Below are 72,089 nucleotides of genomic sequence, written 5' to 3'. Positions count from 1 at the left end.
GGACTAAAGGTGTAATACTTGAAAGCGCACAGTATATGGAATAAGGGAGATGAACTTGTAGCAGAGTTACAGATCGGCATGTAAGGAGTTGTGGGCATCACTGAACAATGGCTGAGAGAAATTTTTAACTGGAAGCTTAACGTCCCAGGATTCATATTGTATTTGGAGGACAGGCAGATAGACGGATGGGTTGGTGTGGCTGTTGGTAAAAACAAAATGAAATCAAATCATTAAAAAAATAGGTGACATAATGTTGAATCATTGTGGGTAGAGCTAACAAACTGCGAAAATAAAGAAAAGACCCTGATGGGAGTTATATACAGACGTCCAAACAAGAGTAAAGATGTGGTTTGCAAATTACAACGGGAGATAGAAAATACATGCCAAGCGGGCAATGTTCCGATCATCTTGAGCGATTTCAATATACAGGTAGATTGGGAAAATGAGGTTGGTGCCAGATCCAAACAGGGGGAACTTCTGGAATGCCTCCGAGATGGATTTTCGACCAGCTCTGGTTGAGCCTACTGCGGGATCAGCTGTTATCGATTCGGTGTTGTGCAATGAACGGAAGTACTGTGCAATGAACGGAAGTACTGTGGTACACCTGTAACTGCAGACCTCCAGTTAGAGAGGCCACTACCTACTACCAACCTCTGGTAAATCCAACCACATGATAGAATTCACCCTGCAGTTTTGTCTTATGCTATTATACCCTGATCAGTTTCAATAGCATTTCAATCTTCTCCTTTAAGTCAGCACATTGCCGGTGTTTTTCATTTTGATTTACGAAAGTTGTGTGTGTCTGAAATGGCTATAAGTTGTTGTTGGATCAGGTTCTCTCTGTAGTAACGTACGCTGCCTTTTATGGGTTAGCATTTTAAAGCAAGAACTTGGTGAATGACGCTTGCCACCTGATTTCACCTGTATCAGTAATCAAACTGGGTTAATCTGCTGCAGGATCCTCTGCTGCGTTTGATTGTTTCTGCTTTCGCGTGACATTGTCGGCTTGAACTTGTTGTTCTTTTCTTCTGTATTTTATATTGGTTCAGAGTTCACCACCTTGTGTTGCACCGTTCCTGGGAAGGACTCCAACTCTGAGCCAAACCTTCGACGTTTCCTTGTCGACATCGACTCTGTTCAAATCGTGGGGATGTCTTCCACAGAGGGTCATGTTCTTCCATTGGTTAACTCTTTGTTCCGAAGTGATAATTCGTTCATTTTTTTTCTAAATTGTACTTTTATTTAAGTTTATTGATCTGGTATCCATATCAGAATTCCACATGCTCACTAAATCCTGTCTTCCTTGATGAAAAGTTAGCTTTCGAAGTTTCATCTGACTAGTGTGTAAACTTATTACGTCTGTTATTCCTCTTCCGCCTCTGCCCGAGGTAAGTGCGCTCAAATGTATGTAGTGTTTTCTAAAATTTGCATTTCAGTTGTTATTTTTCTTTATCTATTTTTCCAGATCGGTTTTGGAAAAAATATATATAATGTATTTGCAGCAAATCTGTTTGTTGCCTTTGTTATATGTTCACTATTGAGCTCTTTCTGGCACATTTTTTTTAAGCCCTGAAGTGATTTATTTCCATTCATCACACTATGATCCAATTCGTTTGCATTTTGATATCCCAGGTGTTTATCTGTTTCATTTCCATCCATCGGGAGTATCGGACCTTGCTGCTCTACTCGCTCTATTGCACCTTTCACTGTCTTTGATGTTCTGTGTTTGTCCAGTCCAAATGACACGTTTCTCTAGTGTGGGGCAGAATTGAATGATTTTTGGTAGTCAACATAACAATATGAAAGCTTTCAGATATTCATTCGGGCTTCATTTAGAATTACAGAATCTATTATCAGTTATCTTTACATATTTTGACACCCTCACGGCATACTTTCTGCTCTTCTGAAATTATATTGTGATTATCTCAGTGAGTGTCGAATAGCTATGGGATGCATGATGCTACAATTTTATATCCTGTTTGTAAACAGGTAAATTATTATCAATGGTATTATTGCTGCTCCTTTTTTTTCCTTTTGCTCTCAGCTCCGGCTGCTAAACCCTGAGGCACGAGCAAACCTCACACACCTACTTTTCAATTCGTGTGAACTTTCCAGCCACTCTGTTCGTGTGAACTATCAAGGCGTTCTGGAGACTGACATCAGTATTGCTGTGTCGGCCTCATTGTTTAATGCTACTACGTGCTGACTTTTGGATGATGCAGATGTAGCTTTCACAATTGAGACAATGCGTTACAGGTATTACCCATCAGCAATAACGATCAGTTAGTAACAGAAGGAGTTTGTATTTATTAACAAGTACCTTTACTGCCTGAGCTATATCAGCACGTGAATGTGCACAGCCGACTAAGTTTCCATGAACCTGGGTAAACTGTCAAATAATCGAAACAATGATTGCCGGTGAAGAGTGGGGATCCACAGGGCTCCATGTTGGAACTGATTCTTCTTACGTTTCATGTCAATGATTTCAGTGATGGAATTCATCGCCTTTACTTACAATGTTTGCAGGCGATTTGAAGACAGGTGGATGGGCAGGGAGCTTTGTGTAAGTAGAGAGGCGGCAGAAGCACCGACATAGATTAGGAGAATGGGTAAAGAAATGGCAGATGGAGGGTAGTGCCGTCAGAATTATATAAGCGAAGTCAGAATTAGATCCTGGTTTTCACTGTTGAAAAATTATGATTGACACAACCAAGATAATCCGGACGTGGATAGGTGTTCGGGCTATGGGACAAATTTGTGAAAGACAGGAGGAGGCGTTGGTAGTGCTGAGGAAGCAATGTGATTGCAGCAGGACACAGGCAAATTTGAAGAATGAGCAAACATGTGGCAGATGGAATACAATATTGGGAAATGTACCATGGTGCTTTTTGGCAAAAGGAACAATAGTGAACTATTATCTGATTGGGGAGAAGATTCTAACAACAGAAGTAGAGAAGGAAATATGAGTCCTCGGGCAAGACTCCCAGAAGGTTCATTTACAGGATGAGCCTGTGTAAAGAAGGCAAATGCAATACTGGCATTTATTTAGAGTAAAGTGGAAGATATAAGCAAGGAGATAATGCCGGCAGTTTATAAGACCCTATTAGGCCACACTTAAAGCATTTAGGATCCATATCTCGGAAAAAGTGTGCTGTCGTTGGAGAGAGTCCAGAGGATGTTCAAGATGCTGATTCCAGGAATGAAGGGGTTAAGTTATGAGGAGCGTTTGCCATCCTTGGGCCTGTACTCCTGCACTGACCTAAGTTTATTGAATGCGGGTGGTGGGGCGGCACATCTCACTGAAACCCACTCAACTCGCCTGTCTTTTACTATTTATATATATGAACAGCTCTTGATATTATTGGCTCACTTACCTTAATTATTCATCTTGACTCTCCTGTGTGTTTTTTTTTGGTTATGTAAAAGCTTTCCAATGTTCTAGCTTCCCACTGTTTTCTTGCTATTTTACGTGACCCCGCTTTTGTTTTTATCAAAAAACAGGAGAAAATCTGTGGATGCTGGAAATCCAAGCAACACAGACACAAAATGCTGGAGGAACCTCGGAGGCCAGGCGGCATAAATGGGAAATAGTAAACAGTCGTAACCCTAGGTGATTTCTAAAGTAAGGACATGTTCGACACAGCTTTGTGGGCTGAAGGGCCTGTATTGTGCTGTTGACTTTCTTTGTTTCTGTGAGAGAGAACGGCAGTGAGGAGGTATGGATGAGTGAGAGAGGTGCTGTGACTGGTCGGAAAAATTAGACTGACTGTTTATTCATCCACAGTGCAAAGGTTATGAGACGTGGCTAATCACAAATTACTGAGCAAATCCAGGGTGAGATTACAGTTTTTGGTCTCTGTATTCCACACCAGGAGTTTCACCAGGGTCTGGTGTAAGCGGCTGTCTGGCCTTGCACATTCCACATTCCAGTGAATGGTCACTCTGCGAAAATGAAATCCAACCGGTTCAACATTTCACTCTCATTCCGATGTGACAGCATTCACATTAGTATTCTGCTTAACTATTTCTGCTGCAGGGAAGGTCAGCGAATCTGAAAACTGATATAAAGAACAGTACCAATGGTCTCGAAACTGCAACATTACCAATTACCTGCTTGCTGTAAGTTTCCAGAATGTTACTACTTTTTCCTTCAGACTCACATTATCTACATTATCTACAGTTGTCTCTAAAAAATTATTTCATGATTCCTTAAAAAAATCAGGTTCTGACATTCAGCAGACCATATGACTTGGAGCAGAATTCAGCCTATTGATTCAGCTCCGCCATCCCATCATGGCTGATCCCTGATCCCACTTAACCCCATACATCTGCCTTCTCACCATATCCTTTGATGCCCTGACCGATCAGGAGACTGTCAACCTCTGCCTGAAATATACCCACGGACTTGACCTCCACTACAGTCTGTGGCAGAGCATTCCACAGATTCACTACTCTCTGTATAAAGAAAAAATCTTTTTTCATCTTTTCTAAACAGTTACCCCTCAATTTTGAGGCTGCACCCTCTAGGTTTGGATACACCCACCATCCTCTCCACATCTACCCTAGCCGGTCCTTTCAACATTCGGTAGGTCTCAATGAGATCCCCCAGCATTCTTCTAATTCCAGTCAGTACAGGCCCAAAGCTGCCACATGTTCCTCATATGTGAACCCTTTCATTGCTGGAATCATCCTCATGAACCTCCTGCGGTCACTCAACGATGACAACACATGGTTTCTGAGATATTGGGCCCAAAACTGTTGACAATACTGAAAGTATAGCCTGATTAGTGTCTCATAAAGACTCAGAATTCTCTCCTTGCTGTTATATTCTATTCCCTTTGAAATAAAGGACAGCATTGCATTTGCCTTCTTCACCACAAACTTAACCTGTAAATTAACCTGCAGGGAGTCTTGCCCGAGTACTTATGATCTTTTCTACACCTGTGAAGTTTGAATCTTCTCCCCATCTAGATGATGGTGCACACTATTGTCCGTTTTACCAAAATGTGTTATCATACATTTCCCAACACTGTATTCCCTTTGACGCTTTTGCCCATTCTTCCAATTTGTCTGAGTCATTGCTTCATCAGCACTACCTATTGCTCCACCTGTCTTCGTATCATCCACAAACTTTGCCACAAAACCATCCATTCCATTATCTAAATCACTGACAAATAATGTGAAGAACTGTGGTCCCAATACTGACCCCTGAGGATCACCCCTAGTCACCGGCAGCCAACGAGAAAAGGCCCCTTTTATTCCCACTGACAGCCTTCTGCCTGTCAGCCATTCCACTATTCCAGTAATGCCATAGGATTTTAGCTTGTTAAGCAGCCTGATGTGTGGCACCTTACCAAACGTCTTCTGAGAATGTAAGCAAATTACATCCACTGTCTCCCCTTTGTCCACCCTGCTTGTTACTTCCTCAAAGAACTCTAGTAGATTTATCGGGCAAGATTTCCCTTTGCAGAAACCATGACGACTTTGACTTATTTTATCATTAGTCTCCACGTACTCCGAAACCTCATTCTTAGTAATAGACTCCAACACCTTCCCAACCACTAACATAAGGATAACTGGCCTATAATTTCCTTTCTTTTAGGGTCCTCGCTTCTTAAAGACATTTGCAATCTTTCAGTCAAACAGATTTGTAGGTGAAGGAATTGGCTGGTGTCGCATTCTGGCTGTACACAGAGATAAGTGCCAGGTGGAAGATTAGTGGGGGAGGATCCCTGCGGAAGGGTAGGTGTGTTAGGATCCCTTTGGAGATGACCAAAGTTGTGGAGAGGTGCAAAGGGGATAGACAGGCGGTGGCGGGGCAGGAAAGAGAAGACGGGGGGTGAAGGCACCAGAGAGCGGGGAAGGGTGTGGGGAAAGAAGGAACGGAAGAGAGTAGGGAAAGAGTCTAGCGGGGAGGAGAGAGCGGGAGGGGGGAGAAGAGAACTGGGGGTAGGTGGGGGAGGAGAGAGCGGGGAGAGGAGAGGGCGGGAGGAAAAGTAGACCGGGGGGGTTTCGGAGGAGAACACAACGGGGAGGGGCGGGTTGGAGGAGAGCACAACGGGGAGGGGCGGGTGGGAGCAGAGCACAACGGGGAGGGGCGGGTGGGAGGAGAGCGAGTGTTTTTGTAATGAGAGACAGACACTCTATAACCAAATGATCTCGGGTGTAGCGGCTCAGACTGGAATCTCCGTGCACGGTGAGTACACCGTTCACCCGGGACCGCACTGAACTCCGTCCGGTTTCAACATCACAGTAAGTGTTGTCTCCGATTCTCCAGAATCAGGGAACGATTACAACGGCGTTCGGCTTCTGTCGGGATCGGGAGGGAATTCAGTGGGAGAAGGGAACTCTGAAATCTTCAAATTAACGAATTAATTATTGACCAAATGGATTAAAAGAAACGATTGCCTTCAATTGCAAACATTCTCCAGTTGTTTTCGTCGCTGCAGAAAAGCCTTTCACACCGACAATGATATGCGAAATGTCCCCACGGGGCAGGGACATAGTCTCTCTCCCTCTTCTCCCTCTCATCCCTCTCACTCCCTGTCACTCACTCACATACACACGAAAAACTATTCGGAATACAGAGCTACTGTAAGATTTTGCCATTCGGATCGTCGCATTGGACAATGCCACAGATATATTTATTTAATTAAATCGTGTATTTATAATAGATATGTAAAAAACTCTTAAAGTCTGATAGCAATTCTAACAAGTTGACATTCAGATTGCAGACACTGATGAACTTCCATTTCTATACCATCGGTGTTTTTTTTGTTTTTCCCCTGTAACAGAAATATTTAAATGCAGTGTAAAAGTAGCTTTGTTCACAGTTTAAGGTGAGCACGGAAAGTCGAACTGGTTTGTTTGGTTTCAACAGAGAAGCCGCTCCCTGCTGGAATTCGCCCCGGGGACACAGAGAATCGCGCGGTGAGTTTTCACAGATCAGCAACACCCGCCCCCCCCCCCCCCCACCTTCCCGGTAGCTATTAAATGACCCTGGCCTGACTGTCTGATCATTCTTAAGGTGAGAATAATTCAGCTTCTGATAACTATTTCTAATCTTTATTTCCAACCGACACGTTACCTGTGTTTTGGATCAGTGATCAAGAAGTTACTTGCAAACAAGAGAAAATTTGCAGATTCCGGAGCAACACACACAAAATGTTGGAGAAACTCAGCAGGCCAGACAGCATCTAGGAAAAGAGTGAACAGACGACGTTTTGGGCCGAAATCCTTCGATAGGACTCCTTTCCGAGATGACGCCTGGCCTGCTGAGTTCCTCCGGCATTTTGTGTGTATTGCAAGAAGCTATTCGCTCTGTTTCAAGACACTTCTGACGGTCGTGGTATTTGTGTTCTTGCATTATCCTGTCTGCACGGTTGAGATTCTCCACAGTTTATGTCAAGGTTAAAAACAGTTCCCGAATCAGGGGTTACGATTCCAAAGCAAGCGTGAGAAAAGCTGTTTAGCCAACACAGCATCTAATAATAGAAAACAGAACCGTGTTACAATAAGTATCTGTTACTAAAAGTTAAATTAAATAAGTATTGCAAAAATGAATTCAGTGAAGTAGGTTCGTGGGTTTCATGTCAATTCAGAAATCGGATGACAGAGGGAAAGAAGCGGTTCCTGACTAGTTGAGTGTGTGCCCTCAGTCTCCTGTACCACCTTCCTGGTGATACCAATGAGAAGAGGGCATCTTCTTGGTGAAGCAGATCCCTAATGACTGATGCCGCCGTTTTGAGGCATCACTCCATGACGATGTCCTGGATGCTACGGAGGCTACTGCCCATGATGGAGCTGACTGAACTGACAACATTGCTGAGAGTATTTCGATCCTGTGCAGTAGCTTCACCACTTCACCCACCCCACCATGTCAAGCGATGTGCAGCCAGTTAGAACTATTTTTACGGTACAAGTGTAGCAATCTGGGTTACCTGGGTTTCAGCACTTAAGTTACAGAGAAAGGTTGAACAAGTTAGGTCTCTATTCATTGGAGTGTAGAAGGTTGAGGGGGGGATTTGATCGAGGTATTTAAAATGTTGAGAGGGATAGATAGAGTTGACGTGAATAGGCTGTTTCCATTGAGAGTAGGGGAGATTCAAACGAGAGGACATGATTGAGAGTTGGGGGGCAAAAGTTTAAGGGAATCACGAGGGGGTATTTCTTTACTCAGAGAGTGATAGCTGTGTGGAATGAGCTTCATGTAGAAGTAGTAGAGGCCAGTTCAGTTGTGTCATTTAAGGTAAAATTGGATAGGTATATGGACAGGAAAGGAGTGGAGGGTTATGGGCTGACTGCGGGTAGGTGGGACTAGGTGAGATTAAGAGTTCGGCATGGACTAGGAGGGCCGGAATGGCCTGTTTCCGTGCTGTGATTGTTATATGGTTATATGGTTAACTGTGAGTCTTTGGTCACATCCATAATCTCGTCAAACTCCGAATGAAATGTAATGGCTGCCATGTATTCTTTGTAACTGCATCGATATGCTGGGCCCTGGATAGATCCTCAGAGATGCTGGCACACAGGAACATGAAGTTGCTTACTCTTTCCACTGCTGACTGATCAATGACGATTGGTGTGTGTGAGAACTCATCTTACCCAATCAGAAGTCCACAATTAGACCATTGGTCTTACCGATGTATTGAATGTATTCCCAGGATGTATTGTATTGAAGGAAAGGCAGATGAGCTTAGGTCATGGGTCAACAGATGGCATTATGATATTGTCACCATTATTGAGACTGGCTTGCAGAGAACTGGCAGCTCAATATTCTGGGGTTCCGTTGTTTTAGACATGACAGAGCGTGAGGGATAAAAGGGGTAGGGGTGGTTTCACTACTCAGGGAAACGGTCACGGCAGTGTGCAGTAAAGGCAGATGGGAGAACTCATCTAGTGAGACTTTATAGGTAGATCGGATAAATAAAATTTGTTTGAACATATTAATGGGTCTGTCTTATAGACCACCCAAGCGTCTGTGGTATTTAGAGGAACAAATTAGTACATGCCAGAGAATATTGCAAGAAACATAATTTGTTATGACTTGATTTTAACCTTCCACATACGGACTGGAACTCTCATACTGTAGATGTACTCATGTAGTTGACAAATGTCCTCAGGAAAGTTTCATTAATCAGTACATTGAAGTCCCAAAGACTCGAGTGTGACACTTGATCTCCCATTAGGGACTGAGACAGGACAGACGTAACAGAAGTTTGTGTAGGGAAACTGTTTGCATCTGGTGATCACAATGCCATCAGATTCAAAGGAAGTATGGAGAACGATGGCTCTGCTCCGTGGTATTGAGGCCGTGGTATAGAAAAAAAATACGTACAAACAAGCTGGATGAACTCAGCAGGTTGGGCAGCATCCGTTGAAAGGAGCAGTCAACGTTTCGGGTTGAGACCCTTTGTCAGCACTAAAGAAGGAGGGGGCAGGGGCCCTATAAAGAATGTGGGGGGAGGGTGGAAAACCAATCAGAGGAAGGATCGAATTCTTGAACATCGAATTCTCCAACTTCCTGTAATTCCCTCCCTCTCCCTTCCCCCAACCCACCTTCAATCTGTCTCCTCTTCTAGCTGCCTATCACCTCTCATGACTCTGCCTCCTTCGACGACTCAGAGTGCTTTCCCCTTAAATTCCTTCTTCACCTCTCCTGCCTATCCCCTCCCTGCTTCCCCTCCCACACCCTTTGATCTTTCCTCTGATTGGTTTTCCATCCTCCCCCCACCTTCTTTCTAGGGCCCCTGCCCCCTCCTTTTTTAGTCCTGATGAAGGGTCTCGACCCGAAACGTTGACCGCTCATTTCAATGGATGATTCCCGACCTGCTGAGTTCATCCAGCTTGTTTGTACATCTTGATTTGACCACAGCATCTGCAGTGTACTTTGTGTTTAGAAAAAAAATAGAACGGTGCAGGCAGGTAGGAAAAAATTGAGGTACTTGTGGAGTTCAGAAAATGCAAGATAAGATTGAGGAAAGAAACCAGGAAGGCTATAGGGTGGCATAAGGTTGTCCTAACAGACAAGGTGAGGGATCATACAGATGTTTTAAAAGCAAAAGGATTTCAGGGGACACAATTGATTGTCTGGATTATCAGAATGCCAACGTACGCATGGAGCCAAAACAGGTAGAGGTGTTCTTAAGTGGATTTTTGCTTCTGTGTTCACTCGTAAAAATAATCTATATAAGTGAGACAAAGGAGAAATGAGGCCACGGATGTTATACAAATTACGGATGAGAAAGTGTTTTGGGCAAATTGGGCAACTTCGAGTGTATAAATCCCCAGTGACTGAGAAGTTCAGTCCTTGGACCCAGATGTAGGTGGATGCAGAAATTGCAAAGATGTAACCGTTATGTTTAAATTATGCTCTAAGACAGGAGAGCTACCAGAGGATCGGAGGATAGCTAATTTTGATCAACTGTTTAAAAAAGGCTCCAAAATTAAACCAGGAAATTATAGGCCGGTGCACTTGCCATCAGTTGTCTGAAGACATTGGAAGGACTGGATATAGGAGTATTTAAATAAACAGGACTGATTAGGGACATCCAACATGACTTTGTGTGTTCTAGACAATCTATTGAGTTTTTCAAAGAGGTTACAACGAATGTTACCAGGAAAGTTGATGAAGGCAAGGCTCTAGATATTGTCTACATGGACTTTAGCAAGGCATTTGGCAAGGTCCCGCATAGGGTGTTGACCAATAAATTTAATTCTCTTGGCATTCAATTGAGTTAGTAAATGGGAGTAGACATTAGCATAGAGGAGGAAGGCAGATAGTGGTGGCAATTGGTTGCCTGCCTGACTGGAGACCTGTGACTTGTGGATTTCTAGAGGGATCGGTGCTGATATCCATTGTTGTTTGTCATCTATATCAATGATCTCGATGACAATTGGATTATCCGGATCAGCAAATTTGCAGATGGCACCAAGGTTTGGGGTGTATTTGACAACGAGGAAGACTATTGGAGCTTGCAGCGGGATCTGCACCAGGTGTAAAAATGTCTTATATTGGCAGATGGAGTTTAATGTAGGTTTTTGAGCTGTTACACTTCAGTAGGATCAACCAGGATGGGTCTTACACAATGAAGGGTTCGACACTGAGGGGTGCGGTAGGACAAAGGCATCCAGGAATACGGGTCCATAATTCATTGGAAGTGGCAGCACACCTAGATAAGGTAGTAAAGAAACCTTTGGCACATTGGCCTTCATAAATTAAAGTATTCAGTACAGGAGACTGCATGATATAAGACAGTTATGAGGCCTAATTTGGAGCATGTTTGCAGTTTACGTCACCTGCCCACAGGAAAGATGTAAATAAGGTTGACAGAGTACAAGGTAGGTTTACAAGGATGTTGCTGCGATTGGAGGACCTGAGTTATAGGGGAAGAATGAATAGGTTACAACTTTGTTCCTTGGAACGCAGAAGATTTGGGGGAGATTTGATGGAGGTCTACAAAATCATGAGGGGTATAGATAAGGTAGAGGGATGAGGATAGTGAGGGTTAGGTCAGGGGATAGAGCGGAGTGAGGCTCCCATTTTTAATCGGCAAAAAACTCTTCCCTCCCCCATGCTCATTTCAATCAGTGCGTCATTCCCTCCCTGTCGACCATTTTAACGTATGTGATGATTTTCAGTGAGTGTGTCACTCCTGCTCTCGGTAAAACTTCTGGCCATTTGGAATAAATGACTTTTAAGAGAAATAAGTTCAACAAGTATTTCCGGCGGGGTGTGGAATGAAACCGTGGGCGAGGAGGGTTCTTGTGACAATAGTTGTCCAGATGGAAATGCAAACATCTTTCCCTTTTTTTTTCCGGTTAGTGGAAATATATAGTCGAACGTGTTTGCTTTAATTTCAACAGAAATGCGGCACCCTGGACCTGAACAGGTGAGGGATGTTTGAGCTGAAACTCTATCCATTCCAGTCAGTCTTTCTTACACAGAGAGTGGAGCTCAGACCCTCCCAGAACCCGGACTGGATCAAATTCGCAGCCCAGGACTCGCTGAGTTAAACAGAGGATATTCCGCCCCATTGGTTACGATGAAAGAAAAAGGAGAGATCCAAACGGAAATCCGGACAGAAAGGTTAACGCAGCCTGTTTGTTTTCCTCTTCAGGGTTGCTACATTGACCCCACTCCCACCTCCTCCCGCTGTCAGACCCGTCCTGAGCTGGTGAGAGTTAGTGTGACCCGGACTGCGGCAGTCCCGCTCTACCCCGGCTCACCCGGCCCTGTCCATCTGTAATGAGCGACAGACACATCACAGCCGAGTGGGCTCGGGAGCAACAGCTCAGACTCAACTCTCCGTACAGGGTGAGCACACCGGTGCAGGACCATTGTGGGTCACCCGGGAAGTCAGACTGTGATTTCCCGGGACCACACTGAACGCTGTTCGGTTACAACATCAGAGTTAAGTGTTGTCTTTGACTCTGCACAACTATTCAGCGTTTACAGCGAGACTTGGCTTTGCTTCGAGATCGGGAGTGAATTTAGTGGGAGAAGGGAGTCCTGACATGTTCATGTTACCGAGTCAGTTACCGTCCAAATGGATTAAGAGAAATGACGTCTTTGCCGTCAATCAGAAATACTCTCCTGGGTGATTTCTACTGAGTGTGAGCAGAAGGCATCTTTCACCCCGGTAGTGACATGTGAAATATCCAACTGAGCAGTGACCCGTCATCGATCTGTCTGAAACAAGAGAAAACAGCAAATGCTGGAAATCAGAGCAACACACACAAAATGCTGGAGGAACACTGCAGGCCGGGTAGCGTCTATGGAGAAAAGAACAGTCGACCTTCCAGACCCCAGCTAATGTATTTTACATCGCGTCATTGGTTCTATCGCTCTTCCCTGTATCACAAAGAGTTAAACTTTCTTCACGCTTGAATGACAGTGTTTTCACTAGAACACTGGAATTTGGAAGGATGAGAGGGGATTTGATTGAAACATATAAGATTATTAAGGGATTGGACACGATAGAGGCAGGAAACATGTTCTTGATGTTGGGGGAGTCCAAAACCAGAGGCCACATTATAAGAATAAGGAGTAGGCCATTTAGAACAGAGTTGAGGAAAAACTTCTTCACCCAGAGAGTTGTGGATCTATGGAATGCTCCGCCTCAGAAGGCAGTGAAGGCCAATTCTCTGGATGCTTTCAAGAAAGAGTTAGATAGAGCTCTTAAAGATTGCGGAGTCAAGGAATATGGGGAGAAGGCAGGAACGGGGTATTGATTGCGGATGGTCAGCCATGATCACATTGAATGGCGGTGCTGGCTTGAAGGGTCGAATGGCCTACTCCTGAACCTATTGACTGTTGTCTATAAAACTGCACCCTCAGGCACCAACAAACATTCCACTCTCAAAATCACTGAGATCTCATTTAATCTCCATGGTGATGTTTGTTTGGAGACAGAACGTACGCTGTGCTAAGGAACAGAATAGAGAGAGAACCGCTGATAAAGCTGTGCGTTTAGTTAATGATTATCACCAGGAGCTGACTGATTATTAACCAGGGTGTGTTCATTACTTACAGAACCCGTAACGCAGCTTTACTGGGACAGGGTGGTAACAGAACCTGGAGCCGCTGTACACGGTAAGAAGCTCATTTTACTGAAATATAAACATCACAAAGGCAGTCACCCACTTTTATGAACAATTGAATGAGATTGATAACGTATTGTGTTGATCGAAATTAGAACTACAGCGAATCGCTTTTAAATTAATTAATAATTCCCTTCATCTAATTGAATGCATTGGCTTCTTGTGCATGTCCCAGCGGGAACTGGTGCAGATGGACCTGTTATCGGAATCGCCGCACTGCCAACCTGGCTGCGAATCATTAGCAAAGGCTCGGGAGGTGCGAGCTTCCCGCATCTCGGAACTGTCCCCGGGCTACTGCTTGCAGTAACAGGAAGCCGATCCGTCCACACTCGGGGTTTTACTGATCCCCGACCGAGGGAACTGAGGATTCGCTTTGCTTATTCCTTCACTAACCGGATCGACACTATCTGTCCATCCTAGACGGCATTTCGGTTGGTGGTCAAAAGCATTGAACCACCCACATTGGAGATTACAGCCGGGGCGGGGGGTGGTCGTGGGGGAAGGCGGTGTAAGGAGTTGATGGTTCCATTATATAGTCGGTTGGTGGGACCTGTTGTGGATCACCGTCTGCAGTGTTGTTTCCCTTCTGTCAGATGTGAGTGGGTAGGTGGGAGGTCAAAAGAAGGTTTAGCAGAGAGACATCTGCCCCCGTGAGTTTTTCTATGAGGAATCTGGTGTGCTCTTGACCTGCGGTATTACCTAAAACAGGGGAGACCTGCTTCTACACATTACAGTTTTTTTTATAACAATGTACTTGATTGTATCCGCGGTAATTTGGTAAAATGATTGGGAACTTCGATGAGACATAAAGTATGCCGCGGAGCTTGACAGGGACTAAATAGTTCCTGTTGTGTGAGGATCTGAAACCAGGCACCGCCAGTTGAAGACAGTTGAGATGATTTCCCTCTCTCTGTGGGTCTAGTGTGTCATGGGAATGACCGTCCTCAATATTCAGGAGAAAGAGAGTCTTTCAGGTAATATTGTAATCCTGCAGTGTGATGGCCCTTGATACACAAATGAGTGAGATGTTACAGGTGAGAGGCAGGATTGATGAGCCGAGATCACAGTCTGATCTGCGTTGGTCACAGTGACTGCGGGATGCCAATGTAATTAAATCTCCCGTCAGCCACTTCTGGCTGACAAAAGCACATATCAATGGGCACTGTGCTGTGCACGTCCCGTACCTAATACTGCGGCCACTGATTGTATGTCCGTGGTTTTCTACATCTGTAGCCCGTCCACTTCAATGTTCGACATGTTACACGTCCAATGACGCCTCTCTGCACAATGCGTTTGTGGCGTAGTTATTTGAGTTACTGTCGTCTTCCCGGCAGATTGAACCAATCTTGCTTTTCTTATTCAATCTCTCTCATTAACAAAGCGTTTCTGCTCTCCGAACTGCCCCTCACTGATCTTCTTCTGCGCCATTCTCCGCAAAACTGAGACTGCTGAACAGGACAACCCCAGGAGTTCAGCAGTTTCTGCGAAATTCAAACTGCACCCTCCGGCACCGACAAACATTCCACTCTCAAAATCACTGAGATCACATTTCATCTCCATGGTGATGTTTGTTTGGAGACAGAACGTACCCTGTGCTAAGGAAAAGGTCACGGAGAGACCTGCTGGTAACGCTGTGGGTTTAGTTAATAATTATCACCAGGAGCTGACTGAACATTAACCAGAGTGTGTTCATTACTTACAGAACCCGTAACACAGCCTCACTGGGACAGGGTGGCAACAGAACCTGGAGCCGCGGTACACGGTAAGAAGCTCTTTTTACTGAAATATGAACATCACCAAGGCAGTCGGCCACTTAAATGAGATTGAGAACTTATTCAGTTGTTCAACAATTGAACTGTAGCGAATCGTTTTTGAAAGAATTAATAATTCCCTTCGGCTAATTGAATGCATCAACTTCCTGTGCTTCTTCGTATTGATGCTGCCTGGCCTGCTGTGTTCCACCAGCATTTTGTGTGTGTTGTCTGTTGTCTTGGCTTTTCTCAGTGATTGAGAAGAATTTGACATGACCTAAGTTTACAGGGTGGTGTATACATTGCAGTTTTCTTTTAAATAGCAATGTACTTGATTGTATCCTTAGTAGTTTGGTAAAATCGGTGGGATACATGATGAGAAATAAAGCATCCTGCGGCATCTTTACAGGGATGTCGACAAAATAGTTCCTGTTCTGGGAGGAACTGAAAGCAGTTCAATACAGTCTCCACCCCCTCCCCCATCTCCCCCACTCCCTCCCACTCCTCCCTCCCCCTCTTCCCTCCCCCCTCCCCTCTTCCCTCCCCCCTCCACACCTCCTTACCCCTCCTCCTCCTCTCCCCCCTCTACCCCCACTCTCCTCCTTTCATCTTCAAATTAGTGTTCACTTACTAGAGATAAGTGGCCTGGTCAATCAGATAAAATTCTGACGAATATGTCTATTTACATTACTCCAGTTGATGTGTTTCCTTGCTATCACACAAACTTTACAAATATCTAAGATGATGCTCATTACTGTGTGATGAAAATCCCTTTAACGTTAAATTCACTGGATGTGTTTTGTCAGCCGGAGGATGCTGATGGGAGATTTAATAAAATTCACATGCTGAATTTACTGTGACCAATCTAGGTCTGTCTGTGATCTCAGCGCCTTAATCCTGCCTCTCACCTGCAACATCTCACTCACTTGTCCTTCAAAGACCATGACACTGCAGAGATGATAGAATTAATGGTAATAATCTGCTTCTGCTGAACATTGAGGAGGCCATTCCAATGAGACGGAGGGAGAGATGGGGAGAGGATTTCCTGTACTAAATTTCACTGGGCGTTGATACAAATATCAAAGTCTACACTCTGTCGGCACTTTATTACGCACTTCCTGTACCTGACAAAGTAGCAGCTCAGTGTATCTTCATGGTCTTGGACAGGGCGTCAAAGGTTACGGTGAAAGGCCGGGACTGGGGTTGAGGAGGACAGAAATAAAAAGGGTGAGCCATGATTGAACGGTGGAGCAGACCCGATGGGCCAGATGGTCTAATTATGATCCTATTTCTTAAGGTCTTATAGTCTTCTGCTGCCGTAGCCCGTTCACATCAAAGATCAAAATGTTACATGATCAGTGATGCTTTTCTGCACACTAGTTATAGAACATAGAATAGTACAGCACATTACAGGCCCTTCAGCCCACAATGTTGTGCTGACCCTCAAACACTGCCTCCCATATAACCCCCCCCCCAACTTAAATTTCTCCATATACCTGTCTAGTAGTCTCTTAAACTTCACTAGTGTATCTGCCTCCACCACTGACTCAGGCAGTGCATTCCACGCACCAACCACTTTCTGAGTAAAAGCCTTCCTCTAATATCCCCCTTGAACTCCCCTCCCCTTACCTTAAAGCCATGTCCTCTTGTACTGAGCAGTGGTGCCCTGGGGAAGAGGCTCTGGCTCTCCACTATCTATTCCTCTTAATATCTTGTACACCCTATCGCGTCTCCAAAGAGTAAAGCCCTAGTTCCCTTAATCTCTGATCATAATACACATGCTCTAAACCAGGCAGCATCCTAGTAAATCTCCTCTGTACCCTTTCCAATGCTTCCAAATCCTTCCTATAGTGAGGTGACCAGAAATGGACATAGTACTCCAAGTGTGGCCTAACCATTGTTTTATAGAGCTGCATCATTACCTTGAGACTCTTAAACTCTATCCCTCGACTTATGAAAGCTAACACCTCATAAGCTTTCTTAACTATCCTATCTACCTTGGAGGCAACTTTTAGGGATCTGTGTACATGTACCCCCAGATCCCTCTATTCCTCCACACTACCAAGTATCCTGCCATTTACTTTGTACTCTGCCTTGGAGTTTGTCCTTCCAAAGTGTACCACCTCACACTTCTCCGGGTTGAACTCCATTTGCCACTTCTCAGCCCACTTCTGCATCCTATCAACGTCTCTATGCAATCTTCGACAATCCTCTACACTATCCACAACACCCCCCACCTTTGTGTCGTCTGCAAACTGGCCAACCCACCCTTCAACCCCCACATCCAGATCGTTAATAAAAGTCAAAAAAGTAGAGGTCCCAGAACAGATCCTTGTGGGACACCACTAGTCGCAACCCTCCAATCCGAATGTTCTCCCTCCACCATGGCCCTCTGCCCTCTGCAGGCAAGCCAATTCTGAATAAACCTGGCCAAGCTTCCCTGGATCCCATGCCTTCTGACTTTCTGAATAAGCCTACCATGTGGAACCTTGTCAAATGCCTTACTAAAATACATGTAGATCACACCCACTGCACTACCCTCATCTATATCCCTGGTCTCCTCCTCAAAGAACTCTATCAGGCTTGTTAGACACCATCTGCCCCTTACAAAGCCCTGTTGATTGTCCCTGATCAGATCATGATTCTCTAAATGTCCATATATCCTATCTCTAAGAATCTTTTCCAACAGCTTTCCCACCACAGACGTAAGGCTCACTGGTTCATAATTACTCGGACTATCCATACTACCTTTTTTGAACAAGTGGATAACATTCGCCTCCCTCCAATCCTCCGGTACCATTCCCGTGGACAACGAGGACATAAAGATCCTAGCCAGAGGATCAGCAATCTCTTCCCTTGCCTCGTGGAGCAGCCTGGGGAATATTCCATCAGGCCACGGAGACTTATCCATCCTAATGTATTTGAACAACTCCAACACCTCCTCTCCGTTCATATCAACATGCTCCAGAACATCAACCTCACTCATATTGTCCTCACCATCATCAAGTTCTCTCTCATTGGTGAATACCGAAGAGAAGTATTCATTAGGACCTCACTCACTTCCACATCTTTAAGGCACGTCTTCCCACCTTCATCTCTAATCGGTCCTAACTTCACTCCTGTCATCCTTTTGTTCTTCACATAATTGAAGAATGCCTTGGGATTTTCCCTTACCCTACTCGCCAAGGCCTTCTTATGCCCCCTTCTTGCTCTTCTCAGCCCCTTCTTAAGCTCCTTTCTTGCTACCCTATATTCCTCATTAGTCCCATCTGACCCTTGCTTCCTAAACCTCATGTATGCTGCCTTTTTCCACCTGACTAGATTTTCCACCTCACTTGTCACCCATGGTTCCTTCACCCTACAATACTTTATCTTCCTCACCGGGACAGATATATCCCTAACATCTTGCAAGAGATCCTTAAACATTGACCACATGTTAATAGTACATTTCCCTGCAAAAACATCATCCCAATTCACACCTGCAAGTTCTAGCCTTATAGCCTCATAATTTGCCCTTCCCCAATTAAAAATTTTCCTGTCCTCTCTGCTTCTATCCTTTACCATGATCATGCTAAAGGCCAGGGAGTGGTGGTCACTATCCCCCAGATGCTCACCCACTGAGCGATATGTGACCTGACCCAGTTCGTTACCTAATACTATATCTAGTCTGGCATTCCCCCTAGTCAGCCTGTCAACCTACTGTGACAGGAATCCATCCTGGACACACTTAACAAACTCTGCCCCATCTAAACCCTTGGAACTAATGAAGTGCCAATCAATATTAGGAAAGTTAAAGTCACCCATGATAACAATCCTGTTATTTTTGCACCTTTCCAAAATCTGCCTCCCAGTCTGCTCCTTGCTGTCTCTGCTGCTACCAGGGGGCCTATAGAATACCCCCAATAGAGTAACTGCTCCCTTCCTGATCCTGACTTCGACCCATACCGACTCAAAAGAGGATCTGCTACATTACGCACCCTTTCTGCAACTGTAATAGTATCCCTGACCAGTAATGCCACTCCTCCTCCCCTTTTCCCCCCTCTGTATCCCTTTGAAAGCACTGCAATCCAGGAATATTGAGAATTCATTCCTGCCCTGGTTCCAGCCAAGTCTCTGAAATGCCACTACATCATAATTCCATGTATGTATCCAAGCTGTCAGTTCATCACCTTTGTTCCTGATGCTTCTTGCATTGAAGTACATACACTTTAGCCCTTCTACCTTACTACTTTTACACCCTTTATTCTGCTTCTCTTTCCTCAAAGCCTCTCTATATGTTAGATCTGGCTTTACTCCATGCACTTCTTTCACTTCTCTATCGCTCCAGTCCGATCCCTCTTGCAAATTAGTTTAAACACTCCCGAACCATGCTAGAAAACCTACCTGCAAGGATATTGCTCCCCCTTGAATTCAGGTGCAACCCATCCAATCTGTACAGGTCCCACTTTCCCCAATGATCCAAAAATCTAAAACCCTGCCCCCTGCACCAATTCCTCAGCAACACATTCAACTGCCATTTCCTTCAATTCTTACCATCACTATCACATAGTACTGGCAGCAATCCTGAGACCACCCTTGAGGTCCTGTTCTTCAGCCTTCTGCCTAGTTCAAGAAACTCACACTTCAGGACCTCATCCCTCTTCCTGCCTATGTCGTTGGTACCAACATGTATCACGACTTCTGGTTGCTTTCCCTCTCATACCAGGATGTCATTCACCCGGTCAGAAGCATCCCAGACCCTGGCACCCGGGAGGCAACAAACCATACGGCTGTCCTTCGCACGTCCACAAAATCTCCTGTCTGCTCCCCTGACTATAGAGACTCCAATGATGACAGCTCTCCTCTTCTCCGTCCCATACTTCTGCATCACAGGATCAGACTCAGTGTCAGAGGCCCTGCCACCGTGGCTCACACATGTTCGGTCATCCCCACCAACTGTGTCCAGGATGGTAAAATTATTATTCATGGGAATGGCTCTGCACTACCTGTCTACTCACATTCGCTTTCCCCCCTCTGACTGTCACCCAACGACCTGCTTCCGGCAGCCTAGGTGTGACTACCTCCCTGTAGCTCTCATCTATGACTGCCTCATTCTCCCTTATGTGTCGAAGGTCATCCAGATGCTGCTCCAGATTCCTCACACAGTCTTCCAGATCGCCCAGCCGCATGCACTTCTGGCAGATGTGACTCTGCGGGACAGGGGAGTTCCCCCAACACTGTCACATCTCACAGGAGAGGCACATCACCGTCTCGGGAGTCATTGTAAAGACTAACTGGGAACAGGCTCGTCCTCCGCCTCTTCTCGTCGAAGCCTCTCGAGTCAAAGCCACAAAGCTCCACTCCTTCACTGGCCCACTCACCCACCGGCCGATTTCCCTGTTGCAACCTGTGCTTATTAGACTTCCTGTTGCCTTCCCGGCAGCTTGAATCAGTCTGGCTATTCTCCTCCGGTCTCTCTCATACACACGGCGTTTGCCCATCCAGCACTGACACTCACTGGATGTTTGTCTGTTTGTATTTCGACCCATTGTCTGTAAATTGAGACAGTTGTGCATGACAATCCCAGAGATATTCACACTACTCCATCTGGAACCAACAATCATTTTACTGTCAAAGTCACCAAGATCACATTTTTCCCCAATCTGATGTTTGTTCTGAACAACACCTGCACCTCCTGACCATTTCTGCATGTTTTTATAAAAGTAACTGAGCTGGTGCCACGTGATTTGTTGATCAGCATTAACGAGCTGGTGTACAGGTGCACTTCAAAAAATTACCACTGAGTTTATTTCCAAATTAGACAATGCACTCACCCCCATCTCGGGTGTTATCAAGAATGAGATCTGCATCTATTTATTCATTCCCATGTTTCCCACATCTGGATGGCACGGAGAAGACCGTGAACTAAACATTGTTGTGATGACAAGGGTGGGTTAATCTTAAGGGAACATAAAGTCCTGGAATCTATGCATACTAATCGCTAAGAGCAAATACATTTGAACACGGCACGGTATCGCACTTCCCTATTGATGCACCATCAATAACTCTCTCTGAGATGTAAAGGCGAGATATCGGCTTTTATTGACTGGAAGAAGGAACAAGCAGTGGTTGACCACCATACTACATCTTGGAGACAGAGAGGCCGGGCTCAGACCTCAATCGCCTTTATACAGGGGTCTGTGGGAGGAGCCACAGGAGCAGTCAGCTGGGGGGGGGGGCGTGTCCAGACAGGTATATGTAGTTCACCACACCTGTAACAGACGGGATATTGAGGCTGAAAAGAGCAGCTAAAACTATTTTATCCCCGACACACAGTCATCATGGAAATGGTAATGTGTAGCACACAAAAACTGAATTCACCTCATCAGGGGAATTGTACTGTGAGGCGATCAGGCCCAAGTTCTTTACAATTCAGGCTTAAGGTTGATCACTGAAGATGTAGAAGATGTGCTGTGGATCTGTTGTTTCAGTAGACAAATTGGAGTGGACCAGGTCACTGTTCATACAGGAGCTGATATGCTTCAATGCCATTCCCTCAAAACACTTCAACTGTGGATGTAAGTGCCACTGGGCAATAGCCATTGAGGAATTTAACCACACTCTTCTTGGGTACCGGTATGGTTTAAGCTTCAGTTCGTAGATACAAGGAGTTAGTCACCTCTAGGTTGCAGGAGGAGAGTAACTTGGTGACTGCCGGCAGAAGGAAGTAAAATGAGCAGCCAGTGCAGACAAGCCCCATGGACGTGCCCCTCAATAATAAGTATACCACTTTGAGTATACACCTAGTGAGACGGATGAACTATCAGTTGGAAGCACAGCCTCTGGGTCCTGCCCTCGGAAGAGAACAGAAGGGAAGAGGTCTACAGCGGGTATAAAAGATTCCATAGTCAGAGGAACAGAGACGAGATTCTGGATGTATGTTGACTCCCAGGTGACAGGTTCAGGGATGTCTCAGTTCGGGTCCATGGCATTTTATAGGGGTGGGTGAGCAGCCAGATGTCTTGGTGCATACTGGCACCAATGACATGGGCAGGAAAAATGAAGGGGTTCCTGGGTGATAATATAGGAAGCTCGGTAGAAAGCTGTGAAACAGGACCTACAGGGTAGTAATCTGTGAATTGCCTGCTGTGCCACGTGCTAGTGAGGACAAGAATAGAATGATTTGGCAGTGGCTGAGGAACTGGTGCAGAAGGCATAGGTTCAGATATATGGATGATTGGAATCTCGTCTGGGCAAGGTATGACCTGTACAAAAGGGATGAGTTACACCAGAATCCCAGAGGAACCAATACCCTTGAGGGCATGTTTTCCAGAATGACTCGGGAGGGCTAATTTTGCAGAGGGATGGGAACTGGAGTTATAATAGTGAGAATGGGGTAGTTGGTTCACAAGCAGAGGCAATGTGCAGTCATAGTGATAGAAAGAGGAGGCTGATGATAGGACAAACGCAGTCAATAGGATGAGCTAGAAAGTAAAAGGCAGAAAAAATGGGAAAGGGAGAGTACAATACTGACGATGTTACAGTTGAAGGCGAGCAGTATAAGGAATAATAGACGAACACAGCAAAGTTACAGATTGGCATGTATGACATTGTGGGTGTCACTAAATCGTGGCTGAAAGAATATTACAGCTGGGAGTTTAACATCCAATGATACACACTGTATCGAAAGGACAGGCAGGTCGGCAGAAAGGGTGGCGTGACTCTTGGTGAAAATTAAATCAAATCATTAGAAAGAGGTGACATGGGGTAGGAAGGTCTTGAATCATTGTGGGTAGAGCTAGGAAACTGCAACGGTACAAAGGCCCTGATAGGGATTATATACAGATCCCCACACAGTAGTAATGACATGGTCTGAAAATTACAACGGGAGATAGAAAATTTATGTTAAAAGGACAACGTTACGATAGTCATGGGATATTTTAACATTGTAAAATCAGGTTGTTATGGTCTTTTATTACCCCACTTGTCATGATAGTATTTCTAGAGCTTCCACCAGTTCAATATTGTCCAGAAGATCACCTGGATTTACAGATGCGTGTTTTATTTAATTCTGTGTAATTTTGTGAGCAAAGACTGTGTATATCTGTCAGTGATATTTAAAATAAAAAAATCCTGTAGTAAATCTCACTGGCAGTTGTTAAAATTATGGACGTCTACACTTAGTGGGTAATTCTTAACTACTTCCTGTACCTAATAATATGGCCACTGAGTGTATGTTCGGGGTTTACCGCGGCTGTTCCCCATCCAAATCCAACGTTCGGCGTTCAGTGACACTCTTCTGCACCCCGGCTTTTGGAGCGCTTGGCTATTTAAGTTATTGTCACCTTCCTTTCAGATTTAATCAGTTTAGTCAATCTCCTTGATGTCTCCCATTAACAAGACGTTTTCACCCCCCAGAAATGCTGCTTACTGGATTTTCTTTCATTTTGTTTTCGCACCATTCGCTGTAAACCGAGCGAATTGTGCGTGAAAATCCAAGGAGATGATCAGTTTCCGTAATGCTCACGCCGCCCTGTCTGACACCAGATATCATTCCACGGTCAAGGTCACTTAGACCACATTTATTCCAGATTCGGATATTTCGCCTGAAAAACAACTGAACTCCTTGACCATACCTGTATGCTTTTATCCTTTGAGTTCCTGCCACACGATTAACAGATTCCCAGTAATGAGTGGCTGTACAGTTTTACCTAATAACACAGCTATTTAGTGCATTTACCATTTAGACAGGCCCTCACCTATCTCAAATTTGAATATGGGTGAGATTTGGTGCTGATTTTTGTGATTTTCCTGTTTCCAACAACAGGTTGTTGCTGACAAGGCAGTTTGGAGTAACCTGGAGAGAGAGACTGTCACTGTTCCTTCTGAGCTGCGCCGGTATGCGGCTGTGCTGTGATCTTTTTTCTCAGTCCATTCTAAATATTCATTGATGCGCATTACAAAAAGGAACATATTGGAGATGCAGCGCTTTTTTCAGGCCGTGTGGAAATTTCCAGCTCACAGCAATGGCTGATCCACACAACGGCAAAAATAGTAATTAGTGGGAACACTGGAGATTGCACCACGTTAGATTCTATACATATTAATCGCGATTGAATATGATACATTACTGTGCTTCATTATGATACTTTATTTTGGTATCTTATTTTATATCGTTAGCTAGCTTGCCTTTATATTTCACCATTTCTCTGCTGATTCCTTTTTTAAATTGTCTTCTTTTGATTATTAAAAGCTCCCCGATTCACTAGCATCGACTATTTTTGTTATCTAGGATGACATCTTAAATCAGGATGTAGATAGTCCAACAAAAGCAGGAGCTGTACTGAAACTGATGTTGGGTAATTATGCTAGCTAGATACCCGACCATTTGGTGGGTGAATGGTTAGGGCAGAACTCCTTAAGTTTAAGAGAGATTTAGAGAAGGAAAGTGTAGACTTTGCGGGAGAGTAAAGAATTGGATCAGGGTAAATTATGAATTCACTAAGCAAGAACTATGGAGAGCTAATGGGAGACAGCTATTTCTGGCAAGTCACATCTGACATGTGGAGGGTGTTCAAAGTCTATCTGCATAGAGTACAGGACGGGTATATTGCAGTATGAAGAAATATCAAGATTGGCAGCGTCACAGAACCTTAAATATGGAGAGAAGTGATGAATTTAGTCAAGCAGGAAAAGGAAAAGTTTGTACTCAGGAAGGTCCAATCAAACAAAGCCCTCGGGGATGTGTGTGAGGTCCTTAATGAGTAACTTACATCAGTATTTACCAAGGAGAAAGACATGGAGGATAGGGAGATCAGTGCCGAGAGTACTAGTATGCTCGGGCATTCTGAAATAAAGGAGGAGACAGTGTTGGGTCTCTTAAAGTGCATTAAGGCGTATAAGTCTCCAGGGCCTGATGGGATGTACCCCGTTACAGAGAGAGGCCAGTGAAGAAATTGCTGGGGCCTTGATCAATATCCTTGTGTCCTGCCTAGCTGCCAGCAGACTCCTAGAGAACAAGCGAGTACCTCATGTTGATCCATCATTCAAGACGTGATCCAGGGAAAAATCCTGATGAGCATTGAAACTGCCGAGATACAGACGGCTATGAACCAAGTGTTGATGAATGGGACCAGTGTAGACAGTGAGTGGATGGTCAGAACAGGTATGGCCGGCCAAAGGCCTGTTTCCGTGCTGTGTAATACACCACTCCGGACATGCTAAATTAACGATGGTGGCACCGCAAGGCACTGATTCCAAAACTCCACACCCCTCTCCAACCTGAAATAAACCAGACTGTACCCCTTGTCGCCACTGCGAATATCTATTTTTGTCAAGAGAACATACAGATTGGACACGTCAGCTAAACAACTGGAAACCGATGAAGTTCCTTTGTCTTCTTCCATTAATGTTGCTTCCTTACAGCAAAACCAACCCTCTCACTGTGTCAGAATCAGTGATTAAATCCGGCACCACACATTGTGTTTTCAACCCTGCACATTGTAACTTGAACCATCTCACCGAGGGTCTGATGGAGACACAACCTCTGCCCTCAACACATGTGATCACATCCCCATGCCTCTGACATTTCAAATACCCTTAGAATGGTTTTCTGATTCAGTCTGAAGGTTATGGTACATTCAACTCGTTCTCAGACCTGACAATCCATGTCTTCCCACAGCTGGTTCCACCTGTTGGTGTGTCCTCTTTCCTCCACCTCCAGGGAAGCTGCATTTCCATAAGACCATAAGACCTCCTGCCAACCAGGCACGGATTTATCCATGCTGGAATCTTTCCTGTAATGCCATGGTCTCCTAGTTTGTGAAACAGCCTCAAGTGTGGCTCCTTGTCACAGGCCTTTGGAAAATCCAAGTACCCAACATCAACGTATTCACCTCTCTCTAACCCGCCTGTTATTTCTTCAAATAAAAATAGCCGAATATCCTGCTACTAATTCAATATGCCAGCAACAACCTCCGATAAATAAGAGACCCAGAGTATTTAATGTTTCGAGTGTTTCCATCACTCATTGATGAAAAACGGTTGATGTATATGTAAACTAAATGCGATGTCAGGCAAAACCACCTGCAGGAAATGGTCTAAATTTCATATGATGGCGCTGTGATCCTGCAATTTGTTTCCAGTAAGTGAACAATAAACTGAAGGAGAAGAGCATTCATATCGTGCTGTGGACTTTGACCGGTTGTTATCTCTGGGAGATGGTAATCTTGGCACAGCCGCTCCCCAATAACCCATTGCCCAAAGTTTACAACTGAGAAACGGAATGTCCGCTGGTCAAAAAAGAACATTATTCCAAATGCATAATATCCCATCAGAGTTGAGAGCGCCCTTCCCTCTGCTGTCTCTGTGCAATAAACCCACAGCGATCTTTGCCCTGAGCTGTCGCTGGAGTTTATAATCTGACAATAAACTGGTCCTAAGTTGAATAATAAATCCAAGTGACAGCACCAACCGAACGGAATCAGGATTCGGGTTATGATTCCTCTCTGGAGGTGTTAAAATTTTGTGCACTGAATTATTAATTCTGGTTTGGAACACAAGTTAGAAAATCTCATTGAAGCAAGGTGAGTCTTTGTGTGGTTTAACACAAGCGCTGTGGAACAAGGTGTGGCGTTACATGCTGAATACGGTGAAGTTCAGGTTTATGAGCGTGTTATCAACTGAACATTGTTCAGGGTGTGTTCACTTGGTGTTAGGGGCATAAAATTCAGAAGCTCGGATTCCCTGAAACCAGACCCAGGAGTTCTGCATCAGATAGGAAGATGGACTGTATTGGGCAGTGTTACGGTGTTTTAATAGGCCCACTTGTAACGGCAGCATTTCTAATATTTCTACCATATCAATGTTATCATTGAAATCGCGTGGCTTGACGGATCTGTGTATTTTATTATTCTGTATGTGTATTTTTTTAGGACAGACAGGGTAGATCTGTCAGTGATATTTATATTAACAAATATTGTGGTAATTCTCAGAGGCCTATATAAAAATAGCAAATTCTACCCTCAGTGGGCACTTTACTATATACCTCCCGTACCTAATAATGTGGCCACTGAGTGCATGTCCGGGGGCTTCTGCAGCTGTTCCCCGTCCGTTCCAATGCTATCCACTGCGCTACCGTCCGCTTCAATGCTGACCACTAACATACCGTCCGCTTCAATGCTGACCACTGCCCTACTGTCCGCTTCAATACTGACCACTGGCTACGGTCAGGTTCAATACTGACCACTGCGCTACCGTCCGCTTCAATACTGACCACTGACTACCATCCGCTTCAATGCTGACCACTACACTACCGTCCGCTTCAATGCTGACCACTGAGCTACCGTCCGCTTCAATGCTGACCACTGCACTACCGTCCGCTTCAATGCTGACCACGACACTACCGTCCGCTTCAATGCTGATCACTACACTACCGTCCGCTTCAATGCTGACCACTGGCTACCATCCTCTTCAATGCTGACCACTGACTACCGTCCGCTTCAATACTGACCACTGGCTACAGTCCGCTTCAATACTGACCACTGACTACCGTCCGCTTCAATGCTGACCCCTACACTACCGTCCGCTTCAATGTTGACCACTGAGCTACCGTCCGCTTCAATGCTGACCACTGCACTACCGTCCGCTTCAATGCTGACCACTGACTACCGTCCGCTTCAATGCTGACCACTGGCTACCGTCCGCTTCAATGCTGACCACTGTGCTACCGTCCGGTTCAATGCTGAACACTGGCTACCGTCCGCTTCAATGTTGACCTCTGCGCTACCGTCCACTTCAATGCTGACCATTGTGCTACCGTCCGCTTCAATGCTGACCACTGACTACCGTCCGCTTCAATGCTGACCACTGGCTACCGTCCGCTTCAGTGCTGACCACTGAGCTACCGTCCGCTTCAATGCTGACCACTACACTACCGTCCGGTTCAATGCTGACCACTGGCTACCGTCCGCTTCAATGCTGACCACTGCACTACCGTCCGCTTCAATGTTGACCTCTGCGCTACCGTCCGCTTCAATGCTGACCACTGCACTACCGTCCGCTTCAATGTTGACCTCTGCGCTACCGTCCACTTCAATGCTGACCACTGCGCTACCGTCCGCTTCAATGCTGACCACTGACCACCGTCCACTTCAGTGCTGACCACTGGCTACCGTCCACTTCAGTGCTGACCACTGCGCTACCGCACCACCACATGTATCAACCTCAGCTTGTTTGATTTAGTAGAATTAGAGGTAAAATGATTTTACCCTCGGGTATTGGATGAATGGGGGCATTTGAATGCATTCGCTGGTATTAGAAATTCACGGGAGTTGATTTTAGTCACTGTTATTTAGATGGTGAGGAGATTTTACAAATGTATATATTATAAATGAATTGAGCCCTTGCTGGATACATTGAATATCAAGCGGAGTCCAGGCAGGAATGTGGAGAACAAGGTTGCTGCTGTAGGGATAGCTGAAACTGGAGAAGATACATGAGGCTATTGCCAGGAGGTGGAAATTCTGTGTGTTTGGAATTCTCGTCCTTAAAGGGAAAGAGAAGCAGAGTTTTTTTTTTCAATGTGTTTAATTCCGCAGACCACAGATTCTCTACAAACAAGGGAGCGACGTGTTACAGACGGTCGCATGGAAGTCTCGCTGTGATCATTGAGAATGGCGGAACAGGACTGACGGGACGAATGTCCTGTTACTAATTCAACACTCTAACAAATAAGAGACCCAGTGAATTTAATCTTTAGTGTTTTTGCATCGTTCTCTGACCATGAACGATACAACTATTTGTAAAGTAAATGGGATTTCAGGCAAATTCACCAGCAGGAAATGGTCATAATTTCATATGATTGCTGCTGTGATGCGGTAACTTGTTTCCAGTAAGTGAGCAATAAACTGAAGGAGAAGGATTTCCTTATCTTGCTGTCAACTTTGACTGGTTGTCATCTCTGGGGGGGGGGGGGGGGCTGCGGGCTATCTCGGCACAGTTGGGGTAACCTGGAGAGAGAGACTGTCACTGTTCTTTCGGAGCTGCGCCAGTGTGCGACCGCGCTGTAAATAAAATGCTTCTGCCATGGAGCCTTTGTTGCAGCGCGGTTAGAATTGAATGCAGCTCGTAAAACGTTTAGGAAACCTGATTTTCTTTTTCTTTGTTTTACTGTATTTTATCATATCCTCCAATTAACAACTAAAAACAAAATATGCGACTTGTATTAATTTTTCACTCTAAGTATTCATAGATGCATATTGCAAAGCGCACACACATCTTAGGTCGACTGTACTTCCTAAGAAGGTTGGCGTCATTCAATGTCTGTAGTGAGATGCTGAAGATGTTCTATAGGTCAGTTGTGGAGAGCGCCCTCTTCTTTGTGGTGGCGTGTTGGGGAGGAAGCATTAAGAAGAGGGACGCCTCACATCTTAATAAGCTGGTAAGGAAGGCGGGCTCTGTCGTGGGCAAAGTACTGGAGAGTTTAACATCGGTAGCTGAGCGAAGGGCGCTGAGTAGGCTACGGTCAATTATGGATAACTCTGAACATCCTCTACATAGCACCATCCAGAGACAGAGAAGCAGTTTCAGCGACAGGTTACTATCGATGCAATTCTCCTCAGACAGGATGAAGAGGTCAATACTCCCCAATACCATTAGGCTTTACAATTCTACCGCCAGGACTTAAGAACTTTTTAAAAGCTATTATTAATGCTTTTTGAGATGGTGATTTAGATGCATATCATATTTTTTTTACTGAGTTAAGTATTGTATGTAATTAGTTCTGCTACAACAAGTGTATGGGACATTGGAAAAAAAGTTGAATTTCCCCATGGGGATGAATAAAGTATCTATCTATCCAGGCTGTCTGAAAATTTCCGGCTCAAGCCAATGGTTTATCGACGCAGCTGCAAAAAGAGTAATTAGATGGAACATTGGAGACTGGAACACGTTAGATGTTATGCATATTAAAATCGATTGAATATGGTACACAGTCGTGATTCCTGTTATAGATATTAAGTTCAATAGACTGGCGATAACTGTTTCACCGGGGGCCTCTCTGTTATCGAGTAATTAGTAATGAATACAGTAAAATGAAACACGCCTTGTCCGAGGGAGTGTACTGTGCGGCAATGAGGCTCAGGTGCTTAACAATACAGAATTAATGTTGAACGGCGAATACAAAGAAGGTCCAATTTAAATATATGAGATTTTCGTTTCTCAAAAGATAACTATTAATGCCCCGATATCTCTTTAACTAGCTCTCTAAGAACCCTGGTGTGCAGTATTTCTCCCATTGTAGGTATGAGCATTTGTCTGGGACAAATTACGCAATTGAGTGGTCAGCAGATTAGGCGGTCCCAGTTCTGATCCTGGGTCTTTTAGTGTTTCCACAGATCCAATTTGATGTTTCCAGCACTTTAATTTCAATTTTATATCAAAAGCATTGCTCTTTTTATTCATTTACATGGTGTCGGCAGCTCAGCCAGCATCCACAGATACACTTCAGAAGATGGTGATGAGTTGCTTTCTTGAACCGCTGCACTCCCTGAGTGTAGGTACACCCACAGTGTTGTTCAGCAGGGAATTCCATGATTTTGACCCAGCGGAAATGAAGTAACAGCGATATGTTTCCCAGTCAGGATGGCGACTGACTTGGAGGGGGATTCCCAAGTGGCGATGTTAATCTTTTTATTCTGCTCAAAATGTGTTGTTCAATTGTGTTGGGCAATATCTCATTTAATAATAAGATCATGATAAAATATATTCAGTTTAGCTGCTGGAGACGATGTAAAACATCTCCTCACCCTCTCGTAACTAACACCCAGGATATCCAGCCGACCTCTGGCCAGTCAGATCATCCGGTTCCCGTCGTGCCGTAGGTTGATGACGGGGTGTTAATTTTTGAACTCTGAATGGCCGAGACAGTGCTGCATGTTACTGGCAGCAATGATTACATGAAGAGTTGGTGCTTGGGCTGTAATGCTGGGATGGGGACTTCGGGAATATGGAGCTGTCAGAATTTGGGATTTGGCTCTTGCATGAACTGCTACAGATGGGGCATGATGTTCCTTCTTTCGCAATGAAGCAGAAGTGTACGGTTGCTGGACATTGGTCGTGGCAAATTACTCACTATACCATTCAGTGTGGATGAAGTGCAAGGATTTTGGGGTGGGGTGACTGTGTTCCTACGAGGTTGGGTCCTGGGATAACACAGTTTTTGGCCCAGATAATGTGAACCGAGTGATCAGGAGCCCAGCTTTATGAGGTGTTGAGCAAGGGTTGCATGAGTTCCGGACTCAGGTATTTGTTTCTGAGATTTCCTTTGAAGCAACGATTGTTAATCTGAGGATGGAGTGAGTTCCCATTCCATCCCTGACAGAGAGAGGCTGCGATTGAATGGGTGCTCCGTGTTTGCAACAATAGGATTGGACACAGAGGATTTCAGTGTTCTGACGCTGTTTGAAAATTCCCTCTCACTGTCATCTGTCTGTCAGGCAGTGGAAATCAAACAGAAACTCAGGATGCTGGCGATCTGCACTAAGAACTGAAAACATTTGAGGCCATTCTGACGGAAGGTCAAAAACACAAATCGATTAATTTGTGACTCTCCCATAGCTGTTCCTTACCTTTTGAGCTGTTCTAGTGATTCCACTGACTTTTTATTACATTCACACTGGAATGGTTTACATCTGCTGGAAGTAGAAAGTGCACAGTAGTTCGTTTTGCGATTTAGACAGGAAAGAAACCACAGCTTTTCCCTGGTAACTATCTTTTTACCAAGTTGCCTGCTATTTCTTGAAATGTGTTTATTGCCGTTCTAAATTCAGAGTACATATATTACAAAAGTGTCTATACTATATACTCCCCTGGGATTCGTCACTTTACAGGAAGCCACAAAACAAAGAAACTCAATGGAAATCATTAAGAAAAGAAGACCGTCAAACACCTAATGTGCAGGGAAAACAATGTGCATCCAAAACAATAAGCAACTGACATTCAGAACCGATGATCACAAAAATGTGCCACGAACCAGATCATCCGAGCAACCGCCTGAGGAAACTATTAGTTGCAAGCTACAGCCTCAGTTCAGCGCAGAGACGAGTAAACCTCACGGAGTCCCTCTGCTCCGGCACCGACACCCTGACCATTTTCAATCTGGCCCGGCGCTCAAATTGAGCAAACATGGCGTCATTCCTTGCTCTTGGAACCAGACCCTGCCACTTCAAATTGCTCTGGCCCGGACCCAGCTGCCTCGATTCCGAACGTATCCAACTTTCAAATTTGACCCAGCGCTTAAATTGTTCAAACCTCGCGCCCTTCCTTAATTCAGGCCCGAATCCTTTGACCATCGCCTTGCCCCAGTTCTGCTGAATTTGCCTTCAAGTCCACTGCAGCTATGGCCAAGCATTGGCTTATTCTCCGTTCTCGAACCTGGGCGCACCGCCTCGATTCAGGCCGTACAGGGCAGGATGTAACCCTTCTAAACCTTAGAGACTTCAGTTCACACCGCAAAAATGTCAGGTTATAAAAGCTGTTCAAATGTTCATCTCCGAAAGGGAAGTTATGGGCTATTGATTGCAGTATGTCCGAGAAATATGTGTAAATAACACAATAATTTGTAGTTCTGTTTACCAGCGGCAAGGCGTGGCTGTGTCTCACCAGCATCATCTTAAACTGGACAGTACAGTTGTTGCTTACAAGGCTCACAAGAATGATAGTTTTTATGTATCCGGAGCTTTTGAAGGCCTACGTGTTAGTCCTTATTTATGTGGCCCATTTGATGACTCTGGGCCTGTAGTGAATGGAGTTCAGTGATGGTGGTGGGGCTGGGGGTCAGGGTGTATTTATATAAACCTATCGAATGCTGAAAAAACCTGGATACTGTGAACATGGAGAGGAAGTCTCCATCTGTTCAGAGCGCAAGCTGATAATAAATGTTTTCCTCTAAAACTGCGATGGAGGATTCTTTTTCTCAGCCAAAGCTTAGTTGATGTGTGAATATGCTGCCATATTTGTGATGGAGGCAATTACTGAAAACATTTATGCCAGAGTTTGACATATTCTTGATTGCTAAGTAACTTCGGTGTTACATGAGGAATAAATAAAGCGTTGTGGGGGTGGGTTGGTGGTAATCATATGGATCGAATAACTTGATTCTGCTCTGATATATTATGTTACCATGACTGAACGATGACTCCTTCATATCAGGTTCTGTGATGTGTGAGGGACAATTACAGATTTATTCACTGAGGTTGTTAAATTTGTCTTCAATGTTTAAATTTCAGTGAGTTTTGCTTTCAGGATATTGAGCACAAATGTTTTGTTCTCCTTTATACTGTTAACATGCTTTATTATCCCTCTAATTAAAGTTAGACCTGCGGTGAGAGATTTATTAGTAGAAATACCCACATCTGGAAGCAAACCATGACTGAAGACAAGCGAACAGTAACAAGTGAACGAGCCTGAGGATTGAGAGTATCAACTGGAGAGAACCCATCTGACTCAGATTTGCCACTGATTCAGTCAGGAGAGAGTTTGGTGAGTCCCATTGAAACACTGGTCCTTTAGATATTATATACCGGTACAATGGAAGGTAAAAAATAGTTGGAGTAAGACTGATTGTGCCCAGAAGTACCAGTTATGCCACTGCCAGACCCAGTTGCAATCACTCCAGCTCTTTAAAGCCACTCACATTCCCTCAGTGTTTGCTCATTTCAAATCTTGCATCTTCCGATGGTAACTTGTGCTCGGTTCCGATGCTTCCTTGCTTGTCTGCGTTACCCCATAATCATCTCAAAATGTGATAACGATTTATACCATAAATGCTTTGCGCTGTAGTGATTGCAGAAATATGGAATTACCATGAGCTACAGTAACATGTCATTGACCGCTCTGGTTGTTGCAAGCTGCAATATTTACTTACACTTGAGTATATCGACATAGAAGCCTCTGCTGATAGCAAACCTTTTTGTAACACAATGTACAAACACCACAGTTCATTCAGTCCTCACAAGCAAATGACAACCAATGCTTTATATTTACGCACCCTGACGTCATCAAGTACTTTTCTACTAATTACATTGTCAGAAACTGTGAACCAGACATTAAGCAGAGGTGAAAATTCGAAGATATTTTCCCATGGATGTTCTGTATTAGACTTCAGCAAAATCTTTGATAAGATCCCACATGGCAGCCTGGTCTGAAAGTTTAGGCCCTTCATGCGGACAACAGAAAGAGCAAGTTAGATGGATTTAACTTTAGCATAAAGTAGCAAGCAAAGTATAGTGATTGAAGTTTTCTCCTCGTGATGAAGGTGGGTAACAAGTGGTGTGCCGCCAGGGCTACAGGCTATGAACTTTTAAAATTCGTTATTTTGTAGCAATGATTTGAATGCGAGTGCAGAAGGCTTGACCAGTAAGTTCACAGATGACATAAAATTAGTAGACTGTGCTGACAGTGAAGATTGCCGTAACTTATAGGTGATCTAAGTTGGCAGGAGTGGTAAATAGATTGCAAAACCAACAACGGTTTCATGCAATAGTTTGGTGATTATGTGAAGGGAACTGCCAGGGGAAGTGGATGAGGCAGGCACAGTTGTCTAATTACAGAAGCAGTTGGGATGTGTAGATGGAGTGAGGAGGCCAGGAGGGAAATGGATCCATCATAGGAAATTGGGTCCATCTTGGTGGGCACTGTGGTTGGCATTGTCTCATTGGGCAGAAGGGTTTGTATCAGTGCTCTGTTGATCTGTGACTCTATCAATAGGAAGCGTCAGATATCACTGGACAGACTTACAAAAGTTGATAGAAACGGGGAAGGGTTGGCCCCTAATCCAACTGCTGCTCTGATACAGGGGATGGACCTGTTGTCATATTTTCAATCGTACTCTGACTCACTGTTTGCTTGTTGTGTAATTCACAGCATCACCAGCAGGTGGAGCTTCCCCGCACCGGAAACAAAGTGTAAACAAGTCGACGACAATTAGCAATCTTCAGTCAGAATCAGAATGGCTACAGGTATGTTCACTGGGAAGTTTATAATTAAACTTCCGTCCTGTTACTGCACAAGATTTCAGATGAAGAAACTTGCACAGATGTTAAAGTTTCATCCAAAAGGGCCATTGATCCAACTGGTATTGCGTAATTGATCAACGTAACAGGTGCAGCGCAGGGACCTGTCACCGGTAATGGTGAAATCACTTCGCTCGCCATGCAAAGCTTCTCTTGTGTGAAAAAACCAGGAGGTTCTGAATTAGGTGGTGGTGAGTGAAACAGGAATGCAACAGCAGGTTTGTAGGTTATGTAAAAGTCAAGAGTCAGGGTCTGTTTTGCCTCTAGAGAGGTACTGATGTGTGAGACATCTCCAACTTTCATTAATAAAACTCAGTGCCAGCTGATAGGAACTTTTCCGCAATTTCAGAAATTGTGTGATAACACAGCATTTCATGTTTTGGACAGGCAGCTATCAACCACCCCCCCCCCCCCCCCATTGGTTTTCTTGGCTGCTGCGGAAAGGAGATGAGGGGAGTTTACGAAATGTATTTTTTGTAGCCGAGCCGAGAACATTGCCAGTGTTGGGAATGGCAAAGGATCAGGAGACGACTTACTGTAGATATGTAGATATACTTGCGGTTTGTTTCGGAGTTTTAATACCCCAATGAATGTCTGCGCTGTGGACAAATGGTGAATTTGGTTTCTCAAAAAAAGGGAGTTTGAATGCTGAAATGTCACAAGAAAAATAAAACAGCAGGAGACAAACATTGAATCAAAAAAAAGAATCGGGTCAATGTAATGTTATCGGTGTGTCGGAATAAAATGAATCCCACTGCATTTCAAGGTGGGATCTAGAGCGGGTAACACACACACACACACACACACATACAATGATGGAGGAACTCAGCAGGTCAGGTAGCAACTATGGAGGGAAATGAATAATCTAAGTCTGAGTTGAGACTCTGAATCAGAAAATGTGCTCATCCAATCCAATCTCCCTTGTAATTGAAATGTTCAATTTGCAAACTCTCCGGTATTAATACATCCTTCCTGTAGTGTTGTTACCAGAAATGCACACACTATTCCAACTGATTCAACCAACAGTTTATAGCCTTGTCACAAGATCTCCCTGCACCTATATTCTGCGCTGCAGCTAATAATGGTAAACATTCTGTCGACTCCACACATTGTATACCTGGAAACTTCGGGGTTCAAAGTTAATTGAATTTATTATCAGTGTACATATAGACACCACAAAAAATACTGAGGTTATTTTCTTGCGGGCAAGCCAGCTATCTGGATACAAAACTGACTAGGAGGAAGGAATACGAAGGTTAATAATTGGCGGGCTATTCAGTTTGGAGGCTTATGACCTGTAGTGTGGATGGGCACAAGGTCTACTGTTTGCTCCATATTTTAAAGATTAGGTAGGTAAAGTTGTTAATGTTGTTCGGAAGTTTGCAGGTGTCAGCAATATTGGTGGTAGAATGGACAGTGAAGGGGGTTATGTAAATTTACAAGGGGTCTGAGATGAACGTGAAAAGTGCACCAAAGAATAGGTTCATTTTGTAAAGTTAAAGAGAGCAGGAGATGCATAGCAAATAGTTGTTTTTCACCCAGTGGTGTGGACAGTTTGTTGCACAGTGAATGAAGTATGTGTGATCAAACGGATAGGACAGTCTGTAATCCAGTGACTCATCTGTGTGTGACACAGGCGATTGTCCAGCGTGTAACCAAGGGATTTTTCTGCTTGTGGAAAATACACTCAGTAATATTTCCCGGTATCACCTGACGCTGTTCCCTTTAGATTCCCTGGTCATCAGCACCAAGTTAGTGATCAGTATTACTGTGTCTATCCTGTTCTTTTTCTGGGAGTGCATGTGTCCTGTCACTGGCTTATCAGAATCAGTAACTAGTAGGAAGTGCAGTTCACGTTCACCAGCTCAGTCCCAATCCAAATCTGGTCAGCCAGAGTTTTGGCTCAGTTGTGCCCACCCATTGTGAATCCTTGTTCTGCTCAGCTCCAAATCACTCCAGTATAACCTGCAATTCATCATTTATTTCAGGTGGGAAATGGTTCTGGACAGCAGTCAAGAGATTCTTCCCAGGCAATGCATTGATGGAAGATAATCAGGACACGGGAAGCAAGGTACCAAAGCAGCGTCGGATTGAGAACGGTGTCCCAGGCGGATGCACTCCGGCCGCAGAGAAAGCCGAACAAAATCAGCGCAGACACAGAGGTATCAGGGACACTGATCCGTACTCTGGATCCAGCACAAGTGGGGTCACTGTCTGTGATCTTGGAAGCTCATTAAAGACGGAATTGTCAAATCCCCAACAAGGAGCAGGTGAGTGAAATATGAGGGTGATGTGTTCGCAGAATGCAGCAGGGAGGAGAACATAAAAACATAAGAGCATAAGAAATAGGAGCAGGGTAAGGCCATCCAGCCCATCGAGCCTGCCCCGACATTCTATTAGATCATGGCTGATCTGTCTGTAAACTAAGCTCCATCAACCAGCGTTTTCCCATGAACACTTAATTCCCTTACTATGTAAAAATCTATCTAACTGTATCTTAAATATATTTAGTGAGGAAGCCTCAACTGCTTCCCTGGGCAGAAAATTCCACAGATTCACCACTCTTTGGGAAAAAAGTTTCTCCTCATCTCTTTCCTAAATCTTCTCCCCTGAATCTTATGGCAATGTCCCCTAGTTCTAGGCTCACCGACAAATGGAAACAACTTTCCTACTTCTGTCTTATCTATCCCTTTCAAATTTTTGTATGTTCCTATACGATCCCCTCTCATTGTTCTGAATTCCAGAATATAGTCCCAGGCAACTCAATCTCTCCTCATAGATTAACCCCTTCATTTCTGGAATCAACCTGGAGAACCTCCTCTGCACTGCCTCCAAAGCCAGTATATCCTTCCTCAAGTATGGAGAGCAGAACTGCACGCAGTACTCCAGGTGCAGCCTCACCGGTACCCTGTATAGTTGTAGCATGAGCTCCCTGCTCTTGAATTCAATCCCTCTAGCAATGAAGACCAACATTCTGTTTGCTTTCTCAATAACCTGTTGTACCTGCAAGCCAACTTTTTGCGATTCATGAACAAGCACTCCCAAGTCCTTTTGCACAACAGCATGCTGTAATCTTTCACCATTTAAATAATATCTGCTCTTCTATTATTCCTTCCAAAGTGGATGATATTGCATTCAGCATTGTTATATTCCATCTGCCAGACATTGACCTACTCTCTTAACCTATCTATATCCCTCTGCAGACTCTCCACATCCTCTGTACAATTTGCTTTTCCACTCAGTTTTGTGTCATCAGCAAATTTTGCTACGCTACACTCAGTCCACTCTTTCAAAACATCAATGTGAATGGTAAACATCTGCGGGCCCAGCACCAACCCCTGCAGCACCGCACTCAACACAGACTGCTGACCGGAGAAACACCCATTTATACCAACTCTCTGCCTTCTATTTGTTAACCAATCCACTATCCATGCCAATACACTTCCTCCGACTCCATGCATCCATATTTTATTCTTAAGTCTCTTGTACGGCAACTTATCGAACGCCTTCTGGAAATCCAAGTATACGACATCCACCTGTTCCCCCGTCTTTTGCTACATCCTTTTTTCAAAAGTGATGTGACATTTGCTGTCTTCCAATAGGGAGGGTAAATGTAAGGTCTTATTGGAGGGTAGGTCAGAGGGGAGGGGAAATGTGTGGGACTGGTACATGTGATGTAGTGGTGCACCTGTTACCCCACTACTGGAAATGTGTATTAGAAAATATGGAACTGTACAAATGAAGAGTGCATTTCCGGTATGAGAATTAAGGGACACCTGGATGGATAGAGTATCTCTGGGAAGTGAATAGCATTGGCAGCCCCATCATTTATTGCCCATCCTAAATTGAACCGAATGAGGGGGTGGCGTGGGGAGGTTGATTTCTCGCAAATGTGGTCCTTCTGGTAAAGTAACTCCCAGAGCGTTGTTGGGTTGGCTTTAAGGCTAGTGTTGGAGTTTGGGAGAAAATCTGTGTTTGTAACTGAAGGCAGGAGTTTCGAGACATGATGTGAGTGCTGTAAAAGCGGTGGAGAAGAGGCATATTTGGGTTGGTGCCCACTTCCTCCTTTTTATATTCGCAGAGCCAGAGTCTACAATCTCTGACCTCCTGGCAGAGGGGGCTGAATATCGACTATACCAACTGACAAAATTCTACAGGGACAGACTGAAACAAGCAATAGAAGAAGGTGTTGAAAGACTCAGTTGGATGTTGAGACAGGAGGGGCATTTCACTGCACAGGAACATGGGGTGAGTCTATTTAATGTATCGTCACTGGTATCAGAGGGAAAAGTGATCAAAATTAATCTCCGACATGTTCTAACATTTCTACATGGCCAACGAGATCCCTGAATTGTCTGCAGAAGATCTGGCCTCAGCTGTAAAACCTGGTAAGTTGTGGAGCGTTGGAAACTACAGTTTCAGTGTCACATTTTCCCCTCGCACCGGTATTTATCAGTGGGGTTTAAGAACAGTGGCTGTATATCTGGACTGTTGGAAAGGCATTCAGACTACAATTCAATCCTCATCTCGTCAGGGCTGTCAGTCAAATTCAGTTGACCCACTGGCTTCACTGCAGTCAGTGAGGGAAGGAGGGAGGGAAAGCTGCCAATCACACCTGCTCTGCTGTCCATCTGAGTTCCCAAACAAATGGGTGGCTGACCATTCAAAGAGTCATAGAGAAGTACTGCGCCAGCTATATCATGCTGAACCATTTAAACCGCCTCCTACCATCGACATCCAAACAGACCACAGCCCTCCATACCACTACCATCCATATCCGTATCGAAACTTCCCTTAAACGTCGAAATCCACCTGGCTTGCTCCACTTTCATTGACCGCTTGTTCCACACTTTCACGACCATCTGAGTGAAAAAGTACCTCCTCATGTTCCCCTTGAACATTTTGTTTTAAGCCATGACCTCTAGTCGTAGTCTAACCGAACGTTAGTGGTAAAAGCCTGCTTGCGTTTATCGTATCTGTAAACAGCTATCAAATCTCCCCTCAGTCCTCTATGCTCCAAAGTATTATGAGCGAATTCATTTAGTATTTCCTTATAATTCATGCCCTCCAGTCCCAGTAATATCTTGGTCAACTTTCCCTATGTACCTTCAATCTTATTTGCATCTTTCCTGCAGATAGGTGACCTAAACTGCATACAGTCCTCCAAATTAGGCCTCACCGGCGTCTTATACAACCTCAATATGGCATCCCAACTCTGTAATCAATATTTTGATTTATGAAGGCCAGAGTTCCAAAAGATGATTTACGAACTATCTACCTGTGCCTCTTTCAATGATTTATGTACCTCTATTTCCAGATCCCTTTCTTCTACCACACTCTTCAGTGCCTGGCCATTCAGTGTGCAAGACTTACCCTGGCTGGTCCTTACAAAGTGCAACACCACAATTGTCTGCATTAAATTCCGTCTGCCATTACTCAGCCCATGTTTCCGGCTGGTCCAGATGCCACTGAAAGCTCTAGTGTTCCTCAGTGTCCACTGTAGTACCAGTCTTTGTGTCCTCCGTAAAATCTGCAGAACCAGTTAACTGCGTTATTACACAGATCATTGATATTGTCTGCAAACAATAACAGACCCAGTACCAATCACTGCAGCACTCCACTCGTCACAGGTCTCCAGTCAGAGAGGCAAATATCTGCTACAACTCTCTGGCTTCCCCCATGAAGCCAAAATCTTATCCATTTTATTAACACATCTTGAATGCTGAGTAACTGAACTTCCTTGACCGACCTCCTATGTGGGACCTTGTCATGTGCATTGCTAAAGTTCATGTAGACAACATCCATGTCTTGCCTTCAGCAACTTTCTGGGTAACTTGCTTGAAAAAATCTATGTGTTTTTTTTTCTAAGAACCCTACACTTCGTGATTTTTTATAAATGACCTGGAATAGGAAGTGGAGGGATGGGTTAGTAGGTTTGCTGATGACACAAAGGTTGGGAGTTTTGTGAATAGTGTGCAGGGCTGTCAGAGGTTACACAGGACATTGATAGGATGCAAAACTGGGCTGAAAAGTGGCAGATGGAGTTCAACCCAGATAAGTGTGAGCTGGTTCATTTTGGTAGGTCAATAATGATGGCAAAATATAGCTTTAAGGGTAAGACTCCTGGCAGTGTGGAGGATCAGAGAGATCTTGGGGTCCGAGTCCATAGGTCTCCCAAAGCTGCTAAGCAGGTTGACTCTGTGCCTCTGTGAAGGCATACAGTGCATTGACCTTCAAATTGATTTTAAGAGCTGAGAGTTAATCCTGCAGCTTTACAGGACCCTGGTCAGACCCCACTTGGAGTACTGTGCGCAATTCTGTTCGCCTCACTATGCGAGGTATGTGGAATCCATAGAAAGGGTGAAGAGAAGGTTTACAAGGACGCTGCCTGGATTGGGGAGCATGTCTTAAGAGAATAGGTTGAGTGAACTCGGCCGTTTCTCTTAGGGTGATTAAGAATGAGAGGTGACCTGATTGGGATGTACAAGATAATGAGACGCTTTGATCATGTGAGTAGTCAAAGGCTTTTCCCCAGGGCTGAAATGGCTAGCACGAGAGGGCATAGTTTTAAGGTGCTTGGAAGTAGGTACAGAGATGTCAGGTAAGTTTTTGTTTTACACAGACAGTGGTGAGTGTGTGGGATGGGCTGCCAGCGGCTTTGGGGGATGCGGAAGCGATAGGGTCCCTTAAGAAACTCCTGAATGACTACATGGAGCTTAGAAAAATAGAGTGTTATATGTAAAGCCTAGGTAGTTCTAAGGTGGGAACATGTTCGGCACAGCTTTGTGGGCCGAAGGGCCTGTATTGTGCTGTATGTTTACTATGTTTCTATTCGTTAGACATGACCTGCCACACATGAAGCCATGCTGACTATTCCCAATCACTCCACGTCTATCTGAGTACCAACATATTCCATCCCTTGGAATACCTTCCAGTAAATTTCCCACGACTGGTGTCAGGCTCATCAACCTATAATTCCCTGGGTTATTTTTAGATACTTTCTGAAACAGCAGAACAACTTTTTTTTTAGGTTATGAGGACACTCAGTCCTCGTTTATTGTCATTTAGAAATGCATGCACATATTAAGAAATGATACAATGTTCCTCCAGAGTGATACCACAAAAAAACAGACAAAACAAAGACTCACACTGACAAAACCACATAATTATAACATATAGCTACAGCAGTGCAAAGCAATACCATAATTTGATAAAAGCAGACCATGGGCACGGTTAAAAAAAAGTCTCAAGTCCCAATCGACTCCAATAGTCCCGATATCAGGCAGCAGAAAGGGAGAAACTCTCCCTGCTATAAACCTCCAGGCACCAACAACTGATGCATTGGAAGCACCCGACCACAGCAGACTCTGAGTCCGTCCGAAAACATCGAGCCTCCGACCAGCCCCTCCGATACAGCCTCTCAAGCGCCATCCTCTGCCGAGGGCCTTCGACCTCGTCCCGGCCGCCGAAACAAGCAAAGCCGAGGTCTCGGAGGCCTTCTCCTCCGGAGATTCCGGACCGCACAGTAGCAGCAGCAGTGAAGCGGGCATTTCAGAAGTTTCTCCAGATGTTCCTCCACGCTCTCACGTCTGTCTCCATCAAATCAGAATTGTGCACGGTAACCTACTTAACAAATAACAGATATCGTTCACCGGAGAGACCACGCACACTGCGTCACGCCACCATCTTCTCCTCCCTCCAACTTTGATTATCCTCTAATCCTTTGCTTCTTCTGCTATCACTAAGGATGATTTTATTATCTCTGCCCGGGCCGTGGCAATGTGCACACTTGCCTCCCGCAAGCAACACCTAGTCAGGCCTTCAGGATTCACCTCAAAATAGCAGACACCTTATCTATAATGTGTATAGATCTTATGAAGTTGATGCAGTTTGGCCTCACTTCAAAATACTTTGTCCGTCTCCTGAGTATATATAAATGCAAAGAATGCATTTAAAATCTCCCCCATCTCCTTTGGTTCCATGCATGAATTACCATTCTGGTATTCCAAAGGACCAATTTTGTCCCCTGAAATCCTTTTGCTCTTAACATGTATGAGGAATCCCTTGATATTTGGAATCACCTTGTCTGCTCAAGGAACCTAGTGCCTTATTTTGGCCCTCCTGATAGATAGATAGATAGATACTTTATTCATCCCCATGGGGAAATTCAACATTTTTTTCCAATGTCCCATACACTTGTTGTAGCAAAAAAAAAACTCATTGCATACAATACTTAACTCAGTAATAATATGATATGCATCTAAATCACTAACTCAAAAAGTTAAAAAAAGTTCTTAAGTCCTGGCAGTTGAATTGTAAAGCCTAATGGCATTGGGGAGTATTGACCTCTTCATCCTGTCTGAGGAGCATTGCATCGACAGTAACCTGTCACTGAAACTGCTTCTCTGTCTCTGGATGGTGCTATGTAGAGGATGTTCAGGGTTTTCCATAATTGACCGTAGCCTACTCAGCGCCCTTCGCTCAGCTACCGATGTTAAACTCTCCAGTACTTTGCCCACGACAGAGCCCGCCCTCCTTACCAGCTTATTAAGACGTGAGGCGTCCTTCTTCTTAATGCTTCCTCCCCAACACGCCACCACAAAGAAGAGGGCGCTCTCAACAACTGACCTATAGAACATCTTCAGCATCTCACTGCAGACATTGAATGATGCCAACCTTCTAAGGAAGTACAGTCGACTCTGTGCCTTCCTGCACAAGGCATCTGATTAATATCCTGATTAAGTGCAATCTTGTATTTTTTCATGCTGACACAACTGTATTTCTATGTTGTATTGACTGTTGTACATACTACTTATTATGACAACAAACACCAGAAAATCTGCAGATGCTGGAAATTCAAGCAACACACACAAAATGCTGGTGGAACGCAGCAGGCCAGGCAGCATCTACAGGGAGAAGTACAGTCAACGTTCGGGTCCAGACCCTTCGGCAGGACTAAGAGTCTCGACCCGAAACATCGACAGCGCTTCTCCCTATAGATGCTGCCTGTCCTGCTGCGTTCCACCAGCATTTGGTGTGTGTTGTTACTTATTATCAATTACTTCAAGCTACACATTGCACATTTAGATGGATACGTAACGCAAAGATTTTTACTCCTCTAGTATATTAAGAATGTAAGTAGTAAAGTCAATTCATTCGATTCATGTCATGGATGCCACACAAAACATGACTGTAAGGGCAGGACAGGGGCTGCATGTCTCTCGTTTAAGTGAATCCTTTCATTACTGTGAAGATGTGAGTTATGAGTGCGATGGTGCCGCCGGCATTTGCCTCGGCATGTTACCCCTGCAACAGCTGAAACTGAGCATCACGCGGGGTGGATGGTTCTGGCATCAAGTTAATGAATATTATGTATCCTTTTGCTCCGTCAGGAACTGCCTGCAGTTTGTGCAGAAGTTCAGCAGCACTGATTGCATCTCCCAAACCTGCAAATCCATCAAACCACGGCTAGGCAGTGGAAATGTTGCTCACTGCCACCTGGCACATCCACTTCAAGTCTCAGCTCACCCTGACTTTGGGAAATCTCACCGTTCCTTCATCAGCACCGGGAATTCATCCTGGAGATCCCTGCTCATTGCTGCATGATTTATCTTCATTAGCAGTTATAAACTGTTACTCCTCAACGGACAAATAGGGATGAAGAGTCAACAGTGGGTTTGTAATGGCAGTTATTTAACATGCATTTTCAGATATGATTCCCACCCGTATCTGTTCCAGGCCATGCTGAATGCCTGTTAATCTGAATGTGGCTGTTCTGATTACCTGCATTGCAGCTTCTGAGAATTCAATTTTCTCCTGATGTGTCTGAGATTCGGTCCCAAAATCCATTTTTTTTGCTCTCTCAGTCCCCCCTCTCTTTTGCTTTTGTTGTTACATGCTGGTTTACTCTGCTTTGTTTCCGCATAATTGTGTTAATGCAGACCCCATCTGGAACGTCTCTGGAAATTTTTTCTTTGGATGAAAAGTAACATTCATAGAAGTCTTTGCTGCACTAATCCTCAAACCTATGGCTAAATATGTGGTGTAGGTTTTATATCAGCAGTTGTTGTGCCAGTAGAAAACATCTAACATGTCAGACATAAATTCTTAAATTTATTCAATTCTTATTAAAGCAACAGGAGCTGACAGGATCATGTGAAAACTCTTTATGATTTTCTATCTGCTCCACAATAAATTCATTGTTTTCCTTTTGTAGAAAGTCACTGAGCTGACAGAGAAGGGAAACCAGACAGAGAGTTCCAGACTCTTCCTCAGTTTGGTGAATGGCAAAGGCTCCCGGGCCCGGAGGGCGATGTGGGAATCCTTTGTGACATGCAGGACTGAGTTACCAAAGTTGGACAGAATACTGAGGGAAATACAGGAGCTCGGTATGTTAAAGCCAAGCACTGAACATAAATGCACATTGAAATAAACAGTTTACATTATTTTAGTTCTGTTTTCAAGGACGTTCTTCTTTGAATTAAACAGACCCTGATCCACAGGAGTACATTAACATCGCCCGAGGGTTATCTGAATTACCCACTCAACTGATGGGTGAGTGATGACATTCCCAGTCTTGGGTCACTTCTCTATACGTTATCTGTCTTTTTTAATCATTCAAAATAATGCAAGGGCAAGTGAAGCGATCATTCCTCAGGCCATCATTGCTGTGAGTGGGTCAGAGTGTGATGTAGTTTTGGCTCTTCAGGCTTGGGCTATGGGAAGTTTCTGGTAAGATTCCATTTTTGTTCTTAATACTTCATTCCTTATCTGATAGGGCATAGGAGTGGAGTGTGGAGTGACAGTACCTCCAGGGGCAGTCTTTTGTACTGTGCTGAGATGTGCGAGTTCTTGGAGACCTCCAGTCTCCTGGACAACCACAACAGCAGCAGGTGCACCCAGCTACAGCACTGGAGTAGTAGCTCGAGGACCTTTTGCTCATATGGGAGAATGAGGAGGTGATAGATAGGAGCTGCAGGGAAGGGGCAAGAGACAGGGAGCTGGGTGACTATCAGGAGAAGGAAAAGAAATGCACAATCAGTGCAGAGTATACTTGTGGCCGTTTCCCTCTATAATAAGTATACCACTTTAGATACTGTTGAAGAGAATGTCTAACCGGGGAGAGCTGCAGTCACAGGGTTTCTGGGACTAAGTCTGGTGTTGTGGCTTAGAAGATACGAGAGGTGAATAGGACGGCAGTGGTGATAGGAAATTCCATAGTCGGAGGATAAGCGACGAGGTTCTGTGGGCACGATAGAGATACACAGATGGTATGTTGCTTCCCAGGTGTCAGTGTCATGGATGTCTCAGAATGGATCCATAGCATTCTAAAGCAGCCAGAGGTCTTGAAACAAATTGGCAGAAATGACACAAGTAGGAAATGTGATTAGGTCCTGAAGAGAGATTTTATGGAGTTACGTAGAAAGTTGAAAATCGGGACATCTAGGTTAGTTATCTCAGAGTAAGAGTACAATGAATTGAAAGGTAAATTTCAGAGCAACTCACGCAAGGGGCAGGGGATTGTCTTGCTGCTTGATCCTAATCCAACTCACATACTTTCACTTCTTCATTGGGCAGAAGATACATAAACCTGAAAGTATCAAGGACAACTTTAATTCTGCATTTCTAAGACTATTAAAAGGTCACATTCTATGTTAAGATGAGCTCTTATTTACAACACATATAATAATATCAAAGTAAAAAGTAAGTTTATTATCACCACTTATATGTCACCATATGCGACCCAGAGATTCATTTTGTTCCTGGCCTACTCAATAAGTACAATAACCATAATAGGGCCAGTGAAGGACTGTACCGAACAGGTTGGACAACCAGTCTGCAAGATACAAAAGACTGCAAATACAGAAGAAATACATAATAATAAATATATAAGCGGATTCATAGGATGTGGGAACAATCCTATGGGGCAAGTTTAGTTTCCGCTCTGTTTGAAGAATTATTTGTTGAGGGATAATAACTGTTCCTGAACCTCTTGGCATGAGTCCTGAAGAGGTTCAGTGTTTTAAATGTAATGTAAATCAAAGTCTCAGTTCTTTTCTCCATAAATGTGATATGATGCTTTGTTGAAGAAGAGCTGAGAGGTTCTTGCAACGTCAGCACCACTAATCCTTCAGCAGCACTTGTAAAAAAACTGACCATCTGATCAATTGATTCATGCATCTGTTATTTAAATTACACTTCTTGCAGAGTGTTGGATTCCATCAGATTGTATTGTCCGTGTTGTTGATGGGTTTTCTTTCCCTGATTTGCAATTGATGCAAATTGATTCAGGAGCAGCTTCTTCTTCTAAGTTAGCCTTCTGAACAGTCCATGAACATGACCTTGCTAATCCTGCTTTGCGGTATATAGTTCTTTCATTTCTTATTGTCAATTATACTAGTTTTTATGTCCTGCGCTCTACTGTGCCAAAAAGCAACACATTTCATAAAGTTTCTTAGATATAATAAGGCGTATTTTGCGAGTTGTAAGCCACTGGCATAAAACAACAGAGCAAATGACCTATTCTGGAGTTTTATTCACATGATTTATGAAGGAAGACTGAGTTTATACTTGTTGGAGTTTAGACATTTAAGATTAGATTTCAGTGAAACATAAGATCCTCAGACATTTTATTAGGGTGCATCTGAGGGGAGTGGGGAGGACGTCCCCTCCTGTGGGGTTATCCAGAAGAAACATCTGCTCTTTAATATTAAAAAAGTCCATATTTGAAAGAGGTGAGATAATAATAATTACTTTTGAATAATAAGATAAAACGGATCTTTTGCCTAAAGGAGAAATCACAAATAACCCATCAAAATAGCCTCCTATTGTTTTACAAACTAAATATGAAATTGTAACATCATGCATCTCACTACTAATCACCGCTCATTTAGGTAACCACAGTATACTTGCGAAGAGCAGAAAGTGTGCAGTAAGGGTATGAAAAGCTGTAAGGAACAACTGAGAATAGCCAATTCAAGCCAACAGGAAAAGCAAAAAATCATTCACTTTGTTACATTGACTATCAAAAACATTCGATTCTGTCCCACAGTCATTGTTAATAGAAGTTCATAATGTACACAAATACACCCAACACTTGCGAAATTCGCACAATATATGATGAGGCATTGGCGTGCTCTAATCGCTCTGTCTATTCTCATTCAAAAAAGAACAACCACCAATAAATAAAAAGAGATATTTCTCGGTGCGACTCTTTAAATCCATGGTAGTTTTGCCTGGTTTTAAATTTTCTCTCTAATTTACTGAATTGTATAAAGATAGGGAAACAAATTAGCAAAATGAAACATACAGACAAACAAATTATACCTTGGCATACCTTCTATACATGGATACATGGATGAATTAAAATTATACTCTCCATCCATAAAAGGTAAAACAATTAATTCAAATAGTAGAGCTATTTTGAAAAGATAGAAACATCACCTTTGGTCTTGATAAGTGCAGAACATACAACAGATTTTGTAGTACCATTAAGAAGGCCACTCATGCAAGCAGCCCTGATGGAAATAAATCAAATATTCTCATGTTAGATTTCCAGAGCTGGAATCCACAACTAAACACTTAAATAATGCAGCAAGCAACATCATGTTAAGGTGGTTAAAATCTCTATTGCTACTCAAAGCTGATAAATATCGTATGGTGGTCTCCAGACGCTAGAGCGCTTCCCCTTTACGGAAAGCAGAAAGCAGAAACTGGGCTGGATTAAAAGTTTGTTTACGGAGAAGAGGTTTCTGACTTGCATATGCTATTTTGCTGACAGATATACAGTTTCTGGAAAATATAATCGAAGTTTGCAGAGGATGATTGTTGTGTTCTTCTGCTTTCGGGAGACCTGGATATCCCCGTCACTCTAGATGCAGTTTTACAGATCGCGGACATCACATTTACTATCAAGATGGGACTGATGAATATTTCAAAGGCAGAGGAGTAGGAGCATGCTTCATTATCCACTGCTGGTGGTGTACAAACATGGCAGTTCTGTTCCAGTCCTGCTCTCTGAACCTGGAAGATCTTGGGAACAACTATACTCCACTTTATCTCTCATGGGAGTTTTCAGCCATCATCTTGGTGGCGGGGTATAGCCCACCACAGGCCCGAGTCCAACAGTCTCTATTGAGCGGGGCGACAGGCATCAATAAACAGCACACCCTGATGTTTTCCCCGTCGTCTTGGGGAATTTTAACCGAGCTAGCGTGAAACAGTCTCTAAATAGTTATTAACAACATATCACTTGTGGAACCAGAGGAGTAACACATAGGACCACTGTGATGCAACAATCATCTCACTTACTGTGCCATCCTACACCTGTAATTTGGAAAGTCTGATCTATGGATAGATATTGAAGCCCACAGCAACAGTAGAGGGGACCAATTAGGTTTAGATACAGGAGACACAGGAGCACTTACAAAACAACTTTGAGTTCATAGACTGGACTGTTCAGCATTTTTATTCAAATCTGAATGAATACTCCCCAGTTATTACTGACTCTAAAAACCTGTGTGGATGTGTCTATGCCTACCAGAATATATTATACATAGCTGAATCAAAATCCGTACATGAACCAAGAGATTTGTAAATGTCTGGGGAAGGAAAATATCGGTGCATTAAAGTCTGGTGATCCAGGACTGCGCAAGAAGGCCAGGTATGACATATGGAGGATTATCTCAAGAGCAAAATAACCATTCTGATTGAGGTTGGAGGCGTAATTGGATGCACGTCAACTCTGGCAGTGCTTGCAGGCCATTACTTCCAACAAAGCGCAAACACAATGAATTGCGGAGATGTTTCGCTCCCAGTGGGGATTAACAGCTTTTATGCACGCATTGAAAAGGAGAATACAACTACTGCAAGGAGAGTCTCTGCAGCATCCACTGACCCTGGGATCTCTGACTCGGAAGCCGATTTCGGAAGGTCTTTCAATACGTTAAGTGCTTGCAAGGGAGCAGTCCCGATGCCGTACCTGGTAGGGCTCTGAAATTCTGTGTCAACAAACTGTCGTGTGTATTCAATGGTATTTTCAACTTCTCATTGCTCCGATTGTAAGTTCCCACCAGCTTTAATAGGGAGAAGTCATACCAATTCCCAAGAAGAACAGGGTGAGATGCCTTAATGACTATTGTCCAGCAGCACTCAGTTCCACAATGAAGGACTTTGAGAGGTTGACTATGGCTTGAATCAACCCCTGCCTCAGCTAGGACATAGACCCAATGTAATTTGCATATCACCACTATTTGTCTACAGCGGATGCGATTTCATTGGCTCTTTCCGCGGCCATGGATCACCTGGAGGATAATAATACTTACGTCAGACTTAACACGATCGTTTGAACAGGTATGATCAAAAAGCTCCAGAACCTGGGCTGCCGAACCTATCACTGCAAATGAATCGTTAAGTTCCTCACCAGAAGACCACTGTCTGTGCGGAATGGAAATAATATCTCCACTTGGCTGATAATCAAGACTGGCGCAACTTAATGATGAGTGCTTATCCCACTGTTCTTTTCGCTCTGCATCCATAATTGTGTGGCTAGGGACAGCTCTAGTGCTATCTCTAACGTTGCTGAAGACACAACTATTATTGTCAGAGTTTCAGATGGTGATGGAAGTGCGCAGAGGAGCGAAATATTTCAGCTTGTTGAGTGGTGTTGTAGCAAAAATCTTGAGCACAATGTCAGTAGGACAAGGGAATTGATATTGGACTTCACAAAGATTAAGATGAGGAGGCACACACCTGTCCTCAAAAAGGTGTCAAGATCTCTGAGCATCCTACCTGATCCCAACATTGTCTACCTTCAGATCGTTCATCTTCCAAAGAACCTTCTCTCGAGTAATGGTAACTTCAGGTACTCATGACCCATCAATACCTGGAACTTCCACCATACTGCTGATGTCTTCCACATGAAGATTGATGCAAAATACTTTTTCAGATCGTTCACCATTTGCTTGTTCCACATTAGTACATCTTCAGCCTCATTTTCCAGTGGTCCAATATCCATTCTTTCTTCTCTTTTATGCATCTGAAGAAACTTCTGGAATCGACTTTTTATATAATTGTCTAGCTTACTGTCATATTCCATCTTTAACTTCATGATTTTTAGTTGATATTTATTGATATTTAAAAGCTTCCTCTAATTTCCCACTGTTTTTTGTTCTGTTATGCTCACTCTCTTTGGGATTGACTTCTTTTGTTAGCCACGGTTGTGTCTTCTTGTTTTTGGAACACTTCTTCCTCCATGGGACGGATATATCATGTGCCTTCTGAATTGCTTCCAGAAATTCCAGCCATTGCTGCTCTGCCGTCATTCCTGCCAGTGTTATTTTCCAATCAATTCTGCACACCTCCTATCTCATGCCTCTATAATTTCCTTTACTCCACTGTAATATTGATATATCTGACCTTAACTTCTCCTTCTCAAATTTCAGGGTGAAGGCCATCATATTATAGTCACTTACCCCGATAGGGTTTTTTACCTAATGCTCTCTAATCAATTCCAGTCTATTGCACAATATGCAATCCAAACTAGCTGATCCACTAGTGGTCTCAACCACAGGCATTCAAGAGATTCCCCCTCTTGGAATCCCACAACATCCTGACTACCAATCCTACCTGCAAATTGAAATCCCCCATGACAATTGTAACATTGTCCTTTTGGCATGCATTTTCTATCTCCCGCTGTAACTTGTCGATCACATCCTTTTACTGTTTGGGGGTTTGTATATAACTACCATTAGGGTCTTTTTACATCTTCAAAGCCCAATGCTCCAAAGAGGCACATCCATCAGTTAGGAACCGCATCACTCATGCCATGCCCAATTCTTATTGCTACAGTTGGGGAGGAGGTACTGGAGCTTGAGGACATTCACACAAGGAACCACTTTTTCCCCTGTGCCATCAGCAGAATACAATGCAACCGATGGATGAATATGAAATATATAAGTATTGTCGATATCACCAAACAATGAAAATACCTCATTCTGCAATAAAGGGAAATGTTTAATTGGAGTTTACTTCAATGCTTAAGAAAATCTGCGATGCAATCGTCAAAATGCAGCAAAGTGATAAACGCTTTAGGTATACCTATATTAATATTCTTTTGGCGCAATATGTTGGCCTGTTACTGATCTGGAAAACTTACAAAGAAAAAAAGAGGGACTGAATGAAAAGGTTTAGGAACACATTATGTGCACTTGAACGCACTGAGGTTAAGCAATAGCCTATAACTTTCCTTTGGACTTGGAGGAAATTTGATGCGGCAGGGCTGAGGCCGAGAGCCAGGAGAATCCCGAAGTCTGATTGACTTGTGCACCAGGCTGAGTTGGAAATGTTGGGTACAGTTCCCCGGAGTATTGAAGTGACAGAACCAGATTTTTTGGAAGGCACTGGGGGCCGGGTTGAAATTGAAAAGTCGGGTACAGGACGATACCGGAGTCTACGCCCCCAGACCGTATCGAAGTGAGTGAAGTGGTGCTTGGATGATGATTTAAGCTCTTGGCCAGACTGATAAACGTTAGAGTATCAGGGTCTGAGGCAAAAGAGAGGGGCGGTTCAACACTGAGGAGTCCAGTAGAACAGAGGGATCTAGGAATACAGATACAAAATTCCCTAAAAGTGGCGTCACAGCTAGACAAGAGTAGTAAAGAGAGCTTTTGGTACATTGCCCTTTATAAATCAAAGTATTGAGTATAAGAGTTGGAATGTAATGGTGAGGTTGTATAAGACATTGGTGAGACTGAAATTGGAGTATTGTGTGCAGTGTTGATCACCTAATTACAGGAAGGATATTAATAAGGTTGAACAAGTGCAGAGAAGGTTTACCAGGATGTTGCCGGGACTTGAGAAACTGAGCTACAGAGAATAGTTGACTAGTTTAGGAATTTATTCCCTGGAGCGTAGGAGAATGAGGGTAAATTTGATAGAGGTGTATAAAATTATGATGGGTATAGATGAGTGAATGCAAGCAGGCTTTTTCCACTAAGGCTAGGGGAGGAAAAATAAACAGAGGACATGGGTTAAGGGTGAAGGAGGAAAAGTTTAAAGGGAACATTGTGGAAGGTGCTTCTTCTCGCAGAGAGTGGTGGGAGTGAGGAATGAGCTGCCAGATGAAGTGGTAAATGCGGGCTCACTTTTAACATTTAAGAAAAACTTGGACAGGTACATGGATGAGAGGTATATGGAGGAATATAGTTCAGGTTCAGGTCAGTGGGACTAGGCAGAAAAATGGTTTGGCACAGCCAAGAAAGGCCAAAAGGCCTGTTTGGTGCTGTAATGTTCTATGGTTCTAAAAAGATAACGAATGGAAGAGCATGTCCTTCCATGGAAGATATCGCCACGATTTGAGCAGACTAGATTTTGACAAGAACGGCTGGCTCTTAATTGAAGGTTTCATCCCAGAAACAGAAGGATTTCTTATGGCAACATGGGAACAGTTTGTTAGCACGAAAATATCTAAAATACAAAAACAAAAGACCAACAAATTGAAGATGATAAATTCAGACAAAGACAAGAGATACAATCCAACACATTACAAGATCCTGCAGCATTGATTAATTACAGTGGAAAGCATCATTCATCAAAATATTGCTTCACAGTGCACATTCTTAAAAGACACAGTACCTTACTATAAATACAAACCTGATTCAGTTTTAGAATCAAAGTCCTGCAAATTGCACTATGGCTGATCCATCATTACAGAGTGGACAATGTATCCAGGATAAAAAGTCAAGAAGAACTTACTTACTGAATAGACATAACCATTCCAAACACACGTGACATACAGAAATCAATTGCTGAAAAACACCAGAAATCTGCTGAATTAGCAAAATAAACTGAAGGACTGTGCAGCACGTTGTCCCAATAGTAATATCTGCAACTGGTATCATCCCAAAGTCACTACATAATAACATTAAACAATTAGTTCTACAAAGAAATATTTATGTAAATCCACAGAAAGCAACAATGTTAAACACCACTAGAGTAGTCCGGAATTTCCTATCAATTGAGAGATGAGTGTGTTTGGCTTGCCTGAGCCTCAGGAAAAACCAGTTTGAGCTTAGAAAAAATAAATCATAACCTATTAATAAAGCAATTCTTACCCTGACGATGTAGTTCATAGTGCATTACAATGGGATAAAGTGCAAACTAGGAAATAAAAGACAAAATGAAGGTTCAATATAAAGGCTTTGCATTGGTGTTTAAAAGTGACAGCTTCAGTCTGCATCCTTTACACATTAGTAGCAAATATCCGAGTCTATGCGGTTTATATATATGTGTTTGTCTGTACCTCAGACATTTGCACAGTACAGTAGTTTTAGGTGAGGATCTCTGCAATTTAGGAGCGTAGTTCAATTAAAATCTGACCTGCCAATGACCCTTTGGCCTTGTACCTTATTGTCTGCCTGCTCTGCATTTTCTCAGCAACTGAAACACTGTTTCCCTGAGCTATTCTGTTCTCTTTTTCCTTGTACGGCCTCATTGCACCGATATGATGAAATGATGTATTTCATCTCATGCAGAAAGGTTGTCTATTGTACCTCGGTGCATGTGCCAATAATATGGCAATTTACCGATTTATTGTTGTCAACAATACAGAGCCTCACAGAGTGATCGTCACCAGTTGCCAACACTTCACTAAGCTCTCTGACAAATACGACGTCCATCACTGAGATGCTTCTGGTCTCTCCCATTCATGGAGATTCATCTCCACTTTTCCACCCCTCCTCCATCACTGAAATTGAAAACTATCAGCTTTCTTTCTTCTCATTCCATTGGGTTATCATTACAAAACATCACTGTGACTCTCTCCACAGAGGCTGCCTGACTAGAGTATTTCCCGCATATTCTGCTCCTGTTTTGATGCAAGAGTAGTGGACACTTACCAAAATGCACAGTGTCCTGCTCTCCATATTTCCACAGCAGATGAACATTAACATCGTCTGATAATGATGCAAACAATGCGTTAAATAGTGTGAAATGTTGTTGTGTTGGATGTGCAGTCAGGATTGCAATAGGATATCAGGGGAATGTTCGCCTTCACATGTAACTAGTATCACAATATCAGTATTGTATCTTTTCTAAGACATACACCGCTGTTAGTTCCGATGACTGTGAACAGCATTTTACTTTATGTCCTAATATCCATGGATGCAATGAATTAATTCATGTAATCTCAAACACTGAATCTTGAAATGCAGTTATAATATTCTTTGTCAGTTGAGCTACTGAACTTTTTGACTATGTTCTCTGTTCCCATGAAAGACGTTCAACAGATACACAAGGAGACTCTGCGGGCACAGACTGAAACACTGAGAGTGAACACAATCCTGATGAGGGAGAAGGTGAAGGTTTGCCAGCTGGTTGATCGATACGCTGAGCTCACGGTCATTTCTACTGTTCAACATCGGAGTCTGGTGGAACATGAGCTACTGGCAAGAGGCAGAGTCCACGAGGAGTGGAGACAGAAGCATCTCAGTGGAGAGCTGGAAAAAATCGGGATAGATCACTTGTTCCAGAGCACCTTTTCCCAGACTAAATCCAAATCTGGGAGTTCTGCAGCATTGGTCGGAATCCCTGGGATTGGGAAAACAACAATGGTGCAAAAGATTGTTTATGACTGGGCCGCAGGGAAAATATATCAGCAATTCCAGTTTGTCTTCAGTTTCAGATTCCGGGATTTAAACACCATTAATTGTCGAATAAACTTGAGGGAACTGATTCTGGATCAGTATCCTTACTTTGGGAACATCCTGAGAGAGGTCTGGAAGAACCCAGAGGGATTGCTGTTTATATTCGATGGTTTGGATGAATTTAAGCACACAATTCATTTTGCTGACAATCGAAGAGACACAGAATGCCACAACCAGTGCTCAGATCCCGAGTGGTGGTGTGAAGTGTCTGACATTGTGTACAGTTTAATCCAGGGTAAGCTGCTCCCAGGGTGTTCAGTGCTGGTGACCAGCCGAACCACTGCATTACCCTTACTGGAAAAGGAAGAGATTAGTGTCTGGGCTGAAATCCTAGGATTGGTTGATGAAAAACGGAAGGAATATTTCATCAGACATTTTGAAGATCAGACAGTGGCAGCAGCTGTTTTCAAATATGTGAAGGAGAACGAGATCCTGTACACCATGAGCTACAACCCCTCCTACTGCTGGATCCTCGCTCTGGCACTGGGTCCCTTCTTCACACAAAGAGTCAGGGACCCGCAGCGATTTCCCAAGACCATCACCCAACTGTACTCCTACTATATTTACAACATCCTGAAAAACCACGGCCGTGAGATTGAGAACCCCCGTGATGTGTTACTCAGGGTTGGTCAGATGGCCTTCAGAGGAGTGTATGATAGGACGATTGTGTTTACAGATGGAGATTTGATCAAGAACAATCTTCAGCCTTCCCAGTTCATGTCCGGGTACTTGATGGAGCTATTGGAAGGAGGGGATGCTCCCCCGTGTGTGGTGTACACATTCCCACACCTCACTATCCAAGAGTTTGTAGCTGCAGTCGCACAATTCCTGAATCCACATCCCGGGGATATCCTGAAATTCCTCACTGAAGCCCAGAACACGACAGATGGGCGATTTGAGGTATTTCTCCGTTTTGTTGCTGGTCTCTCCTCCCCAATGACAGCTCGGGGCCTGGAGGAGTTTCTGGGTCCATTTCCTCATGAAACAACCTGCCAGGTGATTGACTGGGTGAAGGAGGAGGTTAAACGCCAGAGTGGAAACACGAGTGAAGCTGGTAAAAAGTGCCTCCTGAACACATTGCACTACCTGTTTGAGTCTCAGAATCGCTGGCTGGCTCAGGCCGCACTGGGATCTGTGAAAACACTTTCATTCAGTGAAATGACACTGACTCCGATTGACTGCACAGTCCTGTCTCATGTCATCGGAATCTGTGATACAATAAAACACCTTGACGTGGAGAACTGTCACATTCAGTGTGAAGGAATCCAGCGGCTGGGACCCGGGCTGCACAAGTGCCAGGAGTTGAGGTAACTTGATTTGTATCTCTGAACTATGAAACTGTTCCATTGTGCTGTTTCAATGTAAAACGATTTGGGTAAAACTGTAGGATATCAGGTAATAAAAGATTGTGTTAAATGACCAGGGTATAGGTTAGTAATTCCCAAGGACCGGAGGGTTCTGTGGTTCCTTGTGAAGGGATGTTGGAGACTTCATCAGATCAGTTGGCAATGGCCATTGGTTTAATGGTAGTAAATCACAGGAATGGCCGTGTTTCTCACTGCCTGTGACACATCCATTGACAATATTCCTTCTCACTGTTACTGCCACCCAGACCGACACTGACTGCAGCAGTGGGTCTGAGATTCACTCCCCCTTCCCGGTGAGGGCCAAGAGACCGTCAGCAGACTGTCCCAGTGAGAAGGAAAGAAATATCATTGTGAGATTGTCCTCCCCTGCCCTTCCCCATGTGTGACTATCACCATCACTCACTACTAGATACTCAGACTCCATGGGCTCATCTCCACTTCCAAATTTGGGTCTCAGTTCAGACACACCCCTCCCGTGCAATATTTTACTGGATCAACCTATCATGTTGGACTTTTCCCCATTCTCCTTCCTCCTGTTGGATCTCTCTTCCCCATCCCCTTCCACCTGCATGTTCTGTCTTCCTATCCCTTTTCCTCAGGTGGTGCCTCTTCCACATCTCCTATCGGAATTATAATTTGTGAATTTATAATTCACAAATCCTCCTCACTGTGGGTATATCTCCCACATTTCTGCCCTGACCATACCAATGCTCTCAAGTCAGTAACACTTCTTTTCACCGTCTGGCAGTGAGACTGAATGTGTGGAGTTTACAGGGTCACACCGACAGACTAAATTACTGACATTCGGTGAATACCCTGGAGCTGGTCAGTGAGGGACATTGACAGTGATGGGAACTCCAATCAGTGATTTACTGAAGATTTTAATGTTTCCTGAAATATCCGAGTGAGAGAGGTTTTCTCAGACTCACGGTTTTTGAATCACTTTTTTCATCAATTTGTCTGTTTGGCTTTAGACTTGGGGCAAATAAACTGGGAGATTCTGGAGTGAAACTGGTGTCTGCAGCTCTGAGGAACCCAGAGTGTAAAATACAGCAACTGTGGTAAGTACCAGGCTGTCGGAGATTGTGTTTACCGTCACTGGGTGTCTGACACTGAACATTAATGTGATCAGTAATTGTGTTACTGAAAAACACTGGGGATTTGTACTGTCTCCGGTCTCTCTGTGTCCTTCACCCTCACTCTCTCTCATCTCCAGGCTGAACCATGTTGGTCTCACAGATTCTGGTGCCGTGGATCTCGTCTCGACTCTCAGAACAAACCGATTACTGACGGAGCTGAACCTCAGTGAAAATGAACTGCGTGATTCAGGAGTGAAACTGGTGTCTGCGGCTCTGAGGAACCTGGAGTGTGAAATACAGACACTGGAGTAAGTACCAGATTGTTGGAGATTTTATTTACAGTCACTGGGTGTCTGACACTGAACATTAATGTGATCAATAATTGTGTTACTGATAAGCACTAGGGGTTTGTACCGTCTCCTGTGTCTCTGTGTTATTCACTGTTTGCCTCTCTCATCTCCAGGTTGAGGGATGTCGGTCTCACAGATTCTGGTGCTGAGGATCTCGCCTCCGCTCTCAGTACAAACCCATCACTGACGGAGCTGGACCTGAGTGATAATAAACTGGGAGATTCAGGAGTGAAACTGGTGTCTGTGGCTCTGGGGAACCCGGAGTGTAAAATACAGAAACTGGAGTAAGTACCAGACTGAGGGAGATTGTGTTTACAGTCACCGGGTGTCTGGCCCTGAACATTAATGGGATCAGTAATTGTGTTACTGATAAATACTGGGGATTTGTATCGACCCTGTCTCTCTGTCTTTCAATCCCACTCTCTCTCGTTATCTGCAGGCTGAGGAAGGTTGGCCTCACAGATTCTGGTGCCGAGCATCTTGTCTCCGCACTCAGTACAAACCCATCACTGACGGAGCTGAACCTGGGAATTAACTCCCTCACAGACCAATCTGCACCCGCTCTCTGTAGCCTCATATTGACCCTCCCAAATCTGGAGTGGATCCGGTGAGTGTTTGTGTTAACGTTCAATGTGATAAAATATCAGGGGTGTGTGTCTGTGAGCATGTTGAAACATTATCCCCGTCCCCTGTTACTGACACTGATGTGTAAACTGTTTATTTCATCTCTGTTCTTCAATGTGTTTCAGACTGGTGGGGAATCGGTTCAGTGAGACCGGGGAGAAGGAACTAAGATCGGTGCAGGATCACAGACCTGGACTGATAGTGATCCTTTGAACATCTGAATGCGTGAACATCCCCACACTTATGGTGACATTTTCACCGATTCCCCAAGCTCCTCTTCAATGCCCGCACTCCAGGTTTGATTCCTAATGATTCTAACGGAACGGGCTCTCGTCTCGCGCTTTGTGACTTTTGAAGCTGTCCTGCAGTGACGTATTTCCTCCTCTTGTCCAATGCCGCTGATTCTGACGCATGACCAAGTTCGAGATCTCACACAAGTTAGGCTCTGCAGAATTGCACAGTCAGGAAGAGCCCAGTGGCCGGGTTCATTCTAGGACACGAGTATCCCGGGGTGGGATTATCCGGGGAGAGAATCCTTTTGTTTACTTTGCTGAGGACAGTACGTTCGGCTGTCTGGCCGATACAATGATGTTAAATTGACAAATACTTCGGCAGTGACCCTGGATCTACAGGGATCTCTGAATTGTGATTTTATAATCATCGGTTCCCCGATGCAGAGTGACGGTGAGAAACGGGACTGATGATTCAACCTGTCATTCGGTGCCGTCGGTCGGTTAATTGTGTGTGACTGTGAGTGAGTCGGGAGCAGCTTATTTATTCCCGCACGTCAGCAGCTCACACATTGTTTAATTTACATTTGTCATGATGAAATCAATAAACCGCTGTAACTTCCTGTCTTGTCGGACTTTAGAGGAGAAACAGTGACCTGGGGTTACTGCTGCCCCCCAGCACCCGGTGAACTGTAATAATGGGTCTGAGCTCCTCACACTGGTACAGCAGCGTCTCAGCTGAGGGATGTCAGTCTGGTGGCGTCTGGTCTTCAGGACCTCTTCACTCCTCATCCCCCAGTCAGTCTGACACACCACTTCCTCATACCCCAGAATCACGCACTCCCCTAACCCCCGCCTTCCTGCGTGCTCTCCTTGCCCCCACAGACAAATACGACAAAAGATATTGGAAGCTCATACACTGTATGATATCTGACCTGCATCGACAAAGGTTGCGAACAAGACAGGGATGGGGAATCGAACAGAAGCAATCAACACGGAGTGAAGCTCCCTCTACACCGCCCATCTCATACTCCCAGTGTCTGACACTGACTTAAGCTCCCCACGAAGGATCCCATTACACACTTCCAGGTCACACACATAGTGAAGCTCCCTCCACGCCGTCCCAATACACACTCTCCGTGTCAGGCCCAGAGTGAAGTTCCCTCTGCATCTCCCCATCACGCACTCCCATTGTCAGACACTGACTGAAGCTTCTCCTGCATATTCCCATGACACACTCTGAGGATCAGTCACAGTTTTAATCTTCATCCTCCCCATCTATTCACACAGTCCCGGTGTCAGAAATAGAGTGTACCTCTGTCCACATCATCCCATCATACATTTCCGGGTCAGACGCAGAGTAGTTCATAAAACACAGTCCAATCACACATTCCCAGGGTCAAACACAGAGTGGACCTCTCACAACGGCATACCATCATACACTTCCGGGGATAGGCAAAGGATTAAGCTACCCCCAACCTTTCAGAACGCACACTCCCAGTGTCAGACATAGTGTTAAGCTCCCAAAACACTGTCCCAACAAATAGTCCTGGAGTCAAGCACTGAGTGAAGATCCCTCCGCATCGTCCCATCATACACTCTGGGGCTCGGATACAGAGAGAATTCCCTCTACCCTGTCCCATCGCACACTCCCAGTGTCGGACTTTGAGAAAATCTCCCTCCAGACAGACCCATCATAAAATTCTTGTGTCAGACACAGAGAGTGGCAGCCTCCATGACATAGGAAGGGAAAGCAAAGAGGTCCTGAAAAGAAAATTTTTAAATCCAAGTCGAAAGCTGAGAAGCAGGACCTCCCAGTTGGTAATTTCTGGATTGGTGTCTATGCCACGGACTTGTGCAGAACTCTGTGAATGTTAATTTGCATGTGGAGTCAGTGGCGAGGAAGGTTCTAGAATGCAAGAGCAGGGATGCAATGTTGAGGCTTCACAAGGCACCTGAGAGGTCTCACCTTGAGGATTGTGTACAGTTTTCGGCTCCTCATCTTAGTAGAGATAAGCTTGTGTTGGAGAAGTTCAAGAGGAGGTTCATTAGGATAATTCCAGGAATGAAAGGTTTATCATACCAGGAACTTTTGATGGCTCTGGGTCTGCACTCGCTGGAATTTAGAACGAAGAGGAGGATCTCGTTGAAACCATTCGAATGGTGAAAGGCTGAGGCAGAGTAGATGTGGAAAGGATGTTCTCCATGTTGGAAGAGTCAAGGACAAGACGACACACCCTCAGATTAGAGAGGCGTCCCTTCAAAACAGAGATGCGAAACCAAAGGGCGGTGAATTGGTGGAATTGCATATGTAACCCCCTGGGTCGCCTTAGGCTCGCACAGTTCGTTCTCGTCTGGGGGAGCAGCCTTCGGCCCCGCCAAACTGGGTAATCAGTTGGTATGGATGCTGTGTGATGTCCCCGCCTCGCCATAAACAAACAGTACACCATATGCGATTGAATGAGTACAATTTATAAAGGTTACTATAACTAAGTGATTAATAACAATACAGTATATATGAAGGAAAAACAATAAAGAAAAGGCGCCAAACTTATCAAAGTCCAAACCACTTCGTGCACAACCGTTGGAGCTCAATTACTGAAGTCTTCTGGCCACCATTCGATCCCCTCCGAACTCCTCGACTCGCAGCTCAGGGACACCCGAAGTGGTCAACCAAGCACATCTATCGTCGTCTCCTCTCCTCAGGGTACCTCCTGACCTCGGACCCCCCCCCCCCCCCTTGGGGTCCATTCCTCGCCCAGGTTACAGCATCGCGTCCTCTCTCTTTCAACCCCTCGCGCCGGCTCCCCAAAAGCCCGCCAGCAATAGCTTACAGACTCAGAAGAAAAAACAACATTAATCCCAATTGGTTTACAAAGGAATACTCTCGTTATCAGTAAATTTTAACCCAAACAAGCTTCTAGCACTCTCTCGCAACAAAGAAGTATTCCTACTTTTAACAAAACAAAGAAGCCATTGTGATTACATACACAGTAGCAAAGAAAAAGAAATCCCCTTTACACTTATACTGCTGTGGAGGCCAGATCGTTGGGTGTTTTTAAGGCAAAGATTTATTGGTTCTTAATTGGAGATGGCATCAAAGGTTACAGGGAGAAGGCCGCGCAATGGGGTTGAGGAGGAGGAAAAAATGATGTGCGACGATTGCAAGGCTGATCCTTCTCGATGGGCCAAATGGCCTAATTCTGCTACTATGTCTGAAGTTCTTATGGTCCGTGGAAACGGAGAGAAGGTTAGACTGATCCATGGAGCAATCGCTGGTGGTGGGGTGGGGGGGGGGGGGGGATCCCCGACACTGCTGGGGTTGGCTGTACTGTTGAGCTCGAGGATTCTCTGGTCCTGATGTCAAACAGGTGAAAGCGCGGTAATGCGACGTTGGGCTGTGAGGGGGAGCTCCTCGATGGAGAGTGGGGAGTCGTTGTATGGTCTCAATTTCCATCGGTAGATTTCTTTAACGATTTATGGAATAAATCAAACCCAAACCACATGCAAAATATAATACAATTTATATTTTACTGTGATTCACTCTGTTCCAGCAGCCTCTCTTCACAAACGGAGAGCATATTCTGATTGCACAGCCCCCTGTTAGTACCCGAAGTAATTCCTCTGTCCCGTCATATCTTCACAGACCGTCGGTCCCCAAATTAATTCTATTGCCTCGTGTTCTCCCTACAGCCCCATATCAGTTCCCAAACTAATCCCACTACCCTGCTCATTTCCCCTGTCCGTGTCAGACCTTAAACTAATCACACTGTCGCAGTCTCTCGCAACAGCCAGGGTCGGTGCCCGAACTAATCACACTGTCTCACTCTCTCCCCACAGCCCGTGTCAGTCCCCGAACTAATCACACTGTCCCACTCTCTCCCCACAGTCCTGTGTCAGTCAGAAATAGAAATATAGTCAGCAGCAACTCTCTGAATGCGCCATTCTAAAGATGCTGTGCAGGATATGGTTCAGCTGCAACAGACCAGATGCCGCCGAGCCCACATCCCATTCTTCCGATGCTATGTGGGATACGGTCTGTTTGGAAGTGGAAAGCAGGAATTCAGAGTGTTGCGGGCTCAGTCTCTACACTCCGGCTGGAGGACAATTATGAAATGGAATGGCGGTGGATTGGTGATCTTCCGACAAATTAGAGCGATGCGCGGTGAGCAGTCGATCGCTCCTGTAAACAACACCATTTCCATTATTAGAGGTGAAATAGCTGAAGGGATTGTTTGTAGCCGTGACAAAGTGGAGTCAAATGATACAAAACACAATTTAACATTTACTGACTTATGTTAAAACAGACCTACGTGTCGAAAATAGACTGGACCGTCATTTAAATAAGCTGCCACGTTGTTATAAGGTCGAAGTGTCTGCACTGATAAAGACTCGGGCCTAGAAAAGCGGAGACCAGCATGACTTCAGAAAGCCGAACGAGGTGAAATTATGAAACAGTGACGATATTGGCACCAACTTAATTGACAAAAGAAGAAAACACTGCAATCGAGATATGGAAAATGGAAATAAAACCATTAGATGCCTGAATCCTCCATTCCGGAAACACGTTTCAGCCGATGGTAGCATCTGTGCTTAGTAACAGTGCGGATACCGCAGCAGAGTAACGACGGCACCATACATAAAGTAACCAGCTCCGGCATCTTACCGGGGACACCAACCGCTACAAGTGTGGGATAGAAAATGGCCGCGATGTAGTAAATCGTCGAATATCCCATATTCCGTCAGAAGCAGCGTTCCGTTGTACGGAACGTTTCAGCTGCTCAGATGGACTGGTGATCGGTTTAGCAGACTTTTATTGAGATGAGAGCAATTCCGCTGGGGCAATTAGCGTGGGATTCACGTCAAGGCCATTAGTGACAAACAACTGCAGAAACACTTACGTTAATCTATTTTTACTCGCTGTTCCCGTGTAATGAATTTCTCTCCTCAAGGGATATTGCAATCTATTTACTGTAAAACAAAATATGATGTGAATTTTCCATGAAACCTGAATTCAGCTATTTAAATAGCATATTTTTATATCATTGTTGCTTTAAAACAGGCATTCATCTTGGAATCGATTTATTTTGTAACGTTTGACGGAGCACATTCGCTTCTGAAATTGAGGGAAGGAGATCGTTCTGGCGGGTGAAATGGAGAACACTTCTTTATTAAAGGGAAACATTCGTTCATTCTTTTCTTTTGTTTGTTCCAGTCATTCCGGGCGGTGCGAGTGATGGAATAAACAATGACAGCTGGCATGCATTAGAATAACTCTGCACTTATATTCCTCCACAAACAATTTAAAAGATCCATAGCGATAGTCCAGAGACCTGTGATCAAAAAGGGAGCGTGTCTTCGGGAAATCAGCGAGGGCTGTGGATAGTCTGAAGAACAATGTTTTCCAGCGCACACATGGGCCGTTTGGCAGGAACCTGACCTCTGCCAGTGAATGACTTGACCACCCCACACCCGTGACGTGAGATGCAGTCTATTTAACTTTAAAGGTACTCTCAAATCTGCCACAATTCTACCACCATTTCTCCATCCATTCTCAGTTTGAACAAATATAGTAAGTAAAATCTATGCACAATCTGCAGGTTCTCTGTTGCATTATTTGCCACGAAGTTGGGTTATTTTTCTCCTGATTTACTTTCAGATATATTGCCTTTCGAGCGTCACTATGAGTATGTGCAGAACAGTGGATGTGTTCAAGCTCACCTGTCAATCACACTTCCTTCTGCTCCTGCAGTGCACCGCTCCGTGCCGATTGTGGTTCTCGTACCGATGAGCGGACCTCGGCTTATTGGAGAAAGTCTCATCACTCTTGTTTCCATTGTGGAACTCGTACTAATGTGCGACCCTCTGTTGACTCGAGAAAGGATCACCTCTGCCTTCAAATCCATCCTTCCAAAGTGAATCACTTCGTACCTTTCCGGTTTGAACTCCGTCTGTAACTGCTCAGCACTGCTCTGCGTCCTGTCACTGTCCTGTTGGTAATCTGTGACAACCTTCTATACTCTCCATAACTGCACCAACCTTCAAATCTCTGAAAATACAATAAACCACCCTTCCACCTCCTCATACAAATCATTCATAAAAGCACAACAATCCGGTGGTTTCAGAACAGATCACTGCAGCACTCCACTGTTCATGGACATCCGGGGAGAATTTTTTCCATCCACAACTATCCTTTGCTTTCTGCAAGTTAACACACTGTCCTTCGACGGAGCATATCCTGAAACTGCTTTTCCTGCCGATTTTTCTGGGTTCTCACTGGGCACAAATCAAACAATTCTTGTAATAATGTACATCTCCGCTCAGATTTGGACACCAACACAGATTCTTCAACTGTTCCATAGATCTATCTGATCCTTGATGCCCACAAATGTCACGGTGTCATGCATCATCTGGTTTCTTTCACAATTCCGCTCCTCAAATTTACCACTCTCAAGTGTAATCCAAATCCATGCCTGTATCCATCGATATTTCCCATAAATATCAGAATCCTCTCCTGTTTGTTCCTTTTCTAACTCCTGATCCTGTTGCTGTGTCATGACTAAGTCTATGTGTGTACAGATTGCTGGTTTTTCTGTCATTCCTACCTCTATATCTGGATTCCATTTCACCACCCAACTTGAATCTAGTTTGGCTAACTCACCAGCACTCCTGCCCCCTTCCACGGATGTCTTTAAGTGATCCTCCATCTTTTTAATCCATCAGTGGTTTCTCTTGCCTTCTCAAATATTTACTTCAACAAGGGAGCCGATGACAAAGGTTTGCCTTCTATTGGGATACAACGTCTAGATTCCCATAACGGTAAATATTCAGTCAAAGCAGATGAGCATCCAGTGAATGAAGGGAGACGGGTCATGTACAGTCATCAGAGTTTAGTCTCATTCGGTATCGTGTTCAGTGCAGAAGTAGTGAGTCACAGGGCTTGTTCCTTTACTCTACTGTTCCATGAACTCAGCATGCCCAGGTGATGTGTTCACATTATAATGTCAATCCATTCACCATCTGCTGTCCATTCACCTCCATTCATCTTGGTCTTCTGCACTGACAGGTGTAATATAGGACACGATGTCTTGCAACACCGGAACAAGCTCTCCCGCCAGCCCTGTCCCTGACGAGCGGGACGTTCCTGGCTGTGTAGTGACAATTTCTCAGAGTTCATCAGTCAACCGCCTGCTGCAATGTGGAACTTTAGATGATTCCAAATGTCAAACTTAAGCTTCCCTCGCAATCCGACTCACAAACTCTCTCAGTGCTGCACAGAACAACGTAGTTACAATTTTCTCAATCAAAAATTCATGGCATATTGCAGACGAGTCCGAAACTGTCATAAGAAAATCGAAATGATTCTTATATTATTTATGAGTGGGAATCAGCAAACGTAAGAGTGCAGAGATACACGGTGAAGGAGCAATTTAGAATTGCTGAGGGGAATGTATTCATATAAATGATGTTGCTACATGAAACAGGCTGTCTTGGTGTGTTTTATTTCGATCGATTTATGAAATTAATTACGCACTTATTTATTTAAATTAATTAATATATTTATTTTGTTTATTTTCATTCAACCTTTCAGAAGTTGTGTTGCCAAAACATAGAGGTTTACGGATCAGATGCTGCTCAGTTGGCGCTGTGCGGTTTAGCAACGTATAGCATGCAGAATGGTCTGTTTGCCATATGACCCTACGGCGCTGACTGTGTTGCCCAGTACAACCGTCATTATTCATCAGTGCACTGTCTCTCTCACAATTTTAACATCATCCAATTGTAGCAGGCTCTTGTTCTAAGAAGAGCTCAGTGAATACAGATTCTAATTTAAGAGGATTCACTAGATTGCTAGAACAGCGGGAAAGGAGGAGAAAAAAAAAGCCACCGGCTCACACTGAGTCAGATATTCACAGGTACGGGACTGAGACAACAGCAGTAACGCTGGAGCAGACAGATACAACATGAAACCCACACTCTCACACTGTAACAGAGACTGACAGATACAGAATGAAACCAACACTCTCACACTCTAACAGAGACTGACAGATACAGAATGAAACCCACACTCTCACACTGTAACAGAGACTGACAGATACAAAATGAAACCCACACCCTCACACTGTAACAGAGACTAACAGATACAGAATGAAACCCACACTGTCACACTGTAACAGAGACTGACAGATACAGAATGAAACCCACACTCTCACACTGTAACAGAGACTGACAGATACAGAATGAAACCCACACTCACACACTGCAGCAGAGACTGACAGATACAGAATGAAGTGCTTACGAAATGTTCAGAAAAACAGGTAATGATAATAAACCAGAAGATTTTAATGCTACCAGGATGGAGATTAGGATCGAAATCACGAGAGCCTGAGGTGCGATGACAAGGCCTTTCCGAGCAGTATTAGTGAAAACCTCAAGGCTGTCCAAAAGTATGTGAAGAACAAGATGATAAGATGTGAGAGAATAGTACCAATCAATGGTGAGCGTGGAAAAGTGAGTAGGGAGCCGGAGGAGATAGCAGAGGTACTTAATGAATACTTTGCTTCAGTATTCACTACGGAAAAAAAGGATCTTGACGATTGTAGATATGACTTGCAGTGGACTGAAAAGATTAAGTGTGTAGATGTTAAGGAAAAGGACGTTCTTGTTACAACGAATGAGGCGAACCCAAGTGCAGGACACAGGCACGGAGAATTGGTTAGGAAGCAGACGTGAACGGAAAACAGGAGGGAGAGCAGGTAGGCAGGAGGCGTCGAACAGACTTTATCTTGAGTCGGAGTGTCGAGAAAAAAACGGCGGATAAAACTCTTCTTAGTACGGAGAGACAGAGTTACACTGAAGTAAAATATTAGAAGACTTATTTTGGTGCGAAGAGGCTGTGTTTCACGGGTAAACCTCTGAACTGGAATTCAACTTAGAAAACTGAACTTGACATGAAGAGATGGAGTTTCACAGGGCAATTCTCGATACTGGACAAAAACGTAGAAGATACGGTCCTAAGCGGTCGGGAAACGTTAATTACCACACAGGCAAAACCAACGATCAGGCAACTAGTGGGTGCAAATCCGCGGTTCTTATGCTGCAGGTCCTGATGAAAAATAGGTATGCCGTTATCAAAGGGATTTAGCAGCAAATGGGAAATCAGCAGTGGGAATCGTGGCGCAATCAAAGGAAAATAAAAGAAAATACGGAATTGACGATCAGGACCATGATAGTAACCCCCCCCCCCCAACCCCCTCAACGGGAGCTTCCAGGCGAACCATCAGGCTTGTCCGGATTGTCTCGATGGAATCACGGATGAGGGAAGGATCCAGGATGAAGGAACGGGGAATCCAGGAGCGTTCCTCCGGGCCGGATCCCTCACAATCGACCAGGTACTGCCTCGCCGGCGCACATCCAATATTCACAAGACGGTGTACGCTGGGTGGTCGTCAATGATACGGGCGGGTGGAAGGGGTTTGGCAGAAGGGCACAATTAACTAAGAGATAGCGGTTTCAATTGGGAGACGTGGAACGTGGGATGAATGTGCATGGATCTGGGCAGTTTGATTCTGACTGCCGAGGGGTTGATTATACTCTCAATTTCGAATGGTCCCATGTAGCGAGGGGCGAGTTTCTTGGGTTCGTTCTTAAGGGGAATGTCTTTCGACGAGAGCAAAACCTTCTGCCCAGGCCGCTAATTAGGTGTAGGAATTCGATGGCGATCGGCAATCCTCCGAGTTGCAGTCGGCTGTTTGGAGCAGGGCCACGCGTACATCCTTCCAGACCTTGCCGCACTGGCGGAGATGGGCCTGAACTGAAGGCACATCGATGTCGTCTTCATGTGCAGGAAACAAAGGGGGTTGATAACCGACGGAGAATTCGAAGTGAGACATGCCGGTGGTGGTGCTGACCAGGGAGTTGGGGGCGTACTTTACCCAAGCTAGATGAGTGCTCTAGGATGACGGGTTGCTGGCGGTTATGCAGCACAGCGCTGCTTCCAAATCCTGGTTTGCTCGTTCCGTTTCACCTTTAGCTTGCGGGTGGAAGCCGGAAGACAGACTTACTGAGGCTCCAGGGGCTTGACAAAGGGATATCCAGACTTGAGAGATGAATTGCTGACCCCGCTCAGATATAATGTCCGAGGGAATTCCATGATAACGGAAGATGTGATGAAGAAGGAGGTCGGGTGTTTCACAGGCTGTAGGGAGTTTGGGAAGAGCTAGGAAATGCACAGCTTTGGAGAAGCGGTCCATCACGGTGAGTGCGGCAGTGATCCCATGTGAAGGGGGTAGTCCCGTAATGACATTCAGCGCAACGTGAGACCAAGAGCGGCTCGGGAAAGGTACGGGACGAAGCAATCCAGCAGGTGGTCGGTGTGAGGGTTTTACACGGGCACACACAGAACAGGCAGAGACGAAGGAACGAGGGTCAGCATCCATGAAGGGCCACCAGAAATGTCTCTTCAGAAGGGATAGAGTTCGGTCGATCCCGGGATGGCAGGCGAAACGAGAAGTGCCCCCACTGGAGAACCTGAGACTGAACAGCGTCGGGCACGAAGAGACGACTGGCGGGTCCATTCCCTGGGTCAGGTTGAGTCCGCTGGGCCTCGCTGACTATGGATTCCATCTCCCAGGTGAGGGCAGCCACCACACAGGATGGTGGAAGGATGGTCTCGGGGTTCGGAAGGCCCTACTCGGAGAAGATTGACGAGAGAGAGCTTCGGGCTTCCCGTTCTTGGACCTGGACGATAGGCGAGTGTGAATCTGAAACAGCCAAAAAATAATGCCCAAATGGCTTGGCGGGAGGTCAGGCGTTTAGCGGTTTGGATGTATGCGAGGTTCCGGTGTTCCGTCCAGACGATGAATGGATGTTCAGTGTCTCCACTCCTCCAAAGCGAGTTTGACGGCCAGTGACTCCCGGTTCCCTACGTCGTAGTTCCGTTCGGCGGGGTTTAGGCGGCGAGAGAAGGAGGCGCAGGGATGGAGCTCTTGGTCTGGGCTGGAGCGTTGAAAGAGGACCACTCCCACCCCAGAGTCGGAGGCGTCGACATCCACAATGAATTGACCAGACGGGTCAGGTTGGACCAGGATGGGAGCGGAGGTGAAAGCATCTTTAGCTCCGAGAAGGCCGAGACGGCTTCGGGGGTCCAGTTTAAAGGGGTCGCAGGAGAGGTGAATCGAGTAAGGAGCGCTGCCACCCGGCTGTAATCCCTGATGAAGCGACGGTAGAAATTTGCGAACCCCAGAAATCGCTGGAGTTGCTTAAGCGTCGTGGGGTTTGGCCACTCCGCCACCGCCCGGATCTTTTCAGGATCCGCCCTCACTGGGCCGCTCTCAATGATGTACTCCAGCAAACTGACGGAACGGGCTTGGAACTTGCACTTCTCTGCCTTAACGAATAGCTTGTTCTCCAAAAGCCTCTGAAGAACCTGACGGACATGGTGCGTGTGTTCATGGAGAGTGCGGGAGAAGATTGAGATGTCGTCCAAATAAAAGAAAACGAAACGGTTAATAAATTTCGTAAGGACATAGTTTATCAGGGCTTGGAAGACAGCGTGAGCATTGATGAGGCCGAATGACATGATCAGGTATTCGAAATGACCAAGAGGGGTGTTACAAGCTGTTTTCCCACTCATCTCCCTCCCTTATCCTGACCAGGTGATAGGCACTCCGCAGGTCCAACTTAGAGAACATTGTGGCTCAAAGGCAGAGTTGATCAGGTGCAGTGGACACTTATTCTTTATAGTAATGCTACTCAGGCCACGGTAGACAATGCAGGGGCTCAGGGAGGCGTCCTTCTCCCCCACAAAGAAGAATCCTGCGCCTACAGGGGAAGATGAGGGTCGGACAATGCCCGCCGCGAAAGAGTCATTTAGGTAAGCCTCCATTGCTTCCCTTTCTGGTCGGGCAGGTTATACAGCCGACAGATGGGTAGAGGGACCCGGGAGAAGGTCCCACGCTGTAAATTGTCCAGAATGTCCCGTTACTAACATGACTCAGTATGTTTCATCATACTACTTTGCGGCGTTCGTAACAGGAGCCAACGGATGTTATTACAGAAACGGAGAGAGAGAGTGAAGACCGCGAAGACCAGTTTAGGAAAGCGAGATCGAGGATACGGTGTGGGAAGGAGAGTGGCTAAGCAGGCAGGGTGAGAGAGGTCAGCGAGATGACACGGGTTGCTTGTTTCTGAAGGATTTTAGAATGGAAGCGCTGTAATCCCAGAATTCCCTGCAGGAAAGAAAGTCGTCTAACCGCTCAGTGCATTTATGGACAGTATTCTCTGACTCACACTTTCCGACCTCATCCCAGTCTCTCTCTCTCTCAACCAGTA

The 72,089-nt window shown here is 44.6% G+C and overlaps 2 protein-coding genes across 2 annotated transcripts; both read left to right on the top strand.

Annotated features, from left to right (window-relative positions):
• The first annotated feature begins 13,553 nt into the window (after positions 1 to 13,553).
• Positions 13,554 to 53,967, top strand: LOC140722551 (uncharacterized). Its single transcript, XM_073037257.1, has 9 exons — positions 13,554 to 13,594; positions 15,305 to 15,364; positions 33,704 to 33,872; positions 35,256 to 35,350; positions 37,393 to 37,674; positions 39,486 to 39,652; positions 45,621 to 45,792; positions 45,893 to 45,958; positions 53,711 to 53,967. The coding sequence occupies exons 4-9, from the start codon at positions 35,341 to 35,343 to the stop codon at positions 53,965 to 53,967; spliced, it is 954 nt and encodes a 317-aa protein (XP_072893358.1). The 5' UTR covers positions 13,554 to 13,594; positions 15,305 to 15,364; positions 33,704 to 33,872; positions 35,256 to 35,340.
• Positions 53,968 to 55,656: 1,689 nt separating this feature from the next.
• LOC140722550 (NACHT, LRR and PYD domains-containing protein 3-like) lies at positions 55,657 to 60,369 on the top strand. Its single transcript, XM_073037256.1, has 6 exons — positions 55,657 to 57,413; positions 58,448 to 58,534; positions 58,690 to 58,860; positions 59,016 to 59,186; positions 59,342 to 59,509; positions 59,652 to 60,369. Exons 1-6 carry the CDS (start codon positions 55,657 to 55,659, stop codon positions 59,737 to 59,739), a joined length of 2,442 nt encoding a protein of 813 aa, XP_072893357.1. The 3' UTR covers positions 59,740 to 60,369.
• Positions 60,370 to 72,089: the final 11,720 nt, after the last annotated feature.

The sequence above is a fragment of the Hemitrygon akajei genome, unplaced genomic scaffold (genome assembly GCF_048418815.1).
Source record: "Hemitrygon akajei unplaced genomic scaffold, sHemAka1.3 Scf000080, whole genome shotgun sequence".
Classification (NCBI taxonomy): domain Eukaryota; kingdom Metazoa; phylum Chordata; class Chondrichthyes; order Myliobatiformes; family Dasyatidae; genus Hemitrygon; species Hemitrygon akajei.
The sequence above is the reverse complement of the archived record's forward strand: the minus strand, read 5'-3'. Positions and strand labels throughout refer to the sequence as shown.

Coding starts and splice junctions, on each gene's coding strand:
- LOC140722550 (XM_073037256.1), top strand. CDS start 55,657: ATGTTCTCTGTTCCCATGAAAGACGTTCAACAGATACACAAGGAGACT. Junction 59,187..59,341: donor TGTAAAATACAGAAACTGGA/GTAAGTACCAGA, acceptor CGTTATCTGCAG/GCTGAGGAAGGTTGGCCTCA. Junction 59,510..59,651: donor CCAAATCTGGAGTGGATCCG/GTGAGTGTTTGT, acceptor AATGTGTTTCAG/ACTGGTGGGGAATCGGTTCA.
- LOC140722551 (XM_073037257.1), top strand. Junction 45,793..45,892: donor GAGGGAAATACAGGAGCTCG/GTATGTTAAAGC, acceptor TGAATTAAACAG/ACCCTGATCCACAGGAGTAC. Junction 45,959..53,710: donor ATTACCCACTCAACTGATGG/GTGAGTGATGAC, acceptor GGTTCTAAAAAG/ATAACGAATGGAAGAGCATG.